The following is a 72089-nucleotide window of genomic DNA, read 5'->3' as shown; positions in this document are numbered from 1 at the left end:
AGTAATTGTGGTAGGGGATCTGAATGCTAAAGTAGGAGAAACTTTTAGAGAGGGTGTGGTAGGTAAGTTTGGGGTGCCATGTGTAAATGATAATGGGAGCCCTTTGATTGAACTTTGTATAGAAAGGGGTTTAGTTATAGGTAATACATATTTTAAGAAAAAGAGGATAAATAAGTATACAAGATATGATGTAGGGCGAAATGACAGAAGTTTGTTGGATTATGTATTGGTAGATAAAAGACTGTTGAGTAGACTTCAGGATGTACATGTTTATAGAGGGGCCACAGATATATCAGATCACTTTTCTAGTTGTAGCTACACTGAGAGTAAAAGGTAGATGGGATACAAGGAGAATAGAGGCATCAGAGAAGAGAGAGGTGAAGGTTTATAAACTAAAAGAGGAGGCAGTTAGGGTAAGATATAAACAGCTATTGGAGGATAGATGGGCTAATGAGAGCATAGGCAATGGGGTCGAAGAGGTATGGGGTAGGTTTAAAAATGTAGTGTTAGAGTGTTCAGCAGAAGTTTGTGGTTATAGGAAAGTGGGTGCGGGAGGGAAGAGGAGCGATTGGTGGAATGATGATGTAAAGAGAGTAGTAAGGGAGAAAAAGTTAGCATATGAGAAGTTTTTACAAAGTAGAAGTGATGCAAGGAGGGAAGAGTATATGGAGAAAAAGAGAGAGGTTAAGAGAGTGGTGAAGCAATGTAAAAAGAGAGCAAATGAGAGAGTGGGTGAGATGTTATCAACAAATTTTGTTGAAAATAAGAAAAAGTTTTGGAGTGAGATTAACAAGTTAAGGAAGCCTAGAGAACAAATGGATTTGTCAGTTAAAAATAGGAGAGGAGAGTTATTAAATGGAGAGTAGAGGTATTGGGAAGATGGAGGGAATATTTTGAGGAATTGTTAAATGTTGATGAAGATAGGGAAGCTGTGATTTCGTGTATAGGGCAAGGAGGAATAACATCTTGTAGGAGTGAGGAAGAGCCAGTTGTGAGTGTGGGGGAAGTTCGTGAGGCAGTAGGTAAAATGAAAGGGGGTAAGGCAGCCGGGATTGATGGGATAAAGATAGAAATGTTAAAAGCAGGTGGGGATATAGTTTTGGAGTGGTTGGTGCAGTTATTTAATAAATGTATGGAAGAGGGTAAGGTACCTAGGGATTGGCAGAGAGCATGCATAGTTCCTTTGTATAAAGGCAAAGGGGACAAAAGAGAGTGCAAAAATTATAGGGGGATAAGTCTGTTGAGTATACCTGGTAAAGTGTATGGTAGAGTTATTATTGAAAGAATTAAGAGTAAGACGGAGAATAGGATAGCAGATGAACAAGGAGGCTTTAGGAAAGGTAGGGGGTGTGTGGACCAGGTGTTTACAGTGAAACATATAAGTGAACAGTATTTAGATAAGGCTAAAGAGGTCTTTGTGGCATTTATGAATTTGGAAAAGGCGTATGACAGGGTGGATAGGGGGGGGGCAATGTGGCAGATGTTGCAGGTGTGTGGTGTAGGAGGTAGGTTACTGAAAGCAGTGAAGAGTTTTTTACGAGGATAGTGAGGCTCAAGTTAGAGTATGTAGGAAAGAGGGAAATTATTTCCCAGTAAAAGTAGGCCTTAGACAAGGATGCGTGATGTCACTGTGGTTGTTTAATATATTTATAGATGGGGTTGTAAGAGAAGTAAATGCGAGGGTCTTGGCAAGAGGCGTGGAGTTAAAAGATAAAGAATTACACATAAAGTGGGAGTTGTCACAGTTGCTCTTTGCTGATGACACCGTGCTCTTGGGAGATTCTGAAGAGAAGTTGCAGAGACTGGTGGATGAATTTGGTAGGGCGTGCAAAAGAAGAAAATTAAAAGTGAATACAGGAAAGAGTAAGGTTATGAGGATAACAAAAAGATTAAGCGATGAAAGATTGGATATTAGATTGGAGGGAGAGAGTATGGAGGAGATGAATGTATTCAGATATTTGGGAGTGGACTTGTCAGCGGATGGGTCTATGAAAGATGAGGTGAATCATAGAACTGATGAGGGGAAAAGGGTGAGTGGTGCACTTAGGAGTCTGTGGAGACAAAGAACTTTGTCCTTGGAGGCAAAGAGGGGAATGTATGAGAGTATAGTTTTACCAACGCTCTTATATGGGTGTGAAGCATGGGTGATGAATGTTGCAGCGAGGAGAAGGCTGGAGGCAGTGGAGATGTCATGTCTGAGGGCAATGTGTGGTGTGAATATAATGCAGAGAATTCGTAGATTGGAAGTTAGGAGGAGGTGCGGGATTACCAAAACTGTTGTCCAGAGGGCTGAGGAAGGGTTGTTGAGGTGGTTCGGACATGTAGAGAGAATGGAGCGAAACAGAGTGACTTCAAGAGTGTATCAGTCCGTAGTGGAAGGAAGGCGGGGTAGGGGTCGGCCTAGGAAAGGTTGGAGGGAGGGGGTAAAGGAGGTTTTGTGTGCGAGGGGCTTGGACTTCCAGCAGGCATGCTTGAGCGTGTTTGATAGGAGTGAATGGAGACAAATGGTTTTTAATACTTGACGTGCTGTTGGAGTGTGAGCAAAGTAACATTTATGAAGGGGTTCAGGGAAACCGGCAGGCCGGACTTGAGTCCTGGAGATGGGAAGTACAGTGCCTGCACTCTGAAGGAGGGGTGTTAATGTTGCAGTTTAAAAACTGTAGTGTAAAGCACCCTTCTGGCAAGACAATGATGGAGTGAATGATGGTGAAAGTTTTTCTTTTTCGGGCCACCCTGCCTTGGTGGGAATCGGCCAGTGTGATAAAAAAATAAAAAAAAAAAAAAATATATATATATATATATATATATATATATATATATATATATATATATATATATATATATATATATATATATATATATATATATATATATATATATATATATGTCGTGCTGAATAGGCAGAACTTGCGATCTTGGCTTAAATAGCAACGCTCATCTTGCCATATAGGACAAGTGAAAATTTGTGTATGCAATAATTTCGCCAAAATATTTCTGAACCTAGCGAAAAAAATATATTTGATTGTGTTTGTTTAGTACTAAATTATTGTAAACGTATTTAAAATATATTTAGTTGGATTAAGCTAAAATAAATTGCTCTTGTTTTAATAAGGTTAGGTAAGCTTTCTAAGATTCTTTTGGTGCGAAATTAATTTTTTTCTTATATTAACATTAATGAAAGAAAATATAACTTTAAACGTATAAGAGAAATTTTCGGAAAGGACTTAATTTTAAATGAGTTTTGCTAATTGACCAGTTTTGCATATTCGGCGCGACATATATATATTTATATATATATATGTCGTGCCGAATAGGCAGAACTTGCGATCTTGGCTTAAATAGCAACGCTCATCTTGCCATATAGGACAAGTGAAAATTTGTGTATCCAATAATTTCGCCAAAATCATTCTGAACCTAACGAAAAAAAATATATTTGATTGTGTTTGTTTCGTACTAAATTATTGTAAACGTATTTAAAATATCTAGTTGGGTTAGGCTAAAATAAATTGCTGTTGTTGTAATAAGGTTAGGTAAGTTTTCTAAGAATCTTTTGGTGCAAAATTAAAAATTTTTACATTAACATTAATGAAAAAAATATATCTTTAAACGTATAAGAGAAAATTTTAGAAAGGACTTAATTTTAAATGAGTTTTGCTAATTGACCAGTTTTACATATTCGGCACGACATATATATATATATATATATATATATATATATATATATATATATATATATATATATATATATATATATATATATATATATATATATATATATATATATATATATATGTATATATATATATATCCACTGAAACATATTGATGATCTCTGACCTCCATAGTATTTACACTGAGAAATTCGAGGAGAAATGAAACTCTAACCCATAGCCCCCTCAAGGGAGGTTCCTTGATGTTGGTGAGGGGCTCTTGATCTAGGGGAACTGGATCTGTGCTCTGGTTCCCTGAATTGAGCCTGAATACCTTCTACCCTCCCCACGCGCTGTATAATCCTACGGGTTTAGCTCTCCCCCATGATAATAATAATAATAATCTAACCCATAGCAGTATAGTCATAACACTGAAAGTTAAAGTTAACGGTATTTTTCAGGCATTAGATTATTCTTGACCAGTGGTGACCAGACGACAAGCATATTTAATGACCCTCTAGTAATCGACAGACTTCAAGTTCAATTTACCATAATTCTTGTAGACATTGTGGTCTAATAGCTTAGTGAGTCGGCTTGATGAGTCATAAGGCTGGTTTGTCATGGTTTCGATCCCCTTATGCTATGTGAATTGCTTTCAGTCTTTTCTGGAACAACATTTCGGTCTCAGTAGAGCTTTTCCAAGTCACGCCTCGAAGAAAAAAAAACTTTTTTTAAGCAAAACCAGGATTGTTTTGCTTCATGAGTCTTTGTCTACATTCCTGTCTTCATCGTCAGCCTTAACAGCTGTTGAACATCAAAATGGTATACAATACCGACAGGTTGGTAGGTAAGACACATATGCAACAGTTAGACAACTTTATTCCGAAACGTTTCGCCTACACAGTAGGCTTCTTCAGTCGAATACAGAAAGTAGGCAGGAACAGTAGAGATGTGAAGACGATGTAATCAGTCCATCACCCTTGTAGTCGTTGAATTTGAGGTTGTCAGTCCCTCGGCCTGGAGAAGTTCAGTTCCATAGTCAGGAACTTGATCTTCAGATAGTTCCTGACTATGGAACTGAACTTCTCCAGGCCGAGGGACTGACAACCTCAAATTCTACGACTACAAGGGTGATGGACTGATTACATCGTCTTCACATCTCTACTGTTCCTGCCTATTTTCTGTATTCGACTGAAGAAGCCTACTGTGTAGGCGAAACGTTTCGGAATAAAGTTGTCTAACTGTTGCATATGTGTCTTACCACACTTAACAGCTGTTGTTGATCCTTGATGTTGTTATTATTATTATTATTATTATTATTATTATTATTAGTAGTAGTAGTAGTAGTAGTAGTAGTAGTAGTAGTAGTAGTAGTAGTAGTAGTGGTAGTAGTAGTAGTAGTAGTAGTAGTAGTAGTAGTAGTAGTAGTAGTAATAGTAGTAGTAGTAGTAGTGGTAGTAGTAGTAGCTACTACTACCACTACTACTTCTTTGATATTATTTACTTAGATTTTAGTAAGGCTTTTGATAGAGTTCCGCACCAAAGACTGTTAAAGAAAGTGGCAGCTCATGGCATTGGGGGAAAAGTGCTCTTGTGGATCGAGTCATGGCTCACTGACAGGAAGCAGAGAGTGTCCATAAATGGGGTTAAATCCGAGTGGGGATCTGTAACAAGTAGCGTACCACAGGGATCAGTCTTAGGCCCGTTGTTGTTTATAATATATATCAATGATCTTGATGAGGGTGTTACTAGTGATATGAGCAAATTCGCCGATGACACAAAGATAGGTAGGATAATTGATTCAAACGTAGATGTTAGGGAACTTCAGGAGGATTTAGACAAACTCTATTCTTGGTCAGAAAAGTGGCAGATGCAGTTCAATGTAGATAAATGCAAGGTTCTGAAGCTCGGGAGTGTCCATAACCCTAGCACTTATAAGTTAAATGATGTAGAACTTAGCCATTCAGATTGCGAAAAGGACTTGGGGGTTATGGTGAGCAACAACCTTGTTGTTAGGTAAGACACATATGCAACAGTTAGGTATATTTATTTCGAAACGTTTCGCCTACACAGTTTCATACTATGGAACAATGCTCTTCTCCAGACTGAGGGACTGACCACCTCAAAACTTTAAGGGTGATGGACTGATTACATCGTCTTCAAGTATCTTCTGCTTCTATCAACTTTTCTGTACTCGACTGAAGAAGCCTACTGTGTAGGCGAAACGTTTCGAAATAAAGATACCTAACTGTTGCATATGTGTCTTACCTAACAACAGTTAGACAACTTTATTCCGAAACGTTTCGCCTACACAGTAGGCTTCTTCAGTCGAATACAGAAAGTAGGCAGGAACAGTAGAGATGTGAAGACGATGTAATCAGTCCATCACCCTTGTAGTCGTAGAATTTGAGGTTGTCAGTCCCTCGGCCTTGAGAAGTTCAGTTCCATAGTCAGGAACTATCTATGGAACTGAACTTCTCAAGGCCGAGGGACTGACAACCTCAAATTCTACGACTACAAGGGTGATGGACTGATTACATCGTCTTCACATCTCTACTGTTCCTGCCTACTTTCTGTATTCGACTGAAGAAGCCTAGTGTGTAGGCGAAACGTTTCGGAATAAAGTTGTCTAACTGTTGCATATGTGTCTTACCTAACAACCTGTCGGTATTGTATACCATTTTGATGTTCATCATGCCACATTATGCTTAAGCAGGGAAGGGATAGAGGGTGTCCAGAGGCTCACCCTCCCACCCCTCGAACAGGACAAATCAGGATGACGTGGAAATTTTTATTTATGTAATTATTATTTTTCCTTCAAAGGACGTGCCTGGTGGTAGGTGAAGGAATCTTGATCTGAGGAAAGGGAACCACATCACATTTCGTTCAGCAGGCGTTCTATGACCCCCTCCCCTACTGGTTTATGCACTTAGTCGTTGCTCCTTATTAATGCGCTTCGAGACTCGTATATATATCTGTCACTGACCTCCTCACGTTTGGTACACTTCCCATGTAGTCCAAATTGATCAGCTGACTCCCTTCTACAAATGCACTTATGTTTGGTGAGTGTGGGGACGGTTAAGCGATGAGTTACACCAGTACGAATGGTCTGCAGGTCGAGCCGAGTGCCCAAAGAGAAATTAGGAACAGCTGAAAGAAAATATTCTGAGTGCCTCCATCGCTAGGAGACGAACTGCGTTCTTTCTTGAGGCATTGTTGAGCGTTGTGCGCGTGATTTTCTCCACGATCGGTTTGTCCCAGTGGGAATGTTTGTGGAAATAAATGGTATAAAATACCGACACAATGGAAATATAAACACATATGAAAAATTGAGACACTTATGCAACACATGGGAGTCTTTATTGAAGAAACGTTTCGCCACACAGTGGCTTCATCAGTCCTATACAAAGTTGAAATGGGTAGGGAGAGGAGAAGTTTGAGGTAATCAGTCCCTCAACCTGGAATCGATGTGTTCAGTCCATCACATCTGTCAGACACTGCAGCATCATGGGATCTTGGTACAAAGACTTCCATTGACACACACTCAGTTCACGGAGTTCACTACCTTATCACAAGATAGGCACATGGCTTCTGCCGAAAAGAAGAGGTCACGATGCTCCATGAACACGACGGAGGACTCAGATTTGGAAATGTGGGGCGAAATTCTAGCGAAGAAGTTGCGAGAGGAAGAGGAAGATCCTGCTCACATTGTAGCAGATCTGACAGTCCCAACCATGGAGCCAGCGACAATAGAAACAGTTGCGGAAGTAAACACCCCACCCCCCGAAAACCAAGAGGGATGGAACACTGTGGACAACAAGAAGAAGCGCCATACGTCCAAGGAGCAGGCAAACCAGCTCAACCGACCTGGTAAATTCAAGGTGAAGTCTTACGGGGACCACAGAACCCACTATGGGGTTGTTTCATACCTGGAATCACGACACAACCTGAAGTTCAAGATATGGTTCAACTTGAGGGGAGAACCAATATTGACTCCTCTCAACAAGGAAATGTATACCACCTTGAAGAGAGTCATGGAGACAGATCGCTCATTCAGCCTGGAGGAACTGGACTCTCGGCAGAAGATCACCAAGGGTGTAGTGATGCGATACCCGCTGATGATGCCCATCGAGGCAGTAGCAGCTCACCCCAGTGTGGTGTCAGCTCAACGTCTCAAGGCAAAGACGGCAGGCAATGCACCAACCCGACAGGTTCTCATTCAGCATGTAGGACCACTGCCATCCCAGCTGGACCTCGGTTCTTGGGGCAGGTACGATGTCAGGACCTTCACAGCAGAACCAGTTCGCTGTTTCAAGTGTCAGCGTTATGGACACCTGGGTGCACTCTGTCCGAACAGAGTAATCTGCGGTGTCTGCAGCCAGCACCACCCTACCGAGGAATGCATCACCAAGCTGAAAAATGCATCGCCACCCACTCCACAATGCCCGAACTGCAGGCAGAAACACCATGCCTGGAATCCTCGATGCCCCGAGAGGCTCGCCAGAATTCAAGAAGTCTGGAAGACGCCAAAAAATCGGCAACAGGCTACGACGGATCATCAAACGATGGGTGCAGAGAACCCTGCCATACCGCAGATCTCTCAGCAGCTAAACCAGGTCAATGCCCAGGAATTCCCAACCCTAGAAGCCTCAACCAGGCGTCAAGGTCAAGAACCTCCTGCACCCCTACCTCAACGAAGAAACAGAAACAAGAGGAACAGGAGGCGTCAACAGGGTGCATCGGGTCAATGCGATCAGCAGGCTGCACTAAACGAGCCCCCACCGGCCATAGCACGACAACGCAGGCACTCCTTACCCGGCACAGGCGCTTTGCAGACTCAACTGGCACCTCACCAGCAGATACCGGCTACTCAACCTGGTATACAGCAACAGACCACGGTACATACAATAAAGAAATCCAACCCTCAGCAGTCCCTACAGACCACAGCAGCCCAGATAATATCCACTGTTTCGAACCCATCTCCAAAGCAGGCCCTCACCAGGGAGGATCTCGTAGCACTCATCAAGGTGTTCACAGATCTTATTTGCAACACAATCAACTCCACGGAACAACAGAGCGCATTCCGGCAGATGGTCAGTACTCTCCTGAGAGTGTGCTTTCTGACCGAAGAGGAGACAGTGGATGCCATGAATTTGCAGGTTCTCAGAGCGGGCAGGACTCAGTCTCCAGCTCAGGAAACAACAACGATGGAATAACCTCGGTACCAAATCACACCCTCAAGGTCCTACAATGGAACATTCAGGGCCTGAGGGGCAAACAGCACCTCTTGCTGGAGGCAGTAATTCGGGATCGGGTTGACATCGTCTTGCTACAAGAAACTCTGACTGTCCCGACTATGTGCCCAAGACTACCCGGTTTTGCTGGGTATTTTCGGCACATGGACCCGGGCATTCACTGCAGAGGCACAGCTGTATTTGTATCCAATACAATACCTCACGAGGTTATAGCCAACCCTGTGGACTGTGGGGAGGATGTCGAGGTACAGGCCATCCTTGTGCACATACCTGGGGCGCCCATTACCATCTATAACATCTACAAGAACCCAAGACACACCCTCGACATTGCAGAGCTCCTCGCACTAGCACGCACTGAGTGTATTATTGTGGGTGGAGATTTCAATGCACATCACCCTATTCTGCACTCTCACTCAGCAACCAATGCTGCTGGCAGACATATAGCAATGCTCCTACACGATATTCCAGAGGTAAAGTTGCTAAACAATGGAGACCCCACACACCTGTTGGGTGGCTGCCTCGACCTTACCTTCGGGTCAAGACAACTCGCAGCAGGAGCCACATGGGAAACTCATCCTCACCTTGTCAGTGACCACTTTGCAGTGATCACCACCTTCAACATCAACAGGCCTCCCACAGTTGTGCTGCCTCCTAGATGGGACGTAAAGAGGGCCAACTGGAAGGTGTTCTAGGATTATCTTCATAACTGGTGGTCCACATACTCTCTATCTGAAGACTGTGATACGGCTGAACAGGAGCTAATCACTGTTCTCATCCAAGCAGCAGAGTGCGCAATTCCAAAGAAGTCCGCAGGACACACTCACAAAAGAGACTGGTGGTTCTACAACGACGAGGTGCGGGAGCAGAACCACCGCATCAACTCTTTTAGGAAGCTATACAGGCATAACCCTACGGCAGAGAACAGGAATACTCTGAGAGCCATTGTGCAGCATGCCCGCAGAATCTCTCTCAGAGTAAAAACTGAGAAATGGCTGGAGTGGTGCTCAACATTCGGGCATCACACCACCTTATCTGAGATATGGAGCAAGCTCAACATAGCAACTGGCAAGAGCAAGCCGAGGCCACCAGCACACCCGAACCCATCCCAGGAAGCAGAGAAACTAGTGGAGCTTTTCACTTCCAGGGGAGCCTCCACTCAGCTCCCACAGGACATCCGGAATATACAGACGGATCTTCTGCCACAGCGCCAGCTAACGATACAAGCTGCATGTGAGTCGGAAGATGTGACTGATGTAGACCTCACGGACTTGGAACTCAGACGTGCCATTAAGAACACAGGTGACACTGCCCCGGGCATCGATGGTGTGACGTACTCCATGATTGCACGGGCTGGGCAGAGTGGATGGGAGGCCATACTAGACGTCATTAACAAGTCGTGGAGGGCCAGGACACTCCCAGCAGCTTGGAAGAAAGCTACAATCGTACCAATTCCAAAGCCCAAGGGCCCAGGCAGTATGAGACTCATATTGCTGACCAGCTGCTTAGCCAAGACTGCTGAGAGGATGGTGTTAAACCGCCTCCTATGGAAACTTGGACCCTCTCATCATCACATATTTGGCTTCACCAAAGGAGTGGGAACAGCAGAGTGCATAACCACTCTACTAAGCCAGATTGCTGATAACAACAAAAAACCTAGTATCGTCGTTTACCTCGACCTTGAGAAGGCATTTGAGCTAGCCAGCCCCACAGCAATTCTGGCAATACTAGCTCAGAAGGGAATCAAAGGACGCCTCCTGGCCTGGATAGAGTCCTACCTTAGGGGCAGGCAGGCCTGTGTCAGCTTTCAGGGACACTACTCTTCCTTTAAAACCCTGGAAAACGGTACGCCACAAGGAGGTGTGCTCAGTCCTACCCTGTTTAACATCCTTATGCAGGAACTTGTGAGCCTTCCCTTTCATAGTGGTACACAGCTCCTCAGCTATGCTGATGATCTTGCACTAGTAGTGAATGGGAAAGGCAATTTAGAACGACAGGCTCAGAGAGCTTTGGACCTAATTACGCAGTCTTGCAAGGAACTAGGCCTCAAGATCTCGGCCGAGAAATCTCTTGCAATGATGTTCAAGGGACCAGATCCTATGAATAGATTACGTATTCAGCATATAGAACTTGAGTGGACAGGCTCCTACCTGTACTTAGGAATCTACATTGATAAAAAGCTGACCTTTCAGAAACAGGCCGAGTATGTCAGGTCATGTGCTCTACTCAGACTCAACGCCATGAGAGCCATGACGAGGCACCGTGCAGGGGCAAGCAAAGATGTACTTCGCTTGTACTATATACAAGCTATTCGCTCGCTCATTGACTACGGTGCACCGGCTTTAGCTCATCTCTTCCCGCAGAGCAGGCAAAGGGTGGAGGTCGTACAAAACCAGGCGATAAGAACTATGCTTGGTGCCCCCATCTGGACCATCACAGTATGTCTCAGATCTGAGGCCCGGCTTCCTTCCTTGGCTGACAGAGTAAGATACATAAACGCCTGCAAAGTGGCCACGATTCTGCACCGGCAGCAAGGTACCCCACTAAGGAGATGGATATTAACAACCATGTCACAAGATCCCACACTCTTCACGGACTACTCCTGGATTCGTTCGTTTTGTGCTGCTGGGCGGAAGCTGCTGCCTGTACAGCTGCTCTGTGAGAAGAGTTGTGACCTTCCTGTTGCTGGGTACCATCCACCACCTCCCTGGCGCCCAGATCCAGCCGGTTTTCATCATGCAGCTACCCATCTCTAAGCGTCTCTGCAGTCAAGACACCCTCAGCAATCATGCTGAGACAAGCATGGCACTGGCAGAGGGAGGCACATGTGCAGTGTATTTCACAGATGGTTCTGTCGACCCTGACAGGAAGAGAGCAGCAGCTGGACTGTACCACAATGGTCACACACAAGGCTGGCGACTCCCTGACCACTGCACGATCCTTCAAGCTGAGCTGGTGGAGATTCAGCAGGCATTGTCACATGCCCTACGACATCGACTCCGACCTGTCATACATGTTGATTCCACCTCTGCAATCAATGCCCTCTCCCATCCTCAACCACAGGATAATGTTCACTTCATCACATCGATCCTGAGCATAATGACAGCCTTAGAAGTTCAGGGTAATAGATCGACATTGAACTGGATCCCCAGCCATGCTGGCATCCGGGGAAATGAGGCGGCAGATGATGCAGCCAAGGCAGCAACAGACTATCCACATGTTGGGATTACTGTCCCAATCAGCCTACGACAGACCAAACTGGTGGCTGCCAGAGCCACGAAACTTATGGGGGAGGTCTTAGGTGATACCCCATCTCAACAGTGGTACCGAACAGCGACTCAGGGAGAACCCCCTCCATATGATAGAAGCTGGTCCAGAGCGCAGTGTACCGCCATCCATCGGCTTCGTTTGGGCTTTCCCACAGCCAAGATGATGGTAGACAAGGCTGAGGAGGAGATGTGCCAGTACTGTCAGTACGTTGTCCAGTGGCCCCTAACACACTATCTTCTAGAGTGCAAAGCTACTGAGACACTCCGCAGGCAACTAGGGGTGATATTCCCTCCCGAAGAGGACCCAGAGATGACTGCGGCCACACTAGTGTACCATGGGGTCAACGAACCAGACAAGCTGTTACCTGTGATAATGACATATCCTCCTCCTCGCCAGTGTCCATAGTTACATATGGTGTCGCTTATGAGATGCACCAGTTGAACTGACCAGAGGGGCGCTTGAGCGGCATGCATCGCATCATTATGGAAACCTTTCTCCATTGGGAGCCAGAGACGGGTCATCGCAAGATTGGGATCTGTGCCAGGACTATGGTCTTGGCGAACATTATACATACATACTTATGTACAGTGATCGCAAAACACGTAGACTATTCTCTCCTGACTGCCTATGACACAGACAAAGAAGACTTAATCAAAGACATTAGTATTAAGAACAAAGTCTCTTTTGACGATATTTACAGACCTGAAAGCTCTACCATCCTCAAAATACGCTGTTCAACTCCTTCTGACGCCTCTACACTCTTCAATCAAGGAATCCTTGCCAAGACCATTCGCATTCCTCTAAACACCCTCTTCACTCCAAACTTTCACCCCATCACACAATGTCTGAAATGCTACAAATTCGGCCACGACAAAATCTCATGCACTTCCACACAAACCTGCTCCAGATGTTCGGCAACTGGCCACTTCTGGAACACTTGCAACCTCCCCCTTAAATGTTCTAACTGCGGTGGGTCACACACTGCAGTTGCAAATTCCTGCCTTACTAGAAAAGACATTCTCTCCACCCTCAGAGCCAGCCAACCTCACTCCCTCCCCCACCCCTTCCTTGCACCTCCCTCCCCAACCCCTTCCATGCACCTCCCTCCCCTTTCATACCTCCATCCCCTACCCCCAATGCCTGGGCCTCCCCACGCACTTGGTCTACCTCTTCTACTCTACACACATCAAACACCAACACACAGACTACAAGCACTTCTCCTTCTACACCTACACCCACACTAGACTACAAAACTAAGTGTCAACTCGCCACTGCTGCCCACTCTGCGATGGTAATCTCAAAAGCTTACCAATCAGACTACTCACATGTCCTTAACCTAATCTTGTCTGCTAACAATCTTCCCTCTTTAATAATCCCTCCTTCCTGCTTCTCTTCTAAGTCTACTACAACCTCTCCCTCCTCCCTCTCTCCCACCCCCCCACTTCCTACTCCAACCAGCTCTCCTCCTCCCCTACCCCTCTTCACTACTTCCACACCTCCCACCAACACCCCTACTGCTGCTGCTACGACCACCCCTCCCCCCACTTCCTCATCCCCTTCCAAAGCTTCCACTTCCTCATCCCTTACCATAGCTTCCACTTCCTCATCTCTTACCATAGCTTCCACTTCCTTATCCCCTACCAAAGCTTCCACTTCCTCTGCATCCACCTTTGCCCACTCCTCCACCACAACCAAAACTTCATCCAGGTCCAACTCTACCTCCTCCAGACAAAATCCACTCAAACCTAAACCTGCCCCAACTTCTGACAGACAGACCAAAGAACATAAAAACAGATCCATTTCTTCCTCCTCCTCCAGGAAACGGGTCCGTAGCACCTACAAACACACATCCACTGATGGCACCACTATCACGGGCTTTAATCCAAACTCCTCCCCCGACATTAACTTTGCTATGACGAAACCATTAACTCACGTTCAAGGTGATTCAGTTCAACGTACGTTCTTACTTTACAATTAAACACCTACTGGCCGAGCTCCTTGAAGCAGAGAGGCCAGATATTGTTTTGCTAAGCAGTACCTGCCTCAAAGCCCCTCAACGTATCCACCATTATGGTTATACTGCACTACAGTTCCCCTATGATCCCCACGATGGGGTTGCCATCCTTGTCAAATCCAACATAAAACACGAATTTCTCCCAATCCCTTTTATTCACCAACACTCTCTTGCAGTCAGAATACACACCCACCTTGGTCCATTTATCTTTTTCACCACCTATGCTCGCCCAAACACTACTCTCAACATACACGGCCTTTCCTTAGTCTTCAACTACACCAACACACCTGGTGCCTCTGGCCTAAACCATATTATCCTGAAACACCTTCCTGACTCTATCATTACTGCCTACACAAACCTCCTCAATGCCTCCCTTGCCTCTGGATACTTCCCTTCCCTCTTCAAAGCTGCTACTGCTATCCTCCTTCCTAAACCCAATAAAGACCACTCTGACCCTAGAAACTATCGCCCTATCAGCCTCCTCGAAACTTTAGGAAAACTCTTTGAAAAACTCATCAATCATCGCCTTCGCAGATACCTGGAACACAATTCTCTACTTTCTGATGGCCAGTTTGGCTTCAGAACACACAGATCCACACAGGATGCCATTAACATCATTCTCAACTACATCCACATCAACACAAAACTAAGAAACAGGACAGCCCTGGTTGCAAAAGACGTTGAAAAAGCCTCAAGTACAAACTCTGCACTAACTTCAACCTGCCTCTCACTACTCGTAACTCCTCTGCAACTTCCTAGACGGCCGTACCATGAGAATAAAATTCCAAGGCTGTTACTCTGACTACTTCACACTAAATGCCGGAGTACCCCAGGGATCTGTCCTCTCCCCTACCCTCTACATTTTATACATTAACGACATTCCAACGCCTGTATACCACAACTCCATCACACTAGCCTATGCAGACGACATTACACAACTTATCACTCATGCCAATATAGATATACTCACACAAAACACAAAATGAGGTCGACAGGATAGCCATCTGGGAACAAAAATGGAGGATCAAAACCAATGCAGCTAAATCCAGCATTACGTATTTTAACTACAGGAAACGTGATCCTCCATTATCTGTCGAGCTCAGAACAGCTGACACCCGCACTTACATCCCCATCACACAACCTGTCACTGTCCCTGGAGTTAATCTTGACTACCTTCTTCGTTTACATGGACACATTCACTCAAGGCATGCAATAGCTAGTAAGGCCCTTGCGGGCCTCTACAAACTGAAACATGCCTCTCAACGCACCAAACTACACCTCTACAAATCCCTAATACGTCCTCTGATAACTTACTCTCATCTAGCCCTCTCTCTTGCAGCAAAAACAAACTTACTTAAACTGCAGCGTGTCCAGAACAAGGCACTGCGATGGGTGCTTGATGTCAGATGGGAGGACTTCGCCACAAGCGAGTCTCTCCATGCCCAATTAGACATCCCTGTGCTGAATCTGTACTGGAAGACGCTCAGTGACAGACAGATAGACAAACTTGAGACACGACATGACTACTGGACCTCTCTCCTTGACGAAGACATTCGCAGACCCACAAACCAACACAACCTTTTCTACTCCTTGCATGATCCTGCTCCTAACCCTATTTACAAATAACCATGGATTCGCTGGCAGGTACCTTCAGTCTATTCAAGATTGATGGACTGATCACATCGACTCAAGGTTGAGGGACTGATTACCTCATTCTCCTCCTGTTCTTCAAGATTCTCCTTTGTATGGACTGATGAAGCCGCTGTGTGGCGAAACGTTTCCTCAATAAAGATACCCAAGAGTTGCACATGTGTCTAATTTATCAACATGTCGGTTCTCTGAACCATTCATCTACAAACCTGTCAGACACTGCAACTTCTTGGGATCTTAATACTTGGGAATTCTTCGCTTGCCTAATTCTTGGGCACGACCTACTTCAACATTGAACAAATGTTACACGACCTATGACTGCTGCACCTCTCCTGCCAACGGTTTATAAGCTCCTTCTCAGCACGTATGCCGTATTCTATTCAAGATTGATGGACTGACCACATCGACTCAAGGTTGAGGGACTGATTACCTCATTCTCCTCCTGTTCTTCAAGATTCTCCTTTGTATGGACTGATGAAGCCGCTGTGTGGCGAAACGTTTCCTCAATAAAGATACCCAAAAGTTGCACATGTGTCTAATTTATCAACATGTCGGTTCTCTGAACCATTCATCTACAAACCTGTCAGACACTGCAACTTCTTGGGATCTTAATACTTGGGAATTCTTCGCTTGCCTAATTCTTGGGCACGACCTACTTCAACATTGAACAAATGTTACACGACCTATGACTGCTGCACCTCTCCTGCCAACGGTTTATAAGCTCCTTCTCAGCACGTATGCCGTATTCTATTCAAGATTGATGGACTGACCACATCGACTCAAGGTTGAGGGACTGATTACCTCATTCTCCTCCTGTTCTTCAAGATTCTCCTTTGTATGGACTGATGAAGCCGCTGTGTGGCGAAACGTTTCCTCAATAAAGATACCCAAGAGTTGCACATGTGTCTAATTTATCAATAAATTAGTTAGACAAGACCGGCCTCTTGTGAATCCATGCTGAGTATCATTAACCAAGCTATGCTTATCGAGATGGCTTCTTATAATCTCAGCAATAATTGACTCTAGTAATTTGCCTACAATTGAGGTCAGGCTTATTGGGCGGTAATTTGACGGAAACGACTTGTCCCCTGCTTTAAAAATAGGAATTACATTAGCCATCTTCCACATATCAGACACTACACCTGTTTGAAGAGATAAATTAAAAATATTAGTTAATGGTTCACAGAGTTCCATTTTGCATTCCTTAAGAACCCTTGAAATAACCTCATCAGGACCCGGCGACTTATTTTGCTTCAGTCGGTCTATTTGTTTCATAACCATTTTACTAGTGACTGTGATGTTACATAATTTATCTTCTTCAGGCCCACTATAAAAACTAATTACTGGGATATTGTTAGTGTCTTCCTGTGTAAAAACCGAGAGAAAATAATTATTTAAAATCGAGCACGTTTCATTCTCCTTGTCAGTAAAATGCCCATAGTTATTTTTAAGAGGACCTATCTTATCTCTAACTTTTGTTCTATATACTGGAAAAAAGAAATAGATTCTGCTGTTGACTCTCGCCCTGGCAGGTCATAGCAGCTCTCCTTACTTGCACAGTATCCCTACGATCCCCGTTGGGGAGGGGAACCTCTACCATCTCCACGATGTCTCATCGTGTGAGAATTAAGCCCAAGTCTGCTGTCGTCGATGACGCCACGAAGCTTGAGCTTGCAGCTTCTCTCAACACTTGTATTCACGCAAAGTTCTCCAAGATCACGTCACTGAAAGAAGCTTTCATCGTCACTTTTCTCGATGATACTGAAGCTGACAAGGTGCTTACACCTACTGCCATGAAGACCTTAGAAGACCGAGGCTTTACCATCTCTACGTCACCATACATGCTTGCAAAACGTTCAGTGTTTATGAAACGTCTTGACAAGCTGATCACGAACATGACCATCCAGGAAATTACTACATCACTTGAAGACCTCAACACCTGGGCCAAGACTGACACTGTAGTGAAGATCCCCAACGCTTCCTCAATGCTCAAGGTCACATTCCTGGACGTTACCATGGCGACCAGAGCACTGTCTGATTGCCTGGCCATCTTTTACTACTACATCAACCCTCGACAGATTGAACCTGAACGCTTCACGTACATAACACCTTGCTGGACATGTTACTCGTACAGTCACTCTACTGCCGACTGCCACGTGAAGAATAAGAAGATATGTTCCACCTGTGGGTCTGCAGGACACGATTTTTGTTCTTGCACTTCCACTGCTGCTCCCACTTGCATCAACTGTAAGAGTGATCACCATACTCTTGCAGCCAAGTGTCCAGTGCGAAAGGATATCCTTTCTAAGAAACTAAAGGAAGAAACAAAGAAGTCATCTGGAACCTCTCCTACATATGCTGCAATTGCCAAGATTCAATCTACAACATCCAAGATTCTACAAGCTACTCAACAGTCGTCTCCAAGAATACTTCAAGCATCTACTCAGCCCGCCTCCACCGTCATCACTCCTCCAACATGTGACGTAACCAAGATCCACTACTGTTTATTATACGCTCACATGCAGAACATGGCTGTACCTGGATCATTTAACTCTACCATCAACGAGTTATTTGCATTAAATAACATGCCTTCATTTACATTTGCCGCATCTCCACCTTCTGAAGAAATTCTCAAATTCACCAAAAACTTAATCGCCAACTCTTCTGCAGAAGTTCCATCAACACCACCAACTAGTGACGTCAATCCAACAACGACCAATGAGAAGCCTCCACCGCCACCACCTCTCACTGAATCCAACCAATCAGAAGCCTTACCACCAGAAACATCTTCTAATTCGTCTACTTAAGTTGAAAACGAAGCAACACCACCTTCCTCTACTCCACCACCGCCTTCTCTACTTAGCTCACGTCGATTACCTGGAACACCATGCTTTAAACATAAAGGACTCGTATTCTACACCACGAGGCTATACCCTGCAAGCATGACTCGCCTAGAACTCATCCAACATATCCAAGACAACACTGTATCGTACCAAAGCGAAGAAAGACCACTCCCTACCTACAACCAGATACTCCACCACCTCCAAACCAACGAAGACTACTACAGCTCTCCCATAAGTGTGATACAACTCTCTCGAAAACAATATACCGCACTGATAAACGGTTTAAGACCATAACCAACTCATCCTGCTTGCTGCCTTCTGACATTCCCAGCTCCTACCGCTGCCTTCGCCATCCTCTCCTAGCGAGCCAAGCAATGACATCAGTCAAGCCTCTCTATCTACGTCTCCAGTACTTTTGTACCACATGTCCCAAAGTGGTTGGGCCACTTGCCTTGATTCCTCCTCTTCCCCTCCTCCCCATCCTTTTCCAGTTATTTCCATCCTTCCTTATCCTTCTTCCTTCCCATCTTACGACAGCTCTCGTCGTCCTCGATCCGAACCTGGAAAAAACTTTTTGGGTTAGTTTTAGAATCCCTAGCAACTTTAATTTCACAGTCCCTTTTAGCTTTTTTTTATCCCCTTTTTAACGTCCCTCTTAATGTCAATATACTGATTCATAAGATGACCCTCACCTCTTTTGATACGCCTATAAATTCCCTTTTTATGCCCTAGTAGATATTTCAGCCTATTATTCATCCATTTATGGTCATTTCTATTTGATCTAATTTCTTTATAAGGGATAAACGTTCTTTGAGCAGCATGTATAGTGTTCAGAAAATTGTCATATTTATAGCTCTCTTCGTTACCCCAGTTAACAGGTGATAAGTGTTCTCTAAGCCCATCATAATCTGCTAAGCAAAAATCTGTGACTGTTACTGAGTTATCCCTACTATCGTACTTCCATTCAATGCTAAATGTAATTGATTTGTGGTCGCTAGCACCCAGTTCCTCTGAAATTTCTAAATTATTAACAAGGGATTCATTGTTTGCCAGAACTAAGTCAAGCAGGTTATTTCCCCTTGTAGGTTCTATCACAAACTGCTTCAAAAAACAATCCTGAACTACTTCTAAGAAGTCGTTTGATTCTAAATTCCCAGTCAAGAAATTCCAATCAATATGACTAAAGTTAAAATCTCCTAGAATTACTACATTATCGTGCCTTGTGGCCTTAACAATTTCCTCCCATAGTAGTCTCCATCCGTCCTTATCTAAGTTTAGGGGACGGTATATCACACCTAAAATCAGTTTTTCATGCCCCTCTGAAAATTCTATCCAAACAGACTCTGTATGTGTTACTTCAGACTTAATATCCGGTTTTATGCAACAGTTCAAGCGATCTCGGACATACAATGCCACCCCACCCCCATTCCCAATACTTCTATCTACTTGGAACAATTTAAAACCCTGAATGTGACATTCCGCAGGCATGTCCCGACTTTTTGAATTAAACCACGTCTCAGTTAAGGCAAATACATCAATGTTACCTGCACTAGCAACTAATCTCAACTCATCCATCTTATTCCTAGCACTACGGCTATTAGCATAATAAACATTAAAAGACTCTCCTTTCTCTTTACCCTTCCTGCTCATTTCTGTTTTTCTACTAAACCTATTACTGTCCTTATCACCTAGTGTTACTGGCTTTTCAATATCTACCTCGTTCTGCTTATTACTAGTTCCCCTAGAACTCATAATATTACTACACTGGGACTTCACTGTTTTCCTGCCAAAATCTATACCACTAACTATTCCTAGTTTAAGGTCCTAACAACTCCCTCCACTGCAGTTGCCAGTGCTCCCACCCCAGACCTAGATAAGTGAACCCCATCCCTGGCATACATGTCATTTCTGCCAAAGAAGAGGTCCCAGTTGTCAATGAATGTTACTGCATTTTCCTTACAGTATTTGTCCAGCCAGCAATTGACACCAATTGCCCTGGACAACCATTCATTTCCAACTCCTCTCCTTGGCAAAATGCCACATATGAGAGGGTTCCCACCCTTCCTCCTAATTATTTCTATTGCTGACCTATACCTGCTAGTCAAGTCTTCACTCCTACTTCTGCCAACATCGTTGCCTCCAGCACTGAGACAGATAATAGGATTGCTCCCATTATCTCTCATGATGTCATCCAGATGGCTAACAATATCCTCCATCCCAGCCCCAGGAAAGCAAACCCTCTGTCTCCTATTCCTGTCCTTCAAGCAGAACGCCCTATCCATATACCTAACTTGGCTATCCCCAACAACAACAATATTCTTACCTTCCTTGGTGTCGTTCGTCATTACATTCCCAGTAGTTGCCTCACATTCGTCGGGTAGCACTGAGAATGCATTAGATGTTTCCACAACATTTTCCACAGCAGTCTCTTTCTTCTTCATTGTTTCTACCTTTCCATTCGTCTTCTTGATCGCCAACTTCGTTCCCTGCTGTCCAGCCACTGACCAGTTTCCCTTCTTGACCTGAGGACTCAAAACTGGAGGACTACTACGAATCTTCTTGTTTTCCTCAGTCAGTCGCCGAATCTCCATCTTCGCCATCCTCAATTCTTCCTTAAGCTGTTGGTAAAGTTGCTCGATGGAGGGCATCTTGGTTCAATCCGTAGAGAGCACACAAACAGGTTTTCACAGAGCTAAGTACATGTTACCACTGAGTACACGTCACCACTGAGGAAGGGATTGAGAATGATTCCTAAAACTTCTCCCTGTGACTTCAAGAGTTGTAAGTCATTTAGTGGGTCACTCTGCTGAACCGCTCTGGAACAGCTGCCAAGACCACGTCTCTTCACCAGATTTAAGGCATTCCTAAAATGTAGTTTTACTAAGCCCTAGTCTTCTTTTAAGTTCCTGATGTAGGCACTTGCTGCATGAGCTGCCGCTTCACTGCCATGAGAGTCCCCAGTGCCCAGTTGATTTGGCTGGAGTAAGTTGGCAGCTTCTGTGTGAATATTTCTTACTGCTTCTTTGACAACGAGACGACGAAGAGCGTTACCAACAGCAATGGGTCTGATTTCCCCATCCTTCGTTTTTCCAAAGCACATACTGAGGCTAAGAAAAAGAGTTTTAATTTCTTCAGGAATCTGCCCAGCCAGACAGTTGCTTACGAAGGCTATTAACTCAGAAAGGAGAACTGATGCAGCTGAGCCAAAGCACTGTATTTACCATCTCTTTGATGCATTGTGGTCATATTCCAATGTAACCTCCTGCAGATCCTGCTGGAAATGACATTATTGCTCTATTTTGTCAAAATTAACTGTCCAAAGATGGGGTCATCCTCAGGGTTGTTGTTAGTGCCTCATCTCTGGAAGCAACTGTGTCATAAGATAAGATAAGATAAGATAAGATTTCGTTCGGATTTTTAACCCCGGAGGGTTAGCCACCCAGGATAACCCAAGAAAGTCAGTGCGTCATCGAGGACTGTCTAACTTATTTCCATTGGGGTCCTTAATCTTGTCCCCCAGGATGCGACCCACACCAGTCGACTAACACCCAGGTACCTATTTGCTGCTAGGTGAACAGGACAATAGGTGTAAGGAAACGTGTCGGAATTTCCACCCGCCGGGAATCGAACCCGGGCCCTCCGTCATAACTTGTGATCATTCTGATTGCTCCCACTGTGTTGTCTTCTTCCGTTTTTTGATAATCTGTGCACAAATATTCTCGTTTTCAGTGGATTTTTCTTGGATTTTCCCCGGTGATTCCTACGATGATGGGGCAAAGGGACACAATTATCTAAGAAGTTGCTCACTGCTCTGGTGATTAATGTGGTTAGCAATTTACCGCTTCTTGAAAGAACTGCAAAGTAGACGTTGCTAAACAGGAGCAGGTTGCGCCAAGCCTTAATGGTACCTCGGGCTTCTAAGCTGGTGGAACCTCCAGTCACTTACTTTAGAAGGTCTGTGAATTTTCCTGTAGCATATGACGAGCAGCTTTAGGAATATGAGAAAATATCTTACTTTCTACAAGTACATGTACAAGGTATACAGTTCTAACTGACATCAGTGACATACTACTCTACAGAAAGCCGCTTGTTATACAGAGCATTTCGGGCAAATTAGGTCAGTTTTGTCCCAGGATGCGACCCACACCAGTCGACTAACGTCCAGGTACCCATTTTATACTGATGGGTGAACAGGGACAGCAGGTGTCCTATGGAAACACGTCCTAATGTTTTCCAGCCGTACCGGAGATTCGAACTTCGGACCTCAGTGTGTGAGTTGAGTGCGCTAGCAATCGAGCTACGGGATTTTGAATGCCTTCAGGAGTTCAACACAAGTGAGGAAGCTGCCAGGGGGGTTTTCACCTGTCTGTGGAGGATGTGAGCTTCTCTCTGCAAAAAGCCCATGCCTGGTCGTGGACCGGGCCGCGGGGGCGTTGATCCCCGGAATAACCTCCAGGTAACCTCCAGGTAACCTCCAGGACCCAACACACCCATTGTGTGCACGGATGAGGCCACTCCTAATGAGGGCCCAATATGCTCCCCACACCTGATGTGCTTTTTTTCTCATTGTTAGGTGCAGTGTTTTCCCGGTGTTATGGTTGGCTAGTTACATCCTCTGCTATCTCTCAATCTGCCTGGTAAACTTGAGCTGGAGGTAAGCTGACACGTGTGGTTGATGGTGAAGGAGTAGCGAGGCGAAGGAGAATGTAGTCCCAGATGTGGTTGGTGGTTTCACGGCCTCATGGGAGGTGATGAAGTTTGGGAGAAGTGGAGGTGGCAACCAGGGCAGGCAGGCCTAGCTGGCCATGTTAGCGTTGCCCGCTCTTCACTCTGCACTATACATCGCTATACACAACTAGTCACTATACACAGCACAACACTATACACAACACTTCACTTTATGCACACCGCTATACACAACACACCACTTTATGCACACCACAATACACAACACACTGTTACACCCCAAAGGTAGAAAAAAAAATCACTGCTATTTGAACACGTCTGCATGATGTGTGTATGAGTGTGTGGGGGAAGGGAAAGGGGAAGACACACGTAGTCATTCTCCTACACCTTCTCTTTCGCCTCCTCCATATTGTCCTCCTCCCCTAACAACCTCCTCCTTCCCTCGGGATGACCTTGGTGTATCCCCGCTCACCTCTCTAGCGCTGGACACACATACACAACACCCTTCTTGATTCTGAGGAAAGAAATGAAATTCAGGGTCTTCTTGCCACTCAGATACAAGCTGCAGATATTCACACACACGGGTCTGTTATAATAATAATATCTTTATTTTACTACAAGTACATGTACAAGGTATACAGTCCTAGCTGATAACAATGACATACTACATATAGAAAGTCCCTTGTTATGCTCCGCATTTCGGGCAAATTAGGTCAGTGTCCCAGGATGCGACCCACACCAGTCGACTAACACCCAGGTACCCATTTTACTGATGGGGAACATAGACAACATGTGGAAAGAAACACGTCCAATGTTTCTACTCTGGCTGGGAATCGAACCCAGGCCCTCGCCGTGTGAAGCGAGAGCGTTAACCACCAGGCCACCAGATAATCCTGGTAGGTGTTCTTGATCCGAAGATATTGTGCCAAAACCACATATGAAGTGCCCTCATCCTGTCTTTGGCAGAGTGGTGACGTGTACTTAGCTCTGTGAAGACCTGTTTGTGTGCTCTCTGTGAATCTGAACCAGGATGCTCTCTCTTGAGCAACTTTACCAGCAGCTGAAAGAAGAGCTTAGGGTTCCTTAGCAGGAGATACCTGGAGGTTATTCCGGGGATCAACGCCCCCGCGGCCCGGTCCATGACCAGGCCTCCCGATGGATCAGGGCCTGATCAACTAGGCTGTTACTGCTGGCCGCACGCAGTCCGACATACGAGCCACAGCCCGGCTGATCCGGCACTGACTTTAGGTATCTGTCCAGCTCTCTCTTGAAGGCAGCCAGGGGTTTATTGGCAATTCCCCTAATGCTTGATGGGAGGCTGTTGAACAGTTTTGGGCCCTGGACACTTATGGTGTTTTCTCTTAGTGTACCAATGGCGCCCCTACTTTTTATTGGCGGCATTTTGCATCGCCTGCCCAGTCTTTTACTTTCGTAGGGAGTGATTTCTGTGTGCAGATTTGGGACCATTCCTTCCAAGATTTTCCAAGTGTAGATTATGATATATCTCTCCCTCCTGCGTTCCAACGAGTACAAGTCAAGTGCTTCCAAGCGTTCCCAGTAGTTAAGGTGCTTGACAGAACTTATACGTGCAGTAAAGGATCTCTGTACACTCTAGATCTGCGATTTCACCTGCTTTGTATGGAGATGTTAATGTACAGCAGTATTCCAGCCTAGAGAGAACAAGTGATTTGAAAAGGATCATCATGGGCTTGGCATCTCTCGTTTTGAAAGTTCTCATTATCCATCCTATCATTTTCTTTGCACGTGCGATCGTGGCACTGTTGTGATCCTTGAAAGTGAGATCCTCAGACATTACTACTCCCAGGTCCCTTACATTATTTTTCCGCTCTATTGTATGGCCGGAGTCAGTAGTATACTCTGTTCTAGTTATTATCTCCTCCAGTTTTCCATAACGGAGTAGTTGGAATTTGCCCTCATTGAACATCATATTGTTTACCGTTGCCCACTGGAAAACTTTGTTTATATCTTCTTGGAGGTTAACCGCGTCCTCAGCAGATGACAGCCTCATGCAGATCCTAGTATCATCCGCAAAGGATGATACAGTGCTGTGGTGTATATCTCTGTTTATGTCTGATATGAGGATAAGGAATAAGATGGGGGCGAGTACTGCGCCTTGTGGAACAGAGCTCTTCACTATGGCAGCCTCCGATTTAACGGCGATTAACGGAGGAGAACAAGAGGATTCAAAGTAATCCTCCTGTTGTGAGTCCCCAGGTTAAGAGGGGAGCTTGGTCAATTGCCGGGCAACATGGAACCAAGCTGAGGATCAAGAAGACTGTTGGAGAGGCAGAAACAACGAGGACCCAGAAGACTACTGTGGAAACTTCCAACCCATTTTCGGTGCTACCTGACGAATGTGGGTGTTCTAATGGGAATGTCACAACGAGCACCAAGGAAGCATTGGCTGACATGAGTGAGACATCCCTAGAAGCCCCAACGAAAACCATCGAGAACGTCTTGACGAATTCCACAAGTGAAGGTGTAGTGCTACCTAACGAATGTGAGTCGACTACTGGGAACATCACGACGGACGTCGCCAAGGAAGGTAAAAACATTGTTGTTGTTGGGGTTGCCCAGATTAGGTACATGGATAGGGCATTCTGCTTGAAGGATAGGAGTAGGAGGCAGAGAGTGTGTTTTCCTGGGGCTGGGATGAAAGATATTGTTAGCCATCTGGATGACATCATGAGAGGTAATGGGAGCAATCCTATTATCTGTATCAGTGCTGGAGGCAACGATGTTGGCAGACGTAGGAGTGAGAACCTGATTAGCAGGTATAGGTCAGCAATAGAAATAATTAGGAGGAAGGGTGGGAACCCTGTCATATGTGGTATTTTGCCAAGGAGAGGAGTTGGAAATGAATGGTTGTCCAGAGCAATTGGTGTCAATTGTTGGCTGGACAAATACTGTAAGGAAAATGCGTTAACATTCATTGACAACTGGGACCTCTTCTATGGCAGAAATGACATGTATGCCAGGGATGAGGTTCACTTATCTAGGTTTGGGGTAGGAGCACTAGCCAACGCAGTGGAGGGAGCTGTTAGGTCTTTAAACTAGGAATAGTTAGTGGTATGGGTTTTGGTGGGAAAACAGTGAAGTCGCAGTGTAGTAATATGAGTGCTAGGAGAACTAGTAATAGGCAAAATGAGGTGGATATTGGAAAGCCAGTGGCACTAATTCACAAGGACAGTAATAGGTTTAGTGAAATAACAGAAAGGAGCAGGAAGGGTAAAGAGAAAGGAGGGTCCTTAAAAATATATTACACAAATAGTCGTAGTGCTAGGAATAAGATGGACGAGTTGAGACTAGTTGCTAGTGCAGGTAACATTGATGTATTTGCCATAACTGAGACGTGGTTTAATTCAAAAAGTCAGGACATGCCTGCAGAATGTCACATTCAGGGTTTTAAATTGTTCCAAGTAGATAGAAGTATCGGGAAGGGGGGTGGGGTGGCATTGTATGTCCGAGATCGTTTGAACTGTTGCATAAAAACGGATATTAAGTCTTAAGTAACACATACAGAGTCTGTTTGGATAGAATTTTCAGAGGGGCATGAAAAATTTATTTTAGGTGTGATATACCGTTCCCCAAACTTAGATAGGGACCAGGGGAGACTACTATGGGAGGAAATTGTTAGGGCCACAAGGCACGATAATGTAGTAATTCTAGGAGACTTTAACTTTAGTCATATTGATTGGAATCTCTTGACTGGGAATTTAGAATCATACGACTTCTTAGAAGTAGTTCAGGATTGTTTTTTGAAGCAGTTTGTGACAGAACCTACAAGGGGTAATAACCTGTTTGCCTTAGTTCTGGCAAACAATGAATCCCTTGTTAATAATTTAGAAATTTCAGAGGAACTGGGTGCTAGCGACCACAAATCAATTACATTTAGCATTGAATGGAAGTATGATAATAGGGATAACTCAGTAACAGTCCCAAATTTTCGCTTAGCAGATTACGATGGGCTTAGAGAACACTTATCATCTGTTGATTGGGGTAACGAAGAGAGCTATCAATATGACAGTTTTCTGAACACTATACATGAGGCTCAAAGAACGTTTATCCCATATAAAGAAATTAGATCAAATAGAAATGACCCAAAATGGATGAATAATAGGCTGAAATATCTACTAGGGCATAAGAAAGGAATTTATAGGCGTATCAAAAGAGGTGAGGGTCATCTTATGAATCAGTATATTGACATTAAGAGGGACATTAAAAAGGGGATAAAAAAAGCTAAAAGGGACTATGAAATTAAAGTTGCTTGGGATTCTAAAACTAACCCAAAAGGTTTTTTCCAGGTCTATAGAACAAAAGTTAGAGATAAGATAGGTCCCCCTAAAAATAACTATGAGCATCTTACTGACAAAGAGAATGAAATGTGCTCGATTTTAAATAATTATTTTCTCTCGGTTTTTACACTGGAAGACACTAACAATATTCCAGTAATTATTTTTTATAGTGGGTCAGAAGAAGATAAATTATGTAACATCACAGTCACTAGTGAAATGGTTGTGAAGCAGATAGACCGACTAAAGAAAAAATAAGTCACCGGGTCCTGATGAGGTTTTTTCAAGGGTTCTTAAGGAATGCAAAATGGAACTCTGTGAACCATTAACTAATATTTTTCATTTATCTCTTCAAACAGGTGTAGTGTCTGATATGTGGAAGATGGCTAATGTAATTAATATTTTTAAAACAGGGGACAAGTCGTTATCGTCAAATTACCGCCCAATAAGCCTGACCTCAATTGTAGGCAAATTACTAGAGTCAATTATTGCTGAGATTATAAGAAGATATCTCGATAAGCATAGCTTGATTAATGATACTCAGCATGGATTCACAAGAGGCCGGTCTTGTCTAACTAATTTATTAACTTTCTTCAGTAAAGCTTTTGAGGCTGTTGACCATGATAAAGAATTTGATATTATTCACTTAGATTTTAGTATGGCTTTTGATAGAGTTCCGCACCAAAGACTGTTAAAGAAAGTGGCAGCTCATGGCATTGGGGGAAGGGTGCTCTCGTGGATCGAATCATGGCTCACAGACAGGAAGCAGAGAGTGTCCATAAATGGGGTTAAATCCGAGTGGGGATCTGTAACAAATGGCGTTCCACAGGGATCAGTCTTAGGCCCGTTGTTGTTTATAATATGCATCAATGATCTTGATGAAGGAATTACTAGTGATATGAGCAAATTCGCCGATGACACAAAGATAGGTAGGATAATTGATTCAAACTTAGATGTTAGGGAACTTCAGAAGGATTTAGACAAACTCTATTCTTGGTCAGAAAAGTGGCAGATGCAGCTCAATGTAGATAAATGCAAGGTTCTGAAGCTCGGGAGTGTCCATAATCCTAGCACTTATAAGTTAAATAATGTAGAACTTAGCCATACAGATTGCGAAAAGGACTTGGGGGTGATGGTAAGCAGCAACCTTAAACCAAGACAGCAATGCCTAAGCGTACGTAATAAGGCAAATAGATTACTGGGATTTATATCAAGAAGTGTAAGCAACAGAAGTCCAGAGGTCATACTGCAGCTTTATACATAAGAACATAAGACTATAAGAAAGGAGGAACACTGCAGCAGGCCTGTTGGCCCATACTAGGCAGGTCCTTTACAATTCATCCCACTAACAAAACAAACACTGATCTCTGGCTGAAGGAGACTCGAACCTACGAACCTTGGAACAAGGTACGCAGTGCTTTACCAATCTGGACTCTAAGGTATTGGTCCAGTGTGGGTAGATTGGTAAAGCACTGCGTACCTTGTTCCAAGGTTCGTAGCTTCGAGTCTCCTTCAGCCAGAGATCAGTGTTTGTGTATATTTCGCCTGCTCTTGCGAATTCCTTATATATATATATATATATATATATATATATATATATATATATATATATATATATATATATATATATATATATATATATATATATATATATATATATATATATATATATATATGTATATATATATAATATTATTATTATTATTATTATTATTATTATTATTATTAACAAACCGGCCGTATACCACCGACACAGGGTGACCTAAATTTAGTGACTTAATGCAAAATAACAAAGTAATATATACAGGAGAAGGGGTTACTAGCCCCTTGTTCCCGGCATTTTAGTCGTCCTTTATGACACGCACGGCTTACGGAGGAAGAATTCTGTTATGCTTCCCCATGGAGAAGATATATTTATATGTACTGAAACATTAGGATTTTTTTCGAATGTGAAAGAAAATGTTTAGTAATTCTCGAATTCTTCTTTTTCTTATATTTTATTTTGAACATCTTCGATAACATGAGGTTCTATGGGTAAACAATTTATTTAATGATACAATAAATTTCAGGAAGAGTTTCCTTTACAAATGAATAACAAAAGAATCCAAGCTGGTACATTTCATTGCGACCATCCAAGATGTTCTTATTTAGTCCTAGTGGAAGGGTACAGCAGTGTTTCGGGTACTTTCAGAGTTCTATGGTTTGCTCACGATTGTTTAGCTGGTTTCCTGTGATCTCTTCCAGTGAGCGTCCGCGAGTCTCTGGAAGAGCAACAACGCTGACAAAGGTTATTGTTGCATTAGCGCCACTGAAGAGCCAGAAAGTGCCATGTTCACCAAGTGCTTCTACTGTCATTGGATAAGTATATGATGCTATAAATGCTCCGACATTGAGTGACAACGATAACGCTGAAGTGCCAATAGATCGACACGATGTTGGCAGAAGCTCTCCATTCATTACTGAAAAAGCAGGCTGGCCAATGCCAATAAAGAAGTTAAATATCATTGCTGTTGTCAGAGGTATCCACCCCATGCCACTAGCATTTCCTGTCTTATGCATGTATAAATATACACCATAAGCAGCCATACACAGCGAGCACAAAAAATAAGAAATTGTGATCAATGGTTTGCGTCCCAGACGGTCAATTACACAGAGATGAACTAAAGTTCCAAAAATCCTAACGATACTGAAAATTATGGCGCTGGTGTATGGATCAAGGCTAACCTCCGCTGCCTGGAAAATGGGCACTAAATATGACGTTATAGCGAAAGACCCATTCATAGTTACCAAGAAAGTTAAAACGGTCAATAACAAGACCATGTGAGCAGTTGTTGGTTCAAACAGCAGCCGCACTTGTTGCCATAAATTGTCTGTTTTCCTATCAACATTACTAATATGTTGAGTCATATCCTGCAATTCTGGCTCCGAGTCATAATGTTTGCCTCTGAAAAAAACAAGAGCTTTCTGAGCTTCGCTAAGACGACCTTGAGTGACGAGCCAACGAGGAGAGTTAGGCAGGAAGATGAGGCTAAAGAAAGGAAGTGCAGACACTCCGCAACAAACGAAGCCCATTTGTCGCCAGTCGAGCTTAGAAACTCCTAGAGAAGACACAAATAGAAATCCCGCTATCCTAGCTAAGCTAATGATTCCAGAAAGAGTTCCACGTACGTCCTTATAAGCGATTTCGAGGGTATATAGATATGTAGTGGAAATCGTAATGCCAACGGTGATACCCAGAATGGTGCGACTAGTTAAGAGCAGCCAGACAGTTGGAGAAAGAGCGAGACTGAGCCATGAAGCCACAGTGATGGGCAGGGTCACCAGGAGAGTCACTCGACGACCAAGCTTCACTAGTAGTGGTCCACTCACACAACACCCAACAGTTCCTCCCAGGTGTCCCAGGCTTCCTGCAATGAAGAGTTTCAGGACTATTACTATATAATTTCAGGTATATGAACTATGTTCCGTTCTGTGCATAATGCCCAAGAATGTAGATATAAACCATTTATGGTTTATGGTAACATCCATAAAGTTCACTGTTCAATTTGAACGAAATAAGTCATTGCCTTTTTTTTTCTTTTTATTTGTTTTAATTATTAAGGGGAACCAAAAATATATATCCTAAATATTCAGAAAAGTAACACTATTATTCTTCACATCATGACAGATTTAAATGTTATGTATTCTCCATATTTTGTAGATCTCTGCGCATTTGCAGCCCAGAGTTCACAGACGAAAAAATATTTAAGATTTACGAAATAGCATATAATCTAAAATATCCAAAAATATTAATTGACAAATCTTTTAAAATTTCCGGAAATAGATTTTACAGTTCGAAAAAGGATTGATGGACTGACCACATCGACTCAAGGTTGAGGGACTGATTACCTCATTCTTCTCCTGTTCTTCAAGTTTATCCTTTGTATGAACTGATGAAGCCACTGTGTGGCGAAACGTTTCCTCAATAAAGATACCCAAGTGTTGCCCATGTGTCTATATTAACAACGTGTCGGTTCTTTGAACCATTCATCTACAACCCTTTGTGTGTCCCCTCTCTGGAACATCTTGTCTCCGTCCGTTTTTTCTATTCCGCGAAGTATTTTGTATGTCGTTATTATGTCTCCCCTAACCCTCCTGTTCTCCAGTGTCGTCAGGCCGATTTCCTTTGGCCTTTCTTCGTAGGACAATCCTCTTAGCTCTGGAACTAACCTTGTCGCAAACCTTTGCACTTTCTCTAATTTCTTAATGTGCTTGAACCGGTGCGGGTACCAAACTGGTGCTGCATACTCCAGTATGGGCCTGACGTACACGGTGTACAGTGTCTTGAAAGATTCCTTACTTGGGTATCTGAATGCTAATCTCAAATTTGCCAGGCGCCCATATGCTGCAGCAGTTATCTGGTTGATGTGTGCTTCCGGAGACATGCTCGGTGTTATACTCACGCCAAAATCTTTCTCCTTGAGTGAGGTTTGCAGTCATTGGCTACCTAGCCTGTACTCTGTCTGTGGTCTTCTTTGTCATTCCCCAATCTTCATGACTTTGCATTTTGCAGGGTTGAATTCGAGAAGCCAGTTGCTGGACCAGGTGTCCAGTCTGTCCAGGTTTCTTTGAAGGCCTGCCTGATCCTCATCTGATTTAATTCTCCTTACTAACTTCACATCATCTGCGAACAGGGACACCTCTGAGTCTTTCCCTTCCCTTGGTTGTGTGTGTGTGTGTGTGTGTGTGTGTGTGTGTGTGTGTGTGTGTGTGTGTGTGTGTGTGTGTGTGTGTGTGTGTGTGTGTGTGTGTGTGTGTGTGTGTTTGTGTGTGTGTGTGTGTGTGTGTGTGTGCGTGTGTGTGTGTGTGTGTGTGTGTTACATTGTCCCATGGCATTACTAACATTCCAGTCATGAACCCTTTAAGAGGATACCTTGACGCTGGTGAAAGATCCATGCTCCGAGGAATTACAGCTGTCCTCTCTTTTCTTGGATTAAATTTGATTACCTCCCATTTCACAGGTGCTGTATGACCCTTATGGATTCACCACTTTGCATTAAAATAATACTAGTAATCCATACCAAAAAAGGCTGTTTGTGTCTGGTTTAGGAAGAGGTCGTTTGTCTGCGGGTCAGTGAGCTGTGGCAGCGTGATGCCCGAGAAGGCCAGTGCAGTACCAGCACTTACTTGCAGGAGTGCCATTACCAGTGTCGCAAACACCTGTTGGAAGGGAAGCAAGCTAGTGATAGTTATATTTAAGCTTCGGTTTATTCTAAGTACTGTGTACTGATTCTAAGGTTGAAGTTACGTTCTCATAAGATAATATCAGTGTTGAAGGTAGCTCTACACTATACAGAATAAAATATACGTACATACATATTGTTCCACTGTATATAAAACAACAAGTACAAGCACGAATTCATCAAGTCAACAATGGTTGCATCACGTTTCGTTGTTAACAGTTAACAAGACCTGTGGGAGGGAGAATATCTGTGCGTCTTGTTTCTTCTCTCCTTAATGTCTAAATGCAGTTGAAGGGCTCTTGAGCCAGGGAATTTAAGCTGCTCTCCGCTTCCTTTTAGATTCAATAATAACAAAATAGCCCAGGTGATCCCAGCACAGGGTCAGTCCCAGGTGATCCCAGCACAGGGTCAGTCCCAGGTGATCCCAGCACAGGGTCAGTCCCAGGTGATCCCAGCAGAGGGTTAGTCCCAGGTGATCCCAGCACAGGGTCAGTCCCAGGTGATCCCAGCACAGGGTCAGTCCCAGGTGATCCCAGCAGAGGGTTAGTCCCAGGTGATCCCAGCACAGGGTCAGTCCCAGGTGATCCCAGCACAGGGTCAGTCCCAGGTGATCCCAGTACAGGGTCAGTCCCAGGTGATCCCAGCACAGAGTCAATCCCAGGTGATCCCAGCACAGGGTTAATCCCAGGTGATCCCAGCACAGGGTCAGTCCCAGGTGATCCCAGCAGAGGGTTAGTCCCAGGTGATCCCAGCACAGGGTCAGTCCCAGGTGATCCCAGCAGAGGGTTAGTCCCAGGTGATCCCAGCACAGGGTCAGTCCCAGGTGATCCCAGCACAGGGTCAGTCCCAGGTGATCCCAGTACAGGGTCAGTCCCAGGTGATCCCAGCACAGAGTCAATCCCAGGTGATCCCAGCACAGGGTTAATCCCAGGTGATCCCAGCACAGGGTCAGTCCCAGGTGATCCCAGCAGAGGGTTAGTCCCAGGTGATCCCAGCACAGGGTCAGTCCCAGGTGATCCCAGCAGAGGGTTAGTCCCAGGTGATCCCAGCACAGGGTTAATCCCAGGTGATCCCAGCACAGGGTCAATCTCAGGTGATCCCAGCACAGGGTCAATCTCAGGTGATCCCAGCACAGGGTCAATCTCAGGTGATCCCAGCACAGGGTCAATCCCAGGTGATCCCAGCACAGGGTTAATCCCAGGTGATCCCAGCACAGGGTCAATCCCAGGTGATCCCAGCACAGGGTCAATCCCAGGTGATCCCAGCACAGGGTCAATCTCAGGTGATCCCAGCACTGGGTCAATCCCAGGTGATCCCAGCACAGGGTCAATCTCAGGTGATCCCAGCACAGGGTTAATCCCAGGTGATCCCAGCACAGGGTCAATCCCAGGTGACCCCAGCACAGAGTCAGTCCCAGGTGATCCCAGCACAGGGTCAATCCCAGGTGATCCCAGCACAGGGTCAATCCCAGGTGATCCCAGCACAGGGTCAATCCCAGGTGATCCCAGCACAGGGTTAATCCCAGGTGATCCCAGCACAGAGTTAATCCCAGATGATCCCAGCACAGGGTCAGTCCCAGGTGATCCCAGCACAGGGTCAGTCCCAGGTGATCCCAGCACAGGGTCAATCCCAGGGGATCCCAGCACAGGGTCAATCCCAGGTGATCCCAGCACAGGGTTAATCCCAGGTGATCCCAGCACAGGGTCAATCCCAGGTGATCCCAGCACAGGGTTAATCCCAGGTGATCCCAGCACAGGGTTAATCCCAGGTGATCCCAGCACAGGGTTAGTCCCAGGTGATCCCAGCACAGGGTCAATCCCAGGTTATCCCAGCACAGGGTTAATCCCAGGTGATCCCAGCACAGGGTTAATCCCAGGTGATCCCAGCACAAGGTCAGTCCCAGGTGATCCCAGCACAGGGTCAGTCCCAGGTGATCCCAGCACAGGGTCAGTCCCAGGTGATCCCAGCACAGGGTCAATCCCAGGTGATCCCAGCACAGGGTCAATCCCAGGTGATCCCACCACAGGGTCAGTCCAAGGTGATCCCAGCACAGGGTCAGTCCCAGGTGATCCCAGCACAGGGTCAATCCCAGGTGATCCCAGCACAGGGTCAGTCCCAGGTGATCCCAGCACAGGGTCAATCCCAGGTGATCCCAGCACAGGGTCAGTCCCAGGTGATCCCAGCACAGGGTCAATCCCAGGTGATCCCACCACAGGGTCAGTCCCAGGTGATCCCAGCACAGGGTCAATCCCAGGTGATCCCAGCACAGGGTCAATCCCAGGTGATCCCAGCACAGGGTCAAACCCAGGTGATCCCAGCACAGGGTTAATCCCAGGTGATCCCAGCACAGGGTCAGTCCCAAGTGATCCCAGCACAGGGTCAAACCCAGGTGATCCCAGCACAGGGTTACTCCCAGGTGATCCCACCACAGGGTCAATCCCAGGTGATCCCAGCACAGGGTCAATCCCAAGTGATCCCAGCACAGGGACAATCCCAGGTGTGACATAGCATCTTAATTTATTCATTATTCAGACAGTAGGTACAAGGAAACATGCGCAGCGTTTCAACAGTACCGGGAAGCGATCCCCAATCTCTCAGTGTGCGAACTGAGGACCCTACCAACCGAGTCACGAGTACCTTTATCTCCACCAATGAAACAGAAGAAAAAGAAGATTATTTACTTTTTTTTGGATACTTATGTTAACTGGCTTGAGAGATCGTTCAATATCATAAATAATAAACCACTGAGAAAAGAGCTCTTGCTTGGACTGCCTCAGAGTTGAGCTTTATTAAGTCAGGAGTGAGTCGTTGACAAACAAAACAAAATGGTGTCAAGATATCACCTAAGGGTAGCCTAACTTTTCCTCAGTTTCATATAGTTTTCCTAAACCAGGTGGGGAGGTCCTGAGCCTCATGCCTCAAAAACACATTTCCAAAACCAGCACAACACGAAAACAAGACTTTCCAAAAAGGGCACAGTACAGGCTTGCCATTTAGACAGGAGTCTTTACTGACCGCATCACACAAACACTTTCCTCCTACTGAAGATGACTCACTGGTCAGACTTGATTTAATATCAGTTAGTAATATCGCTAAATTGCTTAGTATCATTCTTGATCATGCTGCTGTCACTCTCACTTCAGTGCGGGTGACTTCATGCCAGGTAAAGATAAATAATACACGAATTTAAAGCCACTTTTAACATCCTTAGATCAAACGTAATCAAGGGTGGCTTGAGACTGTCTATGTAGGAGCTTAGAGGTACTAATTTGGTTGGAAGGGAAGACCAGGGTTGGGAGCTTGTACTGAAGCTGAGTTTTCATTATTTTTTTTTTGTGGGGGGAAGAGTGAAGCTTTGGGGAGTTGAGGAAGAATATAAGAGCTTCAGCTTCTTGCAACCTTTTGCGCCAACATTGAGCATGATTACTTCCCATTCTCTTTTTCTGTGTAACCCACTGTGGATTAGTACCTCCTCATTAATATAATAACTAGCTATATACCTCAAAGCTTCATTGTAGTTCAGTGAATACTGCTGGAACTCAAGAAGAGAAGCTGGTAAACCAAGATTGGTGATAGTCACCTTGAAGAAGTCATGTTTAAAGTGAATAAACAAACCATACCACGGGCGGGGATAGAACCCGCGATCAGAGAGTCATAAAACTCCAGACCGACACATTAGCCATTGGGCCAGCTGGCTAAAATAAGATTCATCCAACTAGGTATATTTATACAGCCGTCATCATGAGAGATTTGTCTGTAAAAACTTGCTTTTGTTGTCACATTGGTGACTATGCTAACCTTCCTATGGTGTATAAATATACCTAGGTGGATGAATCTTATTGTAACCAGCTGACCCAATGGATAACGCGTCGGTGTGGAGTTTTATGACTCTCTAATCGCGGGTTCTATCCCCACCCGTGTTATGGGGTGTTTGCAATCGTGTCATTACGATTTCGTGGGTTAAAGTGAGTAAGAAACTTGCAGGGAACACATCCATCTACCCTTGAAAGATTCTAGTACCAACCTGGGTGCCTATGGCAGGCTTGGTGCCATTCTGAAGAATGTTTTGGCGTGAGTCTCCCTCAGCTGGGCGTTGTGGGGTGGCCACACACTCGGCCTCAACATCTACATTCTTCTTGTTGTTATCCATGTCATCTGAGGAGTAATTACGAGATTCCATGTTCTTCGCGGGCATATTTTTATTTGTAGATTGTGCTGAATTAAAAGTTCCTTCTTTTACGTCGTACATTATCTTGTTTAAGTTTTATGTTTTTTGTTATATTGATGTAAAAATAAAAATGTTATGGAACTCGAAATGCAGGTGTCGAAAATTGAAAACGGTATAGCAGATATGTGTGGCATTAAATCATTTGCAGATAATTAAATCTGAAATATATGACCTGTGAGAGGCCTCTTTATTATGTTAGCAAGCTCAATCTTTAACTATTGACAAGTTTGTTGCCAATGTATCACTCAAAATGAAGGTGATGCTTGAAATTCCTTGAGGTGAGAAAACACCTGCAGTATTTCTGTATGAGAGCTCCATAAAAAATTACCTTGTTACGTAGAACTTTCGAACTGTTGACGATGGATTATATTATACGTGTTTCATATTCTACTGCACTGAGAAATAGATTTAGAATTGCTGGTGAAGATTATTGGATGGACTTGATGTGTTGCATTTACGACGAAACGCGGTCCGCCACATAGTTATTTTCTGCCAATACGTTAAGAACTGGTACAGTATTTCCTACAGAGAGAACTGTAGGAACGCTTCTACATAAAACTTTTAGATTCACACTGGTATTATAGCAGGTAGTAGTCTTAATATTGCTGGCTGCTGAGGCCTCTCCTTCAGGAGGGACCAACACTGTAACTGATTCTGACGGAAGCGCGTGGAGACTCACCGTCACGTACACAATAACAAGATGATGTGATGGCGCATAGGATGACCATCCCAGAGAAAATATTCATTGTGACGGTACACTTCTAGTTCATTCAGTGCGTCTGCGACAACCCATCAGAGTTATAAACATGAAAAATTATGACTCCTGTGGGTGTCGAACATTGACCAGTGTTCATCCTAAATCAGACTTTATTCGACTTGTTTTATTAGATAATGATTAATTAATATCTTACTAAGTAGTCCTGGTAGCGATACTTGATTATTTTATTCTTCTCAGTTTTCCACTGCTTTGGTTCCAGAAGATTATTATTATTATTATTATTATTATTATTATTATTATTATTATTATTATTATTATTATTATTATTATTATGATTATTATTATTATTATTATTATTATTATCATTATTGTCATTATTATTATTATTACTATTATTATTACTTTCTCTGGGGAGCTCTAAACTGGAAGAGGTTATACAGCTTTTGGGGGAATGGTAGGCAAACCAGGTTCAGTCCAAGCAAGGGAAGGTCAGATTTAATTCAGTGGATCAAGAGCCCCTCACGGGCAGCAAGGAACCTCGCCTGTGGGGGGGTCACACTCTACAGTCTTGCTGCTTCCTGTATACCTGTCATCCATGAGTAGCCTGCCTAACTCGCGAGTACGGAAGTGAGTATCGAGCCTGTACCAATCCTCTCGAGGAAGAGTCCACATGGGTTTAGCGCTTGGTCTAATTATAAAGGTATCTGACTGTCGTCTTGACTGGTCTTCAGCGTTGAGTATTGGCAGTCTTCCTCCTGGCAGGACCAACTGTTCCTTGTTGTCCCTCATACCAGTCCACTTGGTGGGTTCCCAGCACACTAACGGAGCTAATGTGCTCGGGCACACTAGCCTCGTTAGTGTTATGATTGTTAATTTTTTCTGTCTCACTTTATTTTCTCTAATATTCTATAACAAAACATCAATGACAACAATTTTACCTATGTTTGAAAACCATTTGAACTTATCTAGACACTTAAAAACTAATTCTTTTAAACACGTGAAGGATAATAATTATTAATTCTCAAATTACCCTTTATTTTTTTTTAAATGTTATATTACGTCAGATATAATACGAAAACAGTTGACTTAATATTATGATAACGAACAAAAGAAATTTATTTATAAATAATTAATAGCAGAAGACTCCAAACTGGTATATAATATAGTAACCATCACATATGTAAACAAGCCATACCACGGGCGGGGTTAGAACCCGCGATCAGAGAGTCATAAAACTCCAGACGATTGCATAAGTCATCCCATATGTTCATGTGTATACACAGTGGGAGGCTATGGCAATTTGGTGTTACTTTCAGAGTCTTGTTGTATGGTGCCAGTTGTTAATGTGATTTCCCGCGATCTCTTCCACGTTAATGTTAAGGACAACGCCGAATTTCCAATAGATCGGCATGTTAAAGGCAGAAGTTCGCCATTCAATATTAATATAGCAGGTTGGCCAATGCCGATAAAGAAGATAAATATCATTGTTGCTGTAAGAGGTATCCATCCCATATCACTAACATATCCTGTCTTATGCATGTAAAAGTATAGACCATAAGTTGTTGCCCGAGGGTTGTTTGTGAAGGGGACAGTCGCGCGCGTTTGTGCTCCGTCAAAAAACTGCGTGTCTTGATGGCAGTGGAGGGAACAGAATGCGGAAAATAAGCGTGTGCAACCATAAAGTGCATATACTCCTTTGAACAAACAAAAAAGGAATATCAGTGAATGCTAAATAGGAAAATATGGATTATAGTGTCACATGGAGAGTGCCGGTGGAGAAACGGTTACCGTGGGAAATAGACCTGACCAGCACTAGTGAATTATTGCCGGGTGTCGACACAAGTGGAAATAAACGAATACCGATCTATCTATCTATAAGTAATATAGTGAGTGACAAGGATATATATGTGCAGTGGCATAGTGAACTAAATTGTAGATAAGAGTAATCTAAATTATCCCCAAGTATAGCGTACAATATATAGTGTAGAAAGGGGAATATCTTACAAGCGACTGGCACTAGCGAACTATTGCCAGAGGTCCAGTGAAGTGTTAATAACGGATAAGTAACTACTATAGTCATAAGATATGAAACGAGTGATGGTAGAATTGAGGTGCAGGAAATCACAGCATACATAAATTGAGCATACAACCGTTACCTCTACAATATACAGTGTAGAAAGGGGAATATCTTACAAGCGACTGGCACTAGCGAACTATTGCCAGAGGTCCAGTGAAGTGTTAATAACGGATAAGTAACTACTATAGTCATAAGATATGAAACGAGTGATGGTAGCATTGAGGTGCAGGGAATCACAGCATACATAAATTGAGCATACGACCGTTACCTCTACTAAACAGGGAATAATCTTTTCCTTAGAAGTGTAGGGGGAAGTTAGCGTAGGCCTAAGTGAAGTGTGGAGTGTGGGCAAGTCTGGCTCAAACCCACCCTGCACCCACCCTACACCACCACCCACCCTGCACCCACCACCCACCCTACACCACCACCCACCCTACACCCACCACCCACCCTACACCCACCCTACACCACCACCCACCCTACACCCACCACCCACCCTGCACCACCACCCACCCTGCACCACCACCCACCCTACACCCACCACCCACCCTACACCCACCCTACACCACCACCCACATACTGCAAACTTGGTTTGTATAAATACATCTTGCATATTACTGGCACCAGCAAGAGAAAGGTAAAGTGGAAATCAGTTTTCTTCCGTGGCATACAGTGTAGTAGGATACAGACAGGATGTCAGCACAGCATATCTGTGGGACATGTAAAAAAATCCTTGGAAGGAATTCCAGAATCACATGCAACCTATGCTCTTCCAAATACCATATCTCTTGTACTAGACTAAATACAGCCTCAAAAAATGACCTCGAACTAGCAAGGTGCTTCTGGTTGTGCAATAAAGATGGAGAACTTTGGGCAGGTATCAGAAAGGTACTAAGGAGAGTAATAAATGATAAAAATAATCAAGAAAACAAGGATGACCTCTTGGATAGTCTACCAAAAATATATAAAACATGGGAGAAAGAGATAGTGTATCAAAAAATGCAGAATGTCCATACCACAACAGATGACTCGAAACTACCTAGTCACCCACATGGTGCTAAGCCAGACCCATCCCCCAGTCATAGCACTAATACCCACAGTGATGGTGCTGGCCCAGGCTCCCCCAGGCATAGCACCAATACCCTCAGTGCTGGTGCTGGCCCAGACCCAGCCCCACCCCCCAGCCCCAGTGCTGACCCAGACCCAGCCCCCAGCCCTACTGCCAGCCCAGACTCTCCTAGGGACACTACCCAAACCACCACAAAAACAGTAAATATACAACCATCATTGCACAAGACCGTGGCCCACAGTACAGATGTTGGAGAGGAGTCTCCTCCTTCCTCTACTGGGGAAAGTAGATGGAATCCAGGACGGGGTGGCCCTGGCTTGGATACTGAGGATTATAGTGCAGTCCCAGAACCTGCAGAAATTGACAACACACCTCCCAACAATTCTCAACCAAAGGTGAATTTGTGCAAATATTATGCTTGGGGCATCTGTAAGCATGGAATAACAGGGGAAAAAAATGGGACATGCCACTTTGACCATCCCAAAAAATGTAGCGACCTCCTGTCTAAAGGAGTGTGTTGTTCTTCTTCCTGTACTTTCTTTCACCCAAAAATGTGCCACTCCTCGGTCCTCCAGAAGCAGTGTTACAACATCGAATGCCCTGCATACCATCTAAAAGGGACCAGGAGGCACAGACCCCACAAGACAAACAATAGTAGCTACGACAACCCAACTCCAGGTGATTTTTTAGTGGCAGGAAACGAAAAAAGAAAATGGAAGGAAATAACAAAAATAGTCCACCACCTTGGAGCCTTGTTGGACTGGAGGCGCAGCCAGTGGCCACCCATGGCCCTCCAGAATTATTATAACTACTGATGCAAATAACAAAATCCCCCCAACAAACACAGAATACAACCTCGTTCATATTTGTTAATATACAGGGCCTTAAGCCATCCACCAACAACAAAATACCTTTTATCAGTGGACTTCTAGTGGAGTCTAATGCAATGTTTGCAGCCTTCACAGAGACTCACACAAAACATCACTTTGACAGTGAAATATGGATAAGTGGTTACAACCTTTTTAGAAGCGACAGAAAAAACAGGCAACAAGGGGGGGTTGGCCTGTATGTCAAAGAGTCCCTTATCTGCACGGAGTTGCTGAACACCACAAATGAGGTAGTTGAAGTTCTATCAGTAAAGATCGAGAACCAAAACCTAGTCATTGTGGTTGTATACAAGCCACCAGATGCAACCTCCCAACAGTTCAAGGAACAGCTACTGAAAATCGATTACTGTTTGGAAAACCTTCCAGCTCCATCCCCAAACATCTTACTGCTTGGTGATTTCAGCCTAAGGCATACAAAATGGAAGAATGTAGCAAATAATGTTATAGCTGAAACAATCCCCGGAGGTAGCGCAGATGAAAGGTCACACACACATGAGCTACTAAGTCTCTGCGAAAAACACACCTTAAGCCAGCAGATAGTGGAGCCAACAAGACTAGAAAACACACTTGACCTTATCTTCACAAATAATGAGGACCTGATAAGAGACATAAGAATATCAAAAACAACTAATTCCGATCACAATCTAATTGAAGTCCAGACATACATGCATAGGGGTCCTGAACAACAGAATGCATGTACCTGTGAAGGTGTCTTCACAAAATACAATTTCAACAACAAGAACATCAACTGGGACCAGGTAAACCATGTCCTAAACGAAACATGTTGGGAAGATGTCTTAAATGACATGGACCCAAACCAGTGCCTTGAAAGGATCAACTGCCTGGTAGCCGAAGCATGTTCTAGGCATATTCCCCTAAGAAAGAAGAAGAGCAGGAGTAAACTGGAGAGAAAAAGACGCTCCCTCTACAGAAGACGACGAAGAGTCACTGAGCTCCTCAGGAGTGCTAGAATATCTGATACACGAAGGGAGGCACTGACCAGGGAAGTGGAAACTATCGAACTTAAGCTAAATGACTCTTACAGGAACCAGGAGAGGCAGGAGGAGCTTAAAGCTATTAGTGAAATTGAAAGAAATTCAAAATATTTCTTTTCATATGCCAAAAACAAGGCAAATACCACATCTAGTATCGGGCCCTTACTCAGACAGGATGGGACTGACACAGACGACAACAAGGAAATGAGTGAAATATTGAAATCCCAGTACGACTCTGTGTTTAGTGAACCATTAATCGGTCTGAGGATCAACGACCCAAATGATTTCTTCATGAATGAGCCTCAAAACTCCATAAATGTATGCCAGATTTCCGACATTACCCTAACTCCGATAGATTTCGAAAAAGCCATTGACAACATGCCTATGCACTCAGCCCCGGGCCCAGACTCGTGGAACTCTGTTTTCATTAAGAACTGCAAGAAACCCCTCTCGCGTGCCCTAAGTACACTATGGAGGAGGAGCTTGGACATGGGTGAAATTCCACAGTCACTTAAAACAACGGATATAGCCCCACTCCTTAAAGGTGGCAGCAAAGCATTAGCTAAGAACTATAGACCAATAGCTCTGACATCCCACATCATAAAAATCTTTGAAAGAGTGCTAAGAAGCAGGATTGCAAATCACCTGGATTCCCAAAATCTGCACAATCCAGGGCAACATGGGTTCAGGGCAGGTCGCTCCTGCCTCTCACAACTACTGGATCACTATGACATGGCCTTGGATGCACTGGAAGAAAATCAGAATGCAGATGTAATATACACAGACTTTGCAAAAGCATTTGACAAATGCGATCATGGCGTAATAGCCCATAAAATACGTGCTAAAGGAATAACTGGGAAAGTGGGGAGATGGATCTTCAACTTCCTAACAAATCGAACACAAAGAGTAGTGGTCAACAGAGTTAAATCGGAGGCTGCCATAGTGAAGAGCTCTGTTCCACAAGGCACAGTACTCGCCCCCATCTTATTCCTTATCCTCATATCAGACATAAACAGAGATATACACCACAGCACCGTATCATCCTTTGCGGATGATACTAGGATCTGCATGAGGCTGTCATCTGCTGAGGACGCGGTTAACCTCCAAGAAGATATAAACAAAGTTTTCCAGTGGGCAACGGTAAACAATATGATGTTCAATGAGGACAAATTCCAACTACTCCGTTATGGAAAACTGGAGGAGATAATAACTAGAACAGAGTATACTACTGACTCTGGCCATACAATAGAGCGGAAAAATAATGTAAGGGACCTGGGAGTAGTAATGTCTGAGGATCTCACTTTCAAGGATCACAACAGTGCCACGATCGCACGTGCAAAGAAAATGATAGGATGGATAATGAGAACTTTCAAAACGAGAGATGCCAAGCCCATGATGATCCTTTTCAAATCACTTGTTCTCTCTAGGCTGGAATACTGCTGTACATTAACATCTCCATACAAAGCAGGTGAAATCGCAGATCTAGAGAGTGTACAGAGATCCTTTACTGCACGTATAAGTTCTGTCAAGCACCTTAACTACTGGGAACGCTTGGAAGCACTTGACTTGTACTCGTTGGAACGCAGGAGGGAGAGATATATCATAATCTACACTTGGAAAATCTTGGAAGGAATGGTCCCAAATCTGCACACAGAAATCACTCCCTACGAAAGTAAAAGACTGGGCAGGCGATGCAAAATGCCGCCAATAAAAAGTAGGGGCGCCATTGGTACACTAAGAGAAAACACCATAAGTGTCCGGGGCCCAAAACTGTTCAACAGCCTCCCATCAAGCATTAGGGGAATTGCCAATAAACCCCTGGCTGCCTTCAAGAGAGAGCTGGACAGATACCTAAAGTCGGTGCCGGATCAGCCGGGCTGTGGCTCGTACGTCGGACTGCGTGCGGCCAGCAGTAACAGCCTAGTTGATCAGGCCCTGATCCATCGGGAGGCCTGGTCGTGGACCGGGCCGCGGGGGCGTTGATCCCCGGAATAACCTCCAGGTAACCTCCAGGTAACACAACGAGCACAAAGAACAAGAAACTATGATCAGTGGTTTGCGCCCCAGACGGTCAATTGCAAAAAGATAAACTAAATTTCCAAAAATCCTCACACCGTAAAATATGATGGCACTGATGTATGGGTCAAGGGTGAAGTCCACTGCCTGGAAAATGGGCACTGAATATGACATTATTACATGACTCCCATTCATACTTGCGAAGAGACTTAAAACAGTCAATAACAAGAACGTGCGAGCAGTTGATGGTTCAAACAGCAGCCTCAGTTGTTGCCATGAATTGTCTAGTTTCTTATCTACATTTATAATCTGTTGAGTGATATCCTGTAATTCTGGCTCAGAGTCATAATGTTTACTTCTGAAGAAAACAAGAGCTTTCTGAGCTTCGCTAAGACGACCTTGAGTGACGAGCCAACGGGGGGAGTTAGGCAGGAAGATGAGGCAAAAGAAAGGAATGACAGACACTCCGCAACAAACGAAGCCCATTTGTCGCCAGTCGAGCTTGCAAAATCCTAGAATAGACACCATTATAAGTCCCATTATTCTAGCTAAGGTAATAATTCCAGAAAGAATTCCACGAATGTTTTTATGAGCAATTTCGATAGAATATAGGAAAGTAGCGGTAAGGATGATACCTCCGGTGATACCCAGAATGGAGCGACTAGTTAAGAGCAGCCAGACAGTTGGAGAAAGAGCGAGGCTGAGCCATGAAGCCGCAGTGATGGGCAGGGTCACCAGGAGAGTCACTCGACGACCAAGCTTCACTAGTAGTGGTCCACTCACACAACACCCAACAGCTGCTCCTAGGTATTCCAGGCTTCCTGAAATAACGACGGTTAAGGATATTACCATTTCATTATATCGAACTTAACAAAATAAATATACTCACATGGTTTAGAAAATACAGACATTAGCTTCTGAAAACATTAGAATTTCCAAGCCAGAGAGCTATTACGTACAATATATACCAACCTTCTTTCCTACTTTTAGAGAGTATTTTTTATGCGTAACTGTCACCAAAATTGTAAACGACATGGAGAGTGAAGTGGTAGAGGCAAGATCCATATATAGCTCTATGAAAAGATAAGAAAAGGTTCTCGAAGCCAAAATAGAGTGAACATAAGAACATAAGAACATAAGAACGAAGGAACACTGCAGAAGGCCTACTGGCCCATGCGAGGCAGGTCCAAGTCCCTACCGGCTTAAGCCAATGCACCCAACCTAGTCAGGTCAGGTCACATTGACTTAAGGGAGGAACACGGCAACCGACCTGTTAGCACAAGCTATCAGGTCCAACTCACACCCACCCACATCTACTCATGTATTTATCCAACCTATTTTTAAAGCTACACAACGTTCTGGCCTCTATAACGGTACTTGGGAGTTTGTTCCACTCATCCACAACTCTATTACCAAACCAGTACTTTCCTATATCCCTCCTGAATCTGAATTTTTCCAACTTAAAACCATTGCTGCGAGTCCTGTCTAGGCTAGATATTTTCAGCACACTATTTACATCCCCTTTATTTATTCCTGTCTTCCACTTATAAACCTCAATCATATCCCCCCTAATTCTACGTCTTTCTAGAGAGTGCAGTTTCAGGGCCCTTAGTCTATCCTCATAGGGAAGGTTTCTGATACATGGGATCATCTTTGTCATCCTCCTTTGTACATTTTCCAGAGAATTTATATCCATTCTGTAATACGGTGACCAAAACTGTGCAGCATAATCTAAATGAGGCCTAACCAAGGATGTATAGAGTTGAAGAACAACCTGAGGACTCCTATTATTTATGCTTCTTGATATGAAGCCAAGGATTCTATTAGCTTTATTGCGAACACTTATGCACTGTTGTCTTGGTTTCAGATTACTGCTAACCAGAACTCCTAAATCTTTTTCGCAATCCGTAATATTAAGATCTACATTATTTAGTTTATATGTGGCATGGTTATTGTCCTGTCCAACATTTAGAACTTTGCATTTGTCTATATTAAACTGCATCTGCCACTTCTCCGACCACTGCATCAGTCTATTCAAATCTTCCTGGAGTGCTCGAATGTCCTCGTCAGAATGAATTCGACGGCCTATTTTAGTGTCATCGGCAAACTTGCCGATGTCGCTCTTTATGCCCTCATCTATGTCGTTTATGTAGATTGTGAACAGCAGGGGGCCCAACACTGACCCCTGTGGAACACCGCTCGTGACGCTTCCCCACTCTGATTTCTCCCCATTTATGCAAACTCTCTGCTGCCTATTTGTCAACCATGCCTCTATCCAGGAAAAAATTTCTCCTCCTATTCCATGTGCTTTAATTTTCCTCAATAGTCTCTGATGTGGGACCCTGTCAAAAGCCTTACTGAAGTCCATATACACAATATCATATTCATTACCATGATCTACCTCCTCAAATACCTTAGTGAAAAAAGTTAATAAATTCGTAAGGCAGGAACGCCCCTTTGTAAAACCATGCTGAGATTCGTTGATTAATTTATGCTTTTCAAGGTGGCTACGAACTGCCTCGGCAATTATTGATTCCATAAATTTTCCCACTATGGAGGTTAGGCTTATTGGTCTATAGTTCGAAGCTAAGGACCTGTCACCTGTTTTGAAAATAGGTATCACATTTGCCATTTTCCACTTATCTGGCACCATGCCAGTTTGTAGTGATATGTTGAAAAGATTAGCCAAAGGTGTGCTAAGCTCCTCTTTACATTCCTTTAGAACCCTTGCATACAGTTCATCAGGGCCTGGGGATTTGTTAGGTTTTAATTTATCTATTTGCCTAAGGACCATGTCACTTGTGACCCTAATAGTGCACAGTTTATTATCGTCCTGTTCTACATAATTTATCATTACTGGAATATCGCTGGTATCCTCCTGTGTAAAAACTGAGAGGAAGTATGTGTTAAAAATTCTACACATTTCCTTATCACTGTCAGTGAGCTGACCCGAGGAACTTTTGAGTGGGCCTATCTTGTCCCTGATCTTACTTCTGTATACCTGAAAGAATCCTTTTGGGTTAGTCTTCGATTCTCTTGCAACTTTAACCTCATAATCTCTATTTGCTTTTCTAATTCCCTTTTTTATTTCTCTCTTTAACTGAATATATCGATTTCTTAATTGCCCCTCTCCTCTTTTGATTTGCTTATATATGCCTCTCTTTTGACCAATCAGATATTTTAATCTATTGTTCATCCATTTAGGATCATTTTTGTTTGATCTGATTTCCCTATTTGGAACATAATTTGACTGAGCAGCTAGAACTATGCCCTGGAAAGCATCATATCGGCAACCATCACCACCTACCTGACCCCTAGTCAGGTCATTCCAGTTCAGCCCACCTAAGTAATTTTTCAGTCCTATGAAATCAGCCAAGCGAAAGTCAGGGACGGAGACTTGATTGCCATTATTAGGGGAATTCCATGATATGTTAAAACTGAGTGATTTGTGATCACTCTCCCCAAGCTCATCATTAACCTCAAGATTATTAATTAGTGTTTCCCTACTGGCAAGAACCAAGTCAAGGAGGTTATTTCCCCTAGTTGGCTCTGTCACAAACTGTTTTAAAAAACAATCCTGGATCGTATCAAGAAAGTCACCCGACTCTAAATTTCCTGTCAAATTGCTCCAGTCAATCTGTCTATAGTTGAAATCTCCCATTAGCACAACATTTTCGTATGTAGATGCCTTACGAATTTCGTCCCATAGAAGTTTACTGCACTCCCTATCAAGATTTGGGGCCCTGTAAATCACACCCAAAATTAGTTTTTCTCGGCCCTCGAGAAGCTGTAACCAAACAGATTCAGTGGCTGACGCTTCTAATTTAATATCTTGTCTAACACAACAATTTAAATTGTCTCTGACATACATCGCTACTCCACCACCTTTCCTGTTGACCCTGTCAGTGTGGAATAATTTATAGCCTTGTATGTGACATTCAGAGGGCATCTCTCTATCTTTCAGATTGAGCCAGGTCTCTGTTATAGCAATAATATCTATGTTTCCTGCACTTGCAATTAATCTTAGCTCATCTATCTTATTTCTAACACTCCTGCTATTAGTATAGTAAACCTTAAGGGAGCTAGTCCCTTGCTGCCCTCTGCTGTCCCCCTTTGTTTGCTGACCTGTTCTATTGTCTTTATTTATAACTTCATGCTGAATGCCTTTTATACATTTACTGTTTCCAACCCTAGTGTTGCAACCTGCTTGTTTCCCACACACACCCATACCTCTATCTTCCATCAGTTTAAAATCATAGGCATTTCACCAATGGCCTTCTCAATCGAGTCTGCAAGTGCTACCACCCCTGCCCCAGAGAGATGAACCCCATCCCTTGCATACATATCATGTTTGCCATAAAAGTTGTTCCAGTTGTCAATGAATGGGATTGCAAGTTCCTTGCAGTATCTGTCTAGCCAGCAATTTACACCAATTGCCCTAGACAACCATTCATTTCCTACTCCCCTTCTAGGCAAGATGCTACATATGATTGGGATCCCTCCCTTAGACTTAATGAAATCTATAGCTGACCTGTACTTATCTAGCAGCTCTTCTCTCCTACCCTTCCCAATATCATTTCCACCAGCACTGAGACAGATAATGGGCTTGTTCCCATTACCTGACATGATATTATCCAGTCTGTTGACAATGTCCCCAACACCAGCTCCAGGGAAGCACACTCTATCTCTCATCTTCTTATTCCTATTACAAAAAGCACGATCAACATATCTTACCTGAGAGTCACCAACCACAAGAATGCGCTTACCTTCATTAGCAGGGGCAGTAGTACCCTTACCTTCACTGGCCACTGAAGTACATTCATCCTGGAGAACAGAGAAGCGATTTCCTACCTTCAGATCTGCACTCTTAACTTTCCTTACTCTGATGCGCCTCCCATTACTGTGAACAACTCGCCACTTGTAGCAGGTGCTGGGCTGCACCTCACTGCTGGTAGCCGTTGCTACCACCCCACCTACAGCCTCCTCACAGTGAGAGACAGACTGCACCTCACTGCTAGAAGCCTCATTCCCCACATCTCCAACCACCTCACACTCTCTCCCAGGCCCATTGAGGTGAACCTTCAGCCTCCTAATCTCCTCCTGGAGAAGCAAGACCTCCTCCTTCAACTCTCCAACCTCAGCTTTTAAAACACTGTAGAAGCAAGCCATGCTTTGTAACCGTCCACGCTAATCCCCAAGCAGCTCAGGGTCTGTGACCTCACGTGACGACTGACCACTGAACACTGCAGTGAACAGCAGAGACGGGGTCAGGAGCTGAGATACAACCTCTTCAACCACATAAAAGTGAGTACATACACACACGTACATGCATACACAGATTTACGGAAATTGTTCAAAATATGGAAGGGCAGATAGTATTTACCTAGACTTTTTTTTTTTGTTCACAGATCAATTTTACAAGCTATGATCTGATACCGTATCTCAGCTCATTTTAAAATCAAACCATTTCCACGACATATTACCTCCGCATGGGATGTCACCCACAACAGTCAACTAACACCCAGTTACCTAATTATTGCTAGGTGAAGAGGGACAACAGTTGTAAGGCAATATGTCCAACTTTTCCACCCGTACCGGAGATTGAACCACGGACCCTCGGTATGTGAACTGTGTGCGATATCAACTTACCCACAGGACACTAATTTGGAAATTGCAAAATATAGAAGAAATTAAAAGTTAAGTGTTACACAACAAAAGAGACGTTTTTGCTGGGGAGAAAATACCAACAGTTATAAGAGGAAAACAAATATCTTCCAGGGGAGATGTCACAAGTGGGGTGCCACAACGATCTGTCCTTGCCCAGTAATGCTTCTAATTTATATAAATAATTAACCAGGAGGAAGAAAAATATTATTTGAATATTTTTCCAGGAAATGTAAAAATCTGTTTCTCATGGAAACTATAAATTAGCTTTCAAATATATGGATGGTGAAATGTTAAGAAAGTTATTTGTAACTAATATGAGGCAAAAAAGAAACGTTGTGTGGTGTCCACACCTGAAAAAAAGATATAGATAAGTTAGAAAATGTTCAAAGAAAAGCTTCTAAATGGCTGCCAGATTAGAGCAATATGAATTAAGATGGAAAGTTGAAAACTTTATGGATGTAAATGTTAGCTGATCGGAGGAAAAGAGAAGACATACCTACAACATATAATGTTAATGTAATGTTAATATAATGTTAATATAATGTTAAGAAAGCTATTTATAACTAATATGAGGCGAAAAAGAAACGTCGTGTGGCGTCCACACCTGAAAAAAAGACGTAAGTAAGTTAGAAAATGTTCAAAGAAAAGCTACTAAATGGCTGCCAGATTAGAGCAATATGAATTATGATGGAAAGCTGAAAACTTTATGGACGTAAATGTTAGCTGATCGGAGGAAAAGAGAAGAAATAACCTCTTATAATGTCTTGAAAGAGCAGATGAAAATGTCTTAGTTCCTGCAACAATGATAACAAGAGGCAACCGTTGAAGAAAAAGTGGAGTGCAATGATAAGTAGAAAAGAAATTTTCTTGGAGTAGCTGACAAGTGTAATGCAGTGAAAGAGGAATTAGTAAGTGCTGCAACCATTAGAAATTTTAAAAATTGTAAAATAAGCAGAGCATTGGAGACGGGACACTATGAGCGTAACTCTGTTCCTGTAGCTACAAAGAGGAAGTTACCTGGAGTATACTTGGAGGGTATTCCGGGGGTCAACACCCCCTCGGCCCGATCCATGACCAGGCTTCACGCACGAAACAGCAAAGAGGCGGGGTCAGGAGCTGAGACTCAACTCCTGCAACCACATAGAAAAGTACAAACACACACACCACCGCCGTTGACCACACCAGACACACCTTCATTGATCAGAGTTTTTCAACGCTTTTCTGCGGATATTTGTATATTTTGAGTTTTCTCGAAGACGAATAATGAAACTCATCTAGAAACGAAAACAATTAAAAACAACTTATTTTAGTGTCAATGAAGCAAAATAAGACATTTTGATTAAAACATTTTTGTCGAGCATTAGGAAGTCTGCAGTTGCAGAAGTGAGTATTAAGCAAAGTTATGTTTACCAGTGAGGTCATGCTCACAGTGACATATACATATCGCTGAGTTTTAATGAAAGTATAGTGATAAGTAAAGTGTGAGGAAGAAAAAAGAAAAAGGTGATCAGACTGCGAAGGTACAGATGCAATGATACAGTTGCAATTGCCGCGTGAATGATAGGTGAGGAAGGTCAAATGTAAGAGAATCTCCAATACAACAAGTTTAGTCATTATATACACACACACACATTTATATACATATATATATTGTTTACCTCAAATTCCACGGGCGCTTTATGACCATTGTGTAAACGTTTCCCAGTGAAAATAATACTAAGAATTCATACCAAAGAAGGCTGTTTGTGACTGGTTTAGGAAGAGGTTTTCCTGCGGGTCAGTGAGCTGTGGCAGCGTGATGCCTGAGAATGCCAATGACGTGCCAGCACTTAGTTGCGTCAGTGCCATTACCAGTGTTGCAAACACCTGAGGGAAGAGAGGCGTGATAGTTACATAGGAGCTTCTTTCATTCTTAGAACTCAGATCTTAAATTCAACAAACAACATAAGATGAAAAAACTTCATTATACTGGAAAACGTTGAGAAAAATTCCTATATGTACAAAACAATAATCGGCCAGACACTGAACAAATCCGCAGAAATTTTAATAATTTATTGAACAGATCTCAGCTGACACACACACACACGAAGACACTTCTGTATGATTTATATATTTTAACCTTTTAACTGGTAATTGCAAGGAAGTTCCAAACCATATACGGAATAATATTTATGTAAATGCACATTCCATAATATATACAACAATGTTTGTTAAGAAACGTTTAAAACCACATAACATATAAATAACAGGTGAGTCTGCAAGTGCCAACAAAGAAGCCGCAGCTGCTTACCCAGATTTACTATATCAATTTCTTCCTTTATGGGAGCTTTTATTCGATTTTTATAAGTCAATAACAGAGTAAATATACAAATTTATGATGCCCCTGAGGGACATACTCCACTCATGGCATCTGCAACACTACTGCCCTCCCACTCAGCTCTTCTCTGCAGTAGCAACTTAACACTTGTTTATATCAATTAGCCAATGGTAAAATTGGTTTCCAAGAACCTATCGACGACGTTAACTGAGGACTTCCTGTATTCCAGTAAGAAAATTCTGCTCAAACGTTATTTGCTATGGATTGAAAAGATACATAATATCCCTGAAGATGGTTAAAAAAACGAAGGTTGACCCCTGGGTTTGGGCGTTGCACGCCCACAGCAGCAAAGCCCGACCTCTAAGACCACATTCCGTCAGGAGCCCCCATGTGGGTGTGCGATGCGCACTCACTGTGGGCAAAGCCGACCTCCTCCAAAAGTCCTTCACTCGTAGGAGAGTGGCACCTCGCACTTCGGGCCCTTACATATAAAGACATGTCATTTCCGAAGGTACACCGTACACGCATGCCATTTCCAAACGAACACGTCATTGACTACATCATTCAGATACTTTCTTTCTACTGGAGTCAGTTGCTTAGACTTGATTCAGTATAAAATTATTAAGTGCACTAAATTGCTAATTTTTATTCCTTCAAGTAAGTTGCGTTGAAACAGTGAAGGGTTCTTGATCCAAGAAGTAGAAGCTACCATCGCTTTCAATGGACCAAATCTCACTTTCTCTCTTTCTCCCTACTGCAGATTAAGCCAATATGGATTTTGCACTTTATCGCAAATATTTAAATAATTAACTATGCACCTTTAAGCATCACCCTGATAGTGTGAATACTGCTGGAACTCAAGAACAGAAACTGGCAAGTAACAACTGGTGAAAGTCTTCTTCAAGAGAACAAATTTAAACCTAGAAACCTGCTGGGAACACATGCATCCACCCTTGAAAAATTCTAGTACCAACCTGGGTGCCTATGGCAGTTTGGTGTCATTCTGAAGAATGTTTTCACGGGAGTCTTCCTCAGGTGGGTGTTGTGGGTTGGCCACACACTCGGCCTCAACAATTACATTCTTCCTCTTGTTATCCATGTCATCTGATGAGTAACCACAAGATTCCATGTTCTTCGCGGACGTTTCTTATGGACAATTTAGATTCAGGATGTTGAGAAATGATTTTATTAAAACGTGCTTAAGGTTCTCTTACACTGAACTGCCAGCAAAGACTGATTGACCTAATGATGGTCTCTTTATGGGGAAACGCCGTCTGTCAGCTACTGACTTTGGAAATAAATGGTATAAAATACTGACACAATGGAAATATAAACACATATGCAGTATAATGTGATCCTTTGTCGACAACGTTTCACCCACACAGTGGGCTTTTTCAATTCACAAACAGATCTACCTGGGGTGGAAGGTACGCGAGTATTTATAGTCAGGTTCAGAATGCTAAGGTCAGATAGAGTCTAAAATCTATAACCCCACTCGGTACAACATCAGATGCAGCATTCTCCACCTGACCTTATACGAACCTTCCTCAGTTCCCTAACCAACATCACAGCCCTCAAAACCATTTCGCATTCCCTCAACTCCATTCCTCAATACCACATACCCAGCCTGTTGTGTATCCTTCCCAACTGTCCAGTGTTCACACCCTCACGTAACACTTCCCATTTAATAAACACACATTTAGCCCTCCGTCTCAAATCCAGCAACCCCAACCCACCCTGACTTACAGGTAACATTACAACTTCCTTCTGTAACCAATCACAACGTGAACCCCACAAAATTTTGTACAACCCGTCTTAGAATCCCCGCAATCACTGTCCCTATAATTGGGAACACAGCTGCAACATGCCAAACCTTACTATACAATAAAATGTTCACGACTATCACTCGCTGTATCAGAGTTAGGTGCTGGGGTCTCAGAACACCTAGACGCCCCACGATCCTTTCCAATAACCTATCCGAGTTTTCCTCCCTCGCCGCAACCATGTCATCCTTATAAATAATACCACAAATCTTTAAAGACACCGCCCATTCTTTAACAACATTGCATCTCCCCCCCACACCCCCCACCCAAGAACCCATCCCCATGCACCTTGACTTCGCACTATTTACCTGCATACCCGTGGCACTTCCAAATAATTGCACAACCTCGTCCAACACTCCCATTGACATCCCTTCACGAATGAGAATAGTGGTGTCGTCAACATATCCAATTAAACCCGGCCAGGCCCTCCCACCCCCCACACTTCCCTCACATGGCGTACATAAGCTGCGGTCAACCATTCTATAAAAGGGGTCCTGGAAACACGCAAACAATATTTGGGACATGGGGCATCCCTGTCTAAGGCCTCTACCCATTGCAATTTCCCTCCCCATACACCCATTAATCTGTATCCTCATTTTCGCCCCCTTGTACAACGTATTTACCCACTCGACTATTTCCTCCCCAAAACCTTGTCTCCTAAATAGAACCTGCAAAGCTCCCCTTTCCACTCTATCATATGCTTCCTGCCAATCTAGAGCCAACAAAGCCGCCCCTCCACCCCCACCCTTAGCTTCCACAAAACTTCTCAGCATCCCATGTCCTTCAATCATAGACCTTCCTGGCAACCCAAACTGAGATTTTGACACCACCCTCCCCACAACACATTTGAAGCTATTACCTAAAATTTTTGCAAACACTTTATAGTCTGCACACATCAGTGATATGGCTCGGTACTCCCGAAGGGTGGGCTGCCCCTTGACCTTCGGGACCAACACTACAACTGCTGTTACCTGCTTCTCCCCCAACCTACCCTTCTCCTTCATACGATTAAATAACCTAACTATAAATCCCCTTATTAACGTCCAATGTTGTAAATAAAATTCTACTGGGAGACCGTCAATACCCGGAGCTTTCCCCTTCCTCATTCCCCTTAACGCATTCTCTATTTCCTCTGCCGTAATAGTCCCACCTAAAACCTTTCTATCACTATTTCCTAAATTACACGTCACATACATACACACCTTGTCCAACGCCACGTCACCCACCCCCCCACTGTTCCAGTACTTCTCGTACCAAGCCTCCGCATACGCACACATCCCCTTCGTGGTTCGTATCTTCTGCCCAGCTCTATAATTCCCAACCATCTCCGTTACCTCTAAACATGGGATAGCTGTCACTGCCTGCCTTTGCTTTTGATGCCGCAAAACACACGCTGATGGCTTGTCGCACCAAAGCACTTCTTCCACCCCTGCCTGCATCCTTACAGCTTGAAACCTTTCATTTTGCAACACCCTCAACCTCCCCTTTATTTCAGCTATTTCATCCATAGGAAAATTATTCCCACCCACCCCCCGCCCATTATTTCAGCTATTTCATCCATAGGAAAATTATTCCCACCCACCCCCCGCCCATTATTTCAGCTATTTCATCCATAGGAAAATTATTCCCACCCACCCCCCGCCCATAGCAACCTCTTAACCTATCCTCTAAATAGTTAGCCAGTCCACATTTTAAATTATTAATACGTTTTCCTTCTCTCACATAAAACTTTCTAATCCTTTCCTTTGCAACACTATCCCACCATGTCACAATGTCATCCACTCCCTGTTCTTCCACACTAAGCTCCCTCCATAGGACTGAAAACCCCTCCAACCCCTCCTCATCACCTAACACACTTATATTTAATTTCCAATAACTTCTATATATGTCCGCGAGCATCCCCCACCCAACCTCCACCACCACTGCTCTATGATCTGACATTGTAGCCTCAACAGTACTAAAAGATTTCACATCCACTCCCTGAGAAAGGTACACTATCTAGTCTCGCAGCATATCCACTCCTAACAAACGTATATTCAGTCTTCCACACCTTCCCCCCAAAGGCATCACGTAACCTAACATCCCTAAATAAATCCCTAAGAGCCACAGACATATATCCAGCCCCTCTTGGGTCCACATCCGCCACCCTGATTACACTATTCCAGTCCCCACCAACTATCGCCACCTCTGGCAGTGCACTTAAGAAAAACACAAGATCCTCATACACAAAATCATTCTTTACCTTTATGTTATTTTCTGCCGGCGCATACACACTCACAAAAGACACACGCTTATCCATCCACCACCCATCCACACGCAACACCCTCCCTCCCCCTCCTCCCTCGCTTCTCTGCAAAACGAACGGGCTCGTCTCCCTTATTAAAATTCCCACACCACCTTTTAGACGGGGAGATGGCAGGGTAACTACTCAAAATCCTGCCACCTCCAACACCCTACCCTCTTTAAAATTGTGCTCCTGCAGGAACACAACATCCACTCTAGATTTATTCAGGAAATTACGAAACCAATCTCTCTTCATACCGCTACATAACCCATTAACATTTACAGACATACACCTAAGGCCTATTAAAGTTTCCACCCCTGCTTCCTCTCATCACTCTTTACAACTCCAGAGCTTGAATTTAAGTTTGACACCTTCAGAGTGCTCTCTTTCCCTCCCCCCTTCTTCCGGTGCCTCCTATCATGGCTACCACCACCTACACCACTACCTTCACACTTCACCTCAGTCTGTTTCCCAGGCCTTTGTGCAGGCGTAAAGACATCATCAGAATCTGATGTAACCGCCCTCTTTCTCGTGACAGTCATGTTACACATGTCTTGGTCGGATGTTGCCTCTCGATGAACCTCCACCTCCACCTGAGAATCGTTTAATGATTCAACGGACGACTCCAAACCACCATCACGTCCCAAATTATCATGTCTCCGACTTTCTGGAAGCGACGACTCTCCGATGACACCACGCTCAGATGTAACGTCCCTCTCTGGCGGTGACAAAGTCTTCAACACCTCCACCAATTCCTCCTCAATGTCAAGAACCTTCTCCTGTAATTGCTGCTCCTCCTTATCCACAGGAGACGACACCTGATTAGGCAGCTGGGGGCGGGACTCCAACTCACCGTCAATCCTGTGTGCCCAGTCCACTATCTCGGTCCACAAAACACCACGCCCTCCATCCGATGTTTGTTCCTCACCTGTCACCTTTGAAGCAGGGGCTGCGACGTCCACCACAGGTCCAGACACACGTCTTCGCTTGTCACAGGTCGCCGCTATGTGATCATACTCACCACATAGGCGGCACGTACGTCATTGTCCTGGGTACATTACCATTACCTGCATCCTGAAATCTTGTAGATACACATTGGACGGTATTGGGTGCCTCAAAGTCATTTTGAGGTTGAAAGAACCCTCTGGAAAACCAGCATAGGCTCCTGCCGCCCACGTACCATGTTGAGCATAATGCACCGTCCCATACGTCTCAAAAACTTTCCTTATATCTGCCTCGTCCGCCTCAAAGGGAACGTTGCGTAACTTGATCCACGTATAATGCCGTGAAACATCTATCATTCTTACACTGACAGCTGGTGTGACGCTAAGACTTACGCCCTGAAACCTGGTGACTAACGATTCATAAACCGTAGCTGATAGCAGTTTGACGAAAATTCTTCGGCCTCCATTTAATGCTACACCATACAAGTCACGATAAAGAATTTGATATTATTTACTTAGATTTTAGTAAGGCTTTTCATAGAGTTCCGCACCAAAGACTGTTAAAGAAAGTGGCAGCTCATGGCATTGGGGGAAAAGTGCTCTCGTGAATCGATTCATGGCTCACAGATAGGAAGCAGAGAGTGTCCATAAATGGGGTTAAATCCGAATGGGGATCTGTAACAAGTGGCGTACCACAGGGATCAGTCTTAGGCCCGTTGTTGTTTATAATATATATCAATGACCTTGATGAGGGTATTACTAGTGATATGAGCAAATTCGCCGATGACACAAAGATAGGTGGGATAATTGATTCAAACGTAGATGTTAGGGAACTTCAGGAGGATTTAGACAATGGAAATGTAAACACATATGCAGTATAATGTGATCCTTTATTGACTACGTTTCGCCCACACAGTGGGCTTTTTCAAGTCACAAACAGATCTACCTGGGGTGGAAGGGACGCGAGTATTTATAGTCAGGTTCAGAATGCTAAGGTCAGGTGGAGAATGCTGCATCTGATGATGTACCGAGTGGGGTTATAGAGTCTAAAATCTTGGGTAGCTTGGAAAGGAGATTGGATAAGTTTGTGAGCAGACCTTCTACAGTGTTCTTATGTGGGATAGCGATGAAGAAGTTTCTTGGCAAGTGGTTCAGCTATGTTATAGAAGCCACTATTCTGGTTGAAGTTGTCGGATATAGAAATAAGTGAAGAATCCTGGAATCATCTACCATATTGCTTTACCATATTGTATTACTTTTGTCACTACTACTACTACTACTACTACTACCACTAGTGAACATCGAAATGGTACCTCACTAGTATTGCACCTCACTCTTGAGCCTTTATATACCCTCTTTGTCCATGTATTGTTTGTAATGGCTTGATAAAGCTCCTGGAGAGCGAAACGTTGCCACAATATAATGTCACATTAGTTGCACTTGTGTCCTTTTACTTTACATATTGTCGGTAATTCTACCAACTTTACTACAAAGATAGGCCGTATAATTCACTCTGAGGAGGATATCAATGAACTCCAGGACGATTTGGACAAATTAATGTCTTGGTCTGAAAAATGGCAGATGAAGTTTAATATACACTTTGGCTCTCCTCTACAGTATGGGTATGAGGTAGATGATAAACTATTCGCGTAGGTAGCAAATCCCCCCCCCCAAAAAAAAAATCGTCTTCCATAAAAATTACATCTCTCACACTCCATATTTGTTACTATTACTACACTTATGGGAGAAGCTCAAAACCCCTAGGGGTTATACACTGACTAGGGGAATGTGAGGCAATAAGGTTGGATCAAAAGAAGTGGAGGTCAGGTTTAATTCTTTGAATCAAGAGCCCCTCACGGGCATCAAGGAACCTCGCCTGCAACAATCTTGCTGTTAGGTAAGACACATATGCAACAGTACTCGACTGAAGAAGCCTACTGTGTAGGCGAAACGTTTCGAAATAAAGATACCTAACTGTTGCATATGTGTCTTACAGGCTAGGAGACTGGCGCTTACATAGGCGTCAGTGAAGAGAGACGTGTAGCAGACGAGGGCATAGTCACTGGTAGGCGGGATTCCCCAGTGGAAGTAGGTCCTTCCCAAATTGATGGGCTAGTTGTAGAAGTCGTGAAGAAGGTCATGTAGATGTCCTCTGAATCAAGATACCATGATGCTGCAGTGCCTGACAAGTTGTGCAAGACAGGTATACTTTACCTGTGCTTCAGAATCTCTACAACCACGGTGTTGTAAACACCACCTCCAAGGCTGAGGGACTGATTACCTCATCTTTTGCATATAGTTCTTCTGTTTCCTAATTATGTCCAAGAATTTGTATTGATAAAGCCACTGGAGGGCGAAACGTCTACAATAAAGATAACCAGATGTTGCACAAGTGTCTTAACTTTCATTTTATTTTCTCTATTATTCGATGATAACAAAAAAACCAATGCCATCAGTTTTACATATGTTTGAAAAACATGCATTTATTTAGACATATGAAGGACAATTTATATTAACTTTCAAATTAGCCTTTATTGTTTTTTAATATCGAGTTACAAAACATCAGATATGATATGTAAGCAATAGATATAATAGTATGATATAGAACAAATAAAAATTATTTATGAATTACTAATGTGCGAGTTATTTGTGTAATAGCAGAAGAATCAATGCTGGTATATAGCATAGTAACAATCGCATGTGTTCATGTATAAACACAGTGGGAGGCTACGGCAGCGTTGGTGTTTCTTTCAGAGTCTTGTTGTTTGGTGCCAATTGTTAATGAGATTTCCCGTGATCTCTTCCAGTGAGCGTCCACGAGTCTCTGTAAGAGCAACAGCGCTGACAAAGGTTATCACTGCACTAGCACCACCGAAAAGCCAGAAAGTCCCGTGTTCACCAAGTGCTTCTACTGACATGGGATAGGTGTAAGTTGATATAAATGCTCCACACATTAATGAAAAGAATAACATTGAATTTCCAATGGATCGACAAGTTATAGGCAGAAGTTCCCCACACAGTATTAATAAACTAGGAAGCCCAGTTCCGATAAAGAAGATAAAAATCATTGTTGTTGAAAGAGGTATCCACCCCATACCACTTGCATCTCTTGTCTTATGCATGTAAAAGTATACACCACAAGTAGCCATACACAACGAGCACAAAGAATGAGAAACTATGATCAGTGGTCCCCTCAAGGAAGGTTCCTTGATGTTGGTGAGGGGCTCTTGATTTAGGGAATTGGATCTGTGCTCCGGTTCCCCGAATTAAGCCTGAATGCCTTCCACATCCCCCCCCCAGGCGCTGTATAATCCTCCGGGTTTAGCGCTTCCCCCTTGATTATAATAATAATATGATCAGTGGTTTGCGTCCCAGACGGTCAACTGCAAAAAGATAAACTAAATTTCCAAAAATCCTCACACCGTTAAATATGATGGCACTGATGTATGGATCGAGGGTGGAGTCCACTGCCTGGAAAATGGGCACTGAGTATGACATTATTACATAGCATCCATTCATACTTGTCAAGAGATGTAAAAGAGTCAGTAAGAAGAACACGCGAGCAGTTGATGGTTCAAACAGCAGCCGCACTTGTTGCCATAAATTGCATAGTTTCACATCTACAGTGCTGATTTGTTGAGTGATTTCCTGTAATTCTGGCCCTGAGTCGAAATGTTTACCTCTGAAAAAAGCAAGAGCTTTCTGAGCGTCGCTAAGACGACCATGTGTGACGAGCCATCGGGGAGAATTAGGCAGGAGGATGAGGCAAAAGAAAGGAAGTGCAGGCACTCCGCAACAAACGAAGCCCATTTGTCGCCAGTTGAGCTTGCAGACTCCTAGAGCAGACACCATTAGAAGTCCCATTAGCATAGCTAAGAAAATGATTCCAGAAAGAATTCCACGGATGTTCTTATGAGCAATTTCGATGATATATAGGCAATTAGCCGTATAGATTATGCCATTGGTGATACCCAGAATGGTACAACTAGTTAAGAGCAGCCAGACAGTTGGAGAAAGAGCGAGGCTCAGCCATGAAGCCACAGTGATGGGCAAGATCACCAGGAGAGTCACTCGGCAACCAAGCTTCACTAGTAGTGGTCCACTCACACAACACCCAACAGCTCCTCCCAGGTATCCCAGGCTTCCTGAAATAAAGAAGTATAGGGAAATTACTATTTAAATATGTCGAACTTAACAAAACAAAAATATTTTCATGATTTAGAAAATACTGACACTAGCTTCTGGAAACATTAGAATTTCCAAGCCAGAGAACTAGTATGTACAGCATATGCCAACCGTCTTTCCTACTTCTGGAGAGTATTTTTGAAGTTTAATTGCCACGAAACTGTAAACGACATGGAGAGTGAAATGGCAGAGGCAGGATCCCATACGTAGCTTTATAAAAAGATAAGGTTCTCGAAGCCAGAAGAGAGTGAACCTAGTATCGACGAGTGAACCTATTATCGACGAGTGAACCTAGTATCGACGAGTGAACCTAGTATCGACGAGTGAACCTAGTATCGACGAGTGAACCTAGTATCGACGAGTGAACCTAGTATCGACGAGTGAACCTAGTATCGACGAGCCAAGAGACGGGATCTGGAGCTACGACCACATATAAATGAGTACACACACACACACACACATGCATATGTAGAGTTACGGAAATTGTTCAAGATACGGATAGGCAAATTGTATTTACCTAGATTTAAGAAAGTTTCTTTTCACAGATCAATTTTACAACCTATGATCTGATATCGTAACTCAGTTTACTTTAAAGTCAAACCCTTTCTACAGTATATTACCTCCACTTGGGATGTCATCACACCCAGGTACCTACTTACTGCTAGGTGAAGAAGGGCAACAGGTGTAAGGCAACACTCCCAACGTTTCCACCCATCCCGGGGATTGAACCACATACCCTTAATATGTGACCTGTGTGCGCTACCAACCTAACCACAGGACACTTGTTTAATGAGCTTTTCCATGAAAGATTAATTTGCAAATTGCAAATTATAGGATAAATTAAGAGTTAAGTATTACAATGCTCGAGAGACTTTTTGGCGGAGAGAAAAATAAGAGGAAAAATGTCTTCTTGGGGAGATGTCACAAATGGGTTGCCGAGAGGATCTATAATCTTTCTAATTTTTATAAATAATTAACCAGAATTATTATTATTATAATCAAAAAGAAGCGCTAAGCCACAAGGACTATACAGCAATTAACCAGAAGAAGTAAAAAATTATTTGAATTTTAAAAATCTTCACATGAAAATTATAAAATAACTTTCAAATATGCGGAGGTGAAATATTAAGAAAGTTATATATATATATATATATATATATATATATATATATATATATATATGCGCAAGGAATTCACAAGAGCAGGAGAAATATACACAAACACTGATCTCTGGCTGAAGGAGACTCGAACCTACGAACCTTGGAACAACGTACGCAGTGCTATACCAATCTACCCACACTGGACAATACCTTGGCGTGCAGCTTGCGCTACACGTTGATCCAAGGCAGCCAGCTTTCAGGGAGAAGGCTTACAGCTTTTCATCTCATCCCCTGCATGCATCAGCCTTACTAGAGATATTAACAATGCAAGGAATTCGCAAGAGCAGGCGAAATATACACAAACACTGATCTATGGCTGAAGGAGAATCGAACCTACGAACCTTGTGCATATTTCGTCTGCTCTTGCGAATTCTTTGCATTGTTAAAATCTCTAGTAAGGCTGATGCATGCAGGGGATGAGATGAAAAGCTGTAAGCCTTCTCCCTGAAAGCTGGCTGCCTTGGATCAACGTGTAGCGCAAGCTGCACGCCAAGGTATTGTCCAGTGTGGGTAGATTGGTATAACACTGCATACCTTGTTCCAAGGTTCATAGGTTCGAGTCTCCTTCAGCCAGAGATCAGTGTCAGCATAGTCGCTGATCCCCTTACATGTGTTGCATAGCTTATCTGAGTATCACAGTACTATCCATATGTTTTATATATACGATCCCTTACTAGGCCTAGGGACCAGTTTGTGTGACGTCACGTGATGCGCATGTGTGCGCGAGTACCTCTGTAACTTCCACAGTCCACGGATAGGTCTACAACAGGCAACAAGGCAGGATGGGCCTCCATTACCACAGTCTGACAATATATAGCATTACCATCCACAAGTGTGTTTATCTTCAACCATCATATCTCCTTTCGAACCCCCACGACGTCAGTGTTTATATATACATACATACATATATATATATATATATATATATATATATATATATATATATATATATATATATATATATATTTATATGTCGTGATGAGTAGGTAAAACTTGTGATTTTAGCTAAAATAGAAATGCTCTTCTTCCCGAATAAGGCAAGCAATAATCTGTGAATGCAATAATTTCGCAAAAATTATTCTGAACCTAACGAGAAAAATATGTTTCATTGTGTTTGTTTATTATTAGATTATTGTAAACTTATCTAAAATATATTTAGTAGGATTAGGTAAATTAAATTGCGCTTGTTATAATAATGATATGTAACATTTCTAAGGTGTTTCTGGTACAAAATTATTAATTTTTAAATTAGCATAAATGAAAATATATTTCTTTATATATATATATATATATATCTATATATATATATATATATATATATATATATATATATATGTATATATATATATATATATATATATATTCTTTATTTCTTCTATTGTCCATGGGGAAGTGGAAAAGAATCTTTCCTCCATAAGCCATGCGTGTCGTATGAGGCGACTAAAATGCCGGGAGCAATGGGCTAGTAACCCCTTCTCCTGTAGACATTTACTAAAAATGAGAAGAAAAACATTATAAAACTGAGATGCTTGAATGTGCGTGGATGTAGTGCGGATGACAAGAAACAGATGATTGCTGATGAAAAGAAGTTGGATATCCTGGCCCTAAGCGAAACAAAGCTGAAGGGGGTAGGGGAGTTTCGGTGGGGGGAAATAAATGGGATTAAACCTGGAGTATCTGAGAGAGTTAGAGTTAAGGAAGGGGTAGCAGTAATGTTGAAAGATCAGCTATGGAAGGAAGGAGAAAAGAGAATATGAATGTGTAAATTCAAGAATTATGTGGATTAAAGTAAAGGTTGGATGCGAAAAGTGGGTCATAATAAGCGTGTATGCACCTGGAGAAGAGAGGAATGTAGAGGAGAGAGATATATTTTGGGAGATGTTAAGTGAATGTATAGGAACCTGTGAACCAAGTGAGAGAGTAATTGTGGTAGGGGACCTGAATGCTAAAGAAGGAGAAACTTTTAGAGAGGGTGTGGTAGGTAAGTTTGGGGTGCCAGGTGTAAATGATAATGGGAGCCCTTTGATTGAACTTTGTATAGAAAGGGGTTTAGTTATAGGTAATGCATATTTTAAGAAAAACAGGATAAATAAGTATACAAGATATGATGTAGGGCAAAATGACAGTAGTTTGTTTGATTATTTATTGGTAGATAAAAGACTGTTGAGTAGACTTCAGGATGTACATGTTTATAGAGGGGCCACAGATATATCAGATCACTTTTTAGTTGTAGCTACACTGAGAGTAAAAGGTAGATGGGATACAAGGACAAGGAGAATAGAAGCATCAGGGAAGAGAGAGGTGAAGGTTTATAAACTAAAACAGGGAAGAGAGAGGTGAAGGTTTATAAACTAAAAGAGGAGGCAGTTAGGGTAAGATATAAACAGCTATTGGAGGATAGATGGGCTAATGAGAGCATAGGCAATGGGGTCGAAGAGGTATGGGGTAGGTTTAAAAATGTAGTGTTAGAGTGTTCAGCAGAAGTTTGTGGTTACAGGAAGGTGGGTGCGGGAGGGAAGAGGAGCGATTGGTGGAATGATGATATAAAGAGAGTAGTAAGGGAGAAAAAGTTAGCACATGAGAAGTTTTTACAAAGTAGAAGTGATGCAAGGAGGGAAGAGTATATGGAGAAAAAGAGAGAGGTTAAGAGAGTGGTGAAGCAATGTAAAAAGAGAGCAAATGAGAGAGTGGGTGAGATGTTATCAACAAATTTTGTTGAAAATAAGAAAAAGTTTTGGAGTGAGATTAACAAGTTAAGGAAGCCTAGAGAACAAATGGATTTGTCAGTTAAAAATAGGAGAGGAGAGTTATTAAATGGAGAGTTAGAGGTATTGGGAAGATGGAGGGAATATTTTGAGGAATTGTTAAATGTTGATGAAGATAGGGAAGCTGTGATTTCGTGTATAGGGCAAGGAGGAATAATATCTTGTAGGAGTGAGGAAAAGGCAGTTGTGAGTGTGGGGGAAGTTCGTGAGGCAGTAGGTAATGTGAAAGGGGGTAAGGCAGCCGGGATTGATGGGATAAAGATAGAAATGTTAAAAGCAGGTGGGGATATAGTTTTGGAGTGGTTGGTGCAATTATTTAATAAATGTATGGAAGAGAGTAAGGTACCTAGGGATTGGCAGAGAGCATGCATAGTTCCTTTGTATAAAGGCAAAGGGGACAAAAGAGAGTGCAAAAATTATAGGGGGATAAGTCTGTTGAGTATGATGGTGAGTATTTATTACCAAGGTTTATACCACCTGGTAAAGTGTATGGTAAAGTTATTATTGAAAGAATTAAGAGTAAGACGGAGAATAGGATAGCAGATGAACAAGGAGGCTTTAAAAAAGGTAGGGGGTGTGTGGACCAGGTGTTTACAGTGAAACATATAGGTGAACAGTATTTAGATAAGGCTAAAGAGGTTTTTGTGGCATTTATGGATTTGGAAAGGCGTATGACAGGGTGGATAGGCGGGCAATGTGGTAGATGTTGCAGGTGTATGGTGTAGGAGGTAGGTTACTGAAAGCAGTGAAGAGTTTTTACGAGGATAGTGAGGCTCAAGTTAGAGTATGTAGGAAAGAGGGAGATTATTTCCCAGTAAAAGTAGGCCTTAGACAAAGATGTGTGATGTCACCGTGGTTGTTTAATATATTTATAGATGGGGTTGTAAGAGAATTAAATGCGAGGGTCTTGGCAAGAGGCGTGGAGTTAAAAGATAAAGAATCACACATAAAGTGGGAGTTGTCACAGTTGCTCTTTGCTGATGACACTGTGCTCTTGGGAGATTCTGAAGAGAAGTTGCAGAGGTTGGTGGATGAATTTGGTAGGATATGCAGAAGAAGAAAATTAAAAGTGAATACAGGATAGAGTAAGGTTATGAGGATAACAAAAAGATTAGGTGATGAAAGATTGGATATCAGTTTGGAGGGAAAGAGTATGGAGGAGGTGAATGTATTCAGATATTTGGGAGAGGACATGTCAGCGGATGGGTCTATGAAAGATGAGGTGAATCATAGAATTGATGAGGGGAAAAGGGTGAGCGGTGCACTTAGGAGTCTTTGGAGACAAAGAACTTTGTCCTTGGAGGCAAAGAGGGGAATGTATGAGAGTATAGTTTTACCAACGCTCTTATATGGGTGTGAAGCATGGGTGATGAATGTTACAGCGAGGAGAAGGCTGGAGTCAGTGGAGATGTCATGTCTGAGGGCAATGAGTGGTGTGAATATAATGCAGAGAATTCGTAGTTTGGAAGTTAGGAGAAGATGCGGGATTACCAAAACTGTTGTCCAGAGAGCTGAGGATCGGTTGTTGAGGTGGTTCGGACCTGTAGAGAGAACGGAGCGAAACAGAATGACTTCAAGAGTGTATCAGTCTGTAGTGGAAGGAAGGCGGGGTAGGGGTCGGCCTAGGAAAGGTTGGAGGGAGGGGGTAAAGGAGGTTTTGTGTGCGAGAGGGTTGGACTTCCAGCAGGCATGCGTGAGCGTGTTTGATAGGAGTGAATGGAGACAAATGGTTTTTAATACTTGATGTGCTGTTGGAGTGTGAGCAAAGTAACATTTTTGAAGGGATTCAGGGAAACCGGCAGTCCGGACTTGAGTCCTGGAGATGAGAAGTACAGTGCCTGCACTCTGAAGGAGGGGTGTTAATGTTGCAGTTTAAAAACTGTAGTGTAAAGCACCCTTCTGGCAAGACAGTGATGGAGTGTATGATGGTGAAAGTTTTTATTTTTCGGGCCACCCTGCCTTGGTGGGAATTGGCCAATGTGTTAATATATATATATATATATATATATATATATATATATATATATATATATATATATATATATATATATATATATATATATATATATATATATATATATATATACATATATATATATATATATATATATATATATATATACATATATATATATATATATATATATATATATATATATATATATATATATATGTATATATATATATGCAAAACAACCACTCTGAAAGAATAGAGAAATTCCAAGCGCTTTCGTGACTACTCACATTATCAAGGAACTATCATATCATATATATATATATATATATATATATATATATATATATATATATATATATATATATATATATATATATATATATATATATATATATTTATATATATATTTATATATATATATACACACATATATATATATATATATATATATATATATATATATGTATAAGTAGTGTAGATTTCTTCTCAGGCATCCCTTCTACAGAGCGGCTCCTCCTCTCAGGCATCCCTACCACTCAGGCATCCCTCCTCTCAGGCATCCCTACCTCTCAGGCATCCCTTCTACAGAGGGGTCTCCTTTTCACACCTATGTGCTAATGACCTTGACCTCGCCCTCGAGACCACCTCCCCCTCGAGACCACCTCGCTTTCGAGACCACCTCCCCCTCGAGACCACCTCGCCCCCCACCCGCGCCCGCCCACGACCCCCGCCTACGACCCCCGCCCACGTCCACCCCCCCGCCCCCCCCCGCGCCCCCTCACCCGTCGCGCCGACCCACCGGCCCCGCCGCGCCCTCGCGCCCCTCGCGCCCCGCCCGCGCCTTCTGCTGCGCCTTCTGCAGCGTGGTCCGGATCGCCCTCGCTCCTCGAATTTTTTTCCGATTTTTTTCGAATTTTTTTTGAATTTCATTTTATTGTGGTCTCCACTTCCTCGAATCAAATTTTTGAGGTTCCCCCTCCCACTTTCACCCCCATCCCAAGTATTTCTCCTCCATCTCCTTGGATCAAGATTTTCTCGATAATACCAAGTCTCCATCTCCTTGGATTAAGCTTTTCTCGATAATACCAAGACTCCATCTCCTCGGATCAAATTTTTGAGGTTCCCCCCTCTGGGGGTAAGCACTCAAATGAACTCCCCACTTGCATCCCAATTTTTTTTCGAATTTCTTATGAACTCCTCAGATCAAGTTTTCTCGATAATACAAAGACTCCAATTCCTCGGATCAAATTTTTTCGAAATCAAAGTCTCCATCTCCTCGGATCAAGTTTTTGGATTCCCCCTCTGGGGGTAAGCATTCAAATGAACTCCTCCTATAGGGCATGGTACTTTCTCTTACTACAGGTCTAAACAAGTGTGACGTCAGTATTCCTCTCATTAATGTGTTTACTCGGCGGTCAGTGACGTCACACACACACACACACACACACACATACAAGCTGAATCTTGTCGACTTACCCCTATGTCAGTGACGTCACATGATGACCTCACACATACAGGCTCAATCTTGTCGACTTCCCCCCCTATGTCAGTAACGTCACGCGATGACCCCACACACACAGCCTGAATCTTGTCGACTTCCCCCCCTACACATTTCATATACAACATAGGGAAAACATTTTCACTCTTAACCCAGGTTAATCCAAATAATTTCACATTTTTTTTCGTTAATACCCACAACATTCCACAATTTCTATACAACACAAGTCTAGACATTTTTCTCGTTTTAACTATTTCATCTCAGGTCACTCCCCACGAAGTAACCTTCTCTCTCTCCTCCTCCCCACCCTCCCGAACCCTCACACTCCAACCAACACCTCACAATTTTCACTCATAACCCCCAATTTTTTTCTCGTTTTAACTATTTCATCAGAAAGTCACCACAACATTTATAACCACTTTTCGATAAATTCACTAGTCACAATTTTTACATATTACGAAGTTAATACGCACACACACCTCACTTTACTTTGAACACCTTCAAAACACTCTCATAAATCATTTGAATACTCACAAAAATACCTTTGAACATTTCCAAACAACACAGAAACACTTCCAAGACAACATTTTGAATACTCCCAAATAAGATTTGACAGCTCTAATTTATCTACACTTACACATTTCATTAAATTACAACTCATCCCCCCCCAAACTCCTCCCTCAGTCTCCAGACTTCACAACATTATCACAAAAACTAACTCAAACACTTTACTTTGAACATCACCAAAAAACACCATCAATTGCCTTTGAATACTCCAAAAACATCATTCGAACACCCCCAAAATCACCTCTGAATACTCTCAGAACACCTTCATAAGTACTCTTGCACATCATTTGAACACCTTCAAAAACACCTTTGAACATTTCCAAACAACACTGAATCACTTCCAAAACACCATTTGAGTACTCCCAAATACACCACTGAATACACTCAAAACACCACCAAAATCACCCACAACCCACAACGCCCACAACACCCACAACCCACAACACCCACAACCCACATTTTTTTTTCTCGTTTTAACTAATTTCATCAGAAAAAGGTACAACAACCCACAACTTATAACCACTTTTTCGATATCTCTAGTTCGACAACAACGCCCACAATCCACAACACCCACATCCCACAACACCCACATCCCACAATCCACAATTTCTTTTCAGCACAAGTCTAGACATTTTTCTCGTTTTAACTATTTCATCAGAAAAAGTCACCACACCACTTATAAACACTTTTCAGCAACTCTAGTTCGACTACATTACCCACAACTCTCATCATTTACCAAATTTATCCACATTTTTTCCCCCTTCTTTTTACTGAATCTTAAATGTAATACACATTCCTCTTTACATTACCAAAATTCTAATAAAATCCTCTCCATACCCAGGTCCTTGTATCCACATAAATTGATATTATAATCGCATCAACTAATCTCACTACCCAACTATTGCGACATGTTTCAACACCCTCCATTCTTTTCCAATATATCATAACTTTTCAATTCTATAATTTCTTTTTAAAATATTCACACATTTACCTTTATTTTCAGTAAAATCCCCCCATATTTCATTAAATTTCTAATACAACCCTCCCCATACCCCTCTCCATCTCACCCACATTTCTTCACATCCACTCACCCATCTCCCAACACACCTCTTCTGAACAAACACAAAAATCACATTTCACATCCACAAATGCATCTCATCACCCATCTCAAATCCACTAAAATCACTGTAACCAAGATATTCACAAAACTCTATGACCACCTAACACACACACACACACACACACACACACACACACACCTAACCTAACCTAACCTAACCTAACCGAACCTAACCTATCCTAACCTAACCGAACGGAACCTAACCTAACCTAACCTAACCTAACCTAACCTATCCTAACCTATCCTAACCTAACCTAACTTAACCTAACCTAACCTAACCTGACCTAACCTAACCTAACCTAACCTAACCTAACCTAACCTAACCTAACCGAACGTAACCTAACCTAACCTAACCTAACCTAACCTAACCTAACCTAACCTAACCTAACATAACCTAACCTAACTTATCCTAACCAAACCTAACCTAACCTAACCTATCCTAACCTAACCAAACCTATCCTAACCTAACTTATCCTAACCTAACCTAACCTAACCTAACTTATCCTAACCTAACCTAACTTATCCTAACCTAACCTAACCTAACCTAACTTATCCTAACCTAACCTAACCTAACCTAACCTAACCTAACTTATCCTAACCTAACCTAACCTAACCTAACCTAACCTAACTTATCCTAACCTAACCTAACCTAACTCATCCTAATCTAACCTAACCTAACCTAACCTAACCTAACCTAACTTATCCTAACCTAACCTAACCTAACCTAACCTAACCTAACTTATCCTAACCTAACCTAACCTATCCTAACCTTACCTAATCTAACCTAACTTATCCTAACCTAACCTAACCTAACTTATCCTAACCTAACCTAACCTAACTTATCCTAACCTAACCTAACCTAACCTAACCTAAAATAACCTAACCTAACTTATCCTAACCTAACCTAACCTAT

General features: G+C 43.0%; 2 protein-coding genes across 2 annotated transcripts; both read right to left on the bottom strand.

Moving 5' to 3' along the window:
• Positions 1-29655: 29655 nt before the first annotated feature.
• On the bottom strand, positions 29656-37780 carry LOC128690587 (facilitated trehalose transporter Tret1-2 homolog). Its single transcript, XM_053779302.2, has 3 exons — positions 36924-37780; positions 32738-32876; positions 29656-31084 (listed from the first exon to the last, which is right to left on the bottom strand). The coding sequence occupies exons 1-3, from the start codon at positions 37146-37148 to the stop codon at positions 29865-29867; spliced, it is 1584 nt and encodes a 527-aa protein (XP_053635277.2). The 5' UTR covers positions 37149-37780; the 3' UTR covers positions 29656-29864.
• A 1355-nt stretch (positions 37781-39135) lies between these two features.
• Positions 39136-53425, bottom strand: LOC138853408 (facilitated trehalose transporter Tret1-like). Its single transcript, XM_070089808.1, has 4 exons — positions 53287-53425; positions 52287-52481; positions 44943-45710; positions 39136-39371 (listed from the first exon to the last, which is right to left on the bottom strand). Exons 1-4 carry the CDS (start codon positions 53423-53425, stop codon positions 39136-39138), a joined length of 1338 nt encoding a protein of 445 aa, XP_069945909.1.
• Positions 53426-72089: the final 18664 nt, after the last annotated feature.

The sequence above is a fragment of the Cherax quadricarinatus genome, chromosome 29 (genome assembly GCF_038502225.1).
Source record: "Cherax quadricarinatus isolate ZL_2023a chromosome 29, ASM3850222v1, whole genome shotgun sequence".
Classification (NCBI taxonomy): Eukaryota; Metazoa; Arthropoda; class Malacostraca; order Decapoda; family Parastacidae; genus Cherax; species Cherax quadricarinatus.
The sequence above is the reverse complement of the archived record's forward strand: the minus strand, read 5'-3'. Positions and strand labels throughout refer to the sequence as shown.

What these genes read in the sequence shown, in the direction of transcription:
- LOC128690587 (XM_053779302.2), bottom strand. Translation starts at nt 37,148, where the DNA reads ATGTACGACGTAAAAGAAGGAACTTTTAATTCAGCACAATCTACAAAT. An exon ending in AGCCTGCCATAGGCACCCAG is followed by an intron (nt 32,877 to 36,923) that starts GTTGGTACTAGA and finishes CCCTTCCAACAG; the next exon opens with GTGTTTGCGACACTGGTAAT. An exon ending in GACACAAACAGCCTTTTTTG is followed by an intron (nt 31,085 to 32,737) that starts GTATGGATTACT and finishes TCTTCATTGCAG; the next exon opens with GAAGCCTGGGACACCTGGGA.
- LOC138853408 (XM_070089808.1), bottom strand. Translation starts at nt 53,425, where the DNA reads ATGACGTGTTCGTTTGGAAATGGCATGCGTGTACGGTGTACCTTCGGA. An exon ending in GTCACAAACAGCCTTCTTTG is followed by an intron (nt 45,711 to 52,286) that starts GTATGAATTCTT and finishes TCGTTATTTCAG; the next exon opens with GAAGCCTGGAATACCTAGGA. An exon ending in TTATCTTTTTGCAATTGACC is followed by an intron (nt 39,372 to 44,942) that starts GTCTGGGGCGCA and finishes TGCATAAGACAG; the next exon opens with GATATGTTAGTGATATGGGA.